Source organism: Homo sapiens, chromosome 5 (genome assembly GCF_000001405.40).
Source record: "Homo sapiens chromosome 5, GRCh38.p14 Primary Assembly".
Lineage (NCBI taxonomy): Eukaryota > Metazoa > Chordata > Mammalia > Primates > Hominidae > Homo > Homo sapiens.
Window position 1 is genome coordinate 132798454 of NC_000005.10, and position 55233 is coordinate 132853686.

The 55233-nt window shown below is 47.9% G+C and overlaps 2 protein-coding genes, 1 non-coding gene and 2 pseudogenes across 13 annotated transcripts, besides 9 other annotated features; 2 read left to right on the top strand and 3 right to left on the bottom strand.

Moving 5' to 3' along the window:
* Positions 10024-10318: a silencer, noted in NCBI's record as "tiled region #2681; K562 Repressive non-DNase unmatched - State 7:EnhWF". NCBI's record gives its function as "represses a minimal TATA promoter and a strong SV40 promoter by Sharpr-MPRA in K562 cells {active_cell/tissue: K562}" and the evidence as "EXISTENCE:reporter gene assay evidence [ECO:0000049][PMID:27701403]".
* On the top strand, positions 14849-18333 carry SOWAHA (sosondowah ankyrin repeat domain family member A). Its single transcript, NM_175873.6, has one exon. The coding sequence runs from the start codon at positions 15169-15171 to the stop codon at positions 16816-16818; it is 1650 nt and encodes a 549-aa protein (NP_787069.4). The 5' UTR covers positions 14849-15168; the 3' UTR covers positions 16819-18333.
* Positions 15884-15953: a silencer, noted in NCBI's record as "silent region_16338". NCBI's record gives its function as "represses an Ori minimal core promoter by ATAC-STARR-seq in GM12878 lymphoblastoid cells {active_cell/tissue: GM12878}" and the evidence as "EXISTENCE:reporter gene assay evidence [ECO:0000049][PMID:35858748]".
* Positions 15993-16493: an enhancer, noted in NCBI's record as "H3K4me1 hESC enhancer chr5:132150138-132150638 (GRCh37/hg19 assembly coordinates)". NCBI's record gives its function as "activates a minimal SCP1, AML or CMV promoter by ChIP-STARR-seq in primed H9 embryonic stem cells {active_cell/tissue: H9 hESC(primed)}" and the evidence as "EXISTENCE:reporter gene assay evidence [ECO:0000049][PMID:30033119]".
* Positions 16494-16994: an enhancer, noted in NCBI's record as "H3K4me1 hESC enhancer chr5:132150639-132151139 (GRCh37/hg19 assembly coordinates)". NCBI's record gives its function as "activates a minimal SCP1, AML or CMV promoter by ChIP-STARR-seq in primed H9 embryonic stem cells {active_cell/tissue: H9 hESC(primed)}" and the evidence as "EXISTENCE:reporter gene assay evidence [ECO:0000049][PMID:30033119]".
* Positions 21835-21914: a silencer, noted in NCBI's record as "silent region_16339". NCBI's record gives its function as "represses an Ori minimal core promoter by ATAC-STARR-seq in GM12878 lymphoblastoid cells {active_cell/tissue: GM12878}" and the evidence as "EXISTENCE:reporter gene assay evidence [ECO:0000049][PMID:35858748]".
* Positions 23688-32194, bottom strand: SHROOM1 (shroom family member 1). Of its 11 annotated transcripts, NM_001172700.2 has the most exons (10): positions 32141-32194; positions 29008-29154; positions 27824-28134; positions 26710-27729; positions 26565-26620; positions 26162-26368; positions 25397-25966; positions 25170-25311; positions 24797-25069; positions 23688-24675 (listed from the first exon to the last, which is right to left on the bottom strand). In NM_001172700.2, the coding sequence occupies exons 4-10, from the start codon at positions 27685-27687 to the stop codon at positions 24343-24345; spliced, it is 2559 nt and encodes an 852-aa protein (NP_001166171.1). In that variant the 5' UTR covers positions 27688-27729; positions 27824-28134; positions 29008-29154; positions 32141-32194; the 3' UTR covers positions 23688-24342. The 11 variants fall into 11 exon arrangements, with proteins under 11 accessions (NP_001166171.1, XP_047272687.1, XP_005271942.1 ...); XM_047416731.1 differs by lacking the exon at positions 27824-28134; XM_005271885.5 differs by having other exon boundaries at positions 27824-29500.
* Positions 27068-27207: a silencer, noted in NCBI's record as "silent region_16340". NCBI's record gives its function as "represses an Ori minimal core promoter by ATAC-STARR-seq in GM12878 lymphoblastoid cells {active_cell/tissue: GM12878}" and the evidence as "EXISTENCE:reporter gene assay evidence [ECO:0000049][PMID:35858748]".
* Positions 27258-27557: a silencer, noted in NCBI's record as "silent region_16341". NCBI's record gives its function as "represses an Ori minimal core promoter by ATAC-STARR-seq in GM12878 lymphoblastoid cells {active_cell/tissue: GM12878}" and the evidence as "EXISTENCE:reporter gene assay evidence [ECO:0000049][PMID:35858748]".
* Positions 31563-31872: a silencer, noted in NCBI's record as "silent region_16342". NCBI's record gives its function as "represses an Ori minimal core promoter by ATAC-STARR-seq in GM12878 lymphoblastoid cells {active_cell/tissue: GM12878}" and the evidence as "EXISTENCE:reporter gene assay evidence [ECO:0000049][PMID:35858748]".
* Positions 32083-32502: a silencer, noted in NCBI's record as "silent region_16343". NCBI's record gives its function as "represses an Ori minimal core promoter by ATAC-STARR-seq in GM12878 lymphoblastoid cells {active_cell/tissue: GM12878}" and the evidence as "EXISTENCE:reporter gene assay evidence [ECO:0000049][PMID:35858748]".
* RNU7-15P (RNA, U7 small nuclear 15 pseudogene) lies at positions 42696-42954 on the bottom strand (annotated as a pseudogene).
* LOC124901190 (U7 small nuclear RNA) lies at positions 42795-42854 on the bottom strand. The gene has a single exon (XR_007059142.1). It is a non-coding gene; the product is annotated as a U7 small nuclear RNA (small nuclear RNA).
* On the top strand, positions 50124-50243 carry RNA5SP192 (RNA, 5S ribosomal pseudogene 192; annotated as a pseudogene).

Genomic DNA, 55233 nt, shown 5'->3' on the forward strand with positions numbered 1-55233 from the left:
AGATACCCCGTCTATCCCTTTTTTTTCTTTTCTTTTTTTTTTCTTTTTTTTTTTTTTTTTTTTGAGGCAGAGTCTTGCTCTGTCACCCAGGCTGGAGTACAGTGATGTGATCTCAGCTCACTGCAACCTCTGCCTCCCAGGTTCAAGTGATTCTACTGCCTCAGCCTCCCAAGTAGCTGGGATTACAGGTGCATACCACCACGCCCAGCTAAGTTTTATATTTTTAATAGAGACGAGGTTTCACCATGTTGGCCAGGCTGGTCTCGAACTCCTGTCCTCAAGTGATCCACCTGCCTCGGCCTCCCAAAGTGCCAGGATTACAGGAGTGAGCCACTGCACCCCCACCAACCCTACTGTCTATCCATGAGCACATCTTCCCGCAGATCTCTGTTTATATATGTATCTTCTCCATCAGGAAATGGTTTTACAGAAAACAAGAGCTGCCACCTATTATCCTTTGTATTTTTAGCTCTGAACTGGAAGTACTAAGGTGTTTCATCTTGTCAACTCTATCAGCTTGGTGATGGCTACCTGGAATGCCACATGGAAGATGATTCCAGAAAGATGCAGGCCATGCAGAGTGGTAGTGGGGTGCCAGAAAGTGCATGGGTGAAGGAGGAGGCAGGGACCAGGAGTTTTTCAAAGGAACTAACAAGAAACACCCCTCCCAAGGGCTGTAAAAAGCGACTGCTGGGCCGGGTGTGGTGGCTCACGCCTGTAATCCCAGAACTCTGGGAGGCTGAGGCAGGTGGATCACCTGAGGTCAGGAGTTCGAGACCAGTCTGACCAACATAGTGAAACCCCCATCTCTACTAAAAACACAAAAAACTAGCCGGACGTGGTGGCATGCACCTGTAGTCCCAGCTACTCAGGAGGCTGAGCCAGGAGAATCGTTTGAACCCGGGAGGCGGAGGTTGCAGTGAACTGAGATCGCACCATTGCATTCCAGCCTGGGCAACAAAAGTGAAACTCTGTCTCAGAAAAAAAAAAAAAAAAAGGTGACTACTGGCCTGTCTTATCACATCAAATACCTTGTAGAATGAGGAGCCTTCCTTGGAGTCAGAATACCTTTATGCTATAGGGAAGTTTTGCTCCTAAAATGTGATCCACACGTCAAGACTCTCCAACATGCAGCCAAAGCCATAGCTTTAGTTGAGACATGCCTGGGCCAGATCTCCTCACAGCCTCAGGTCATCTGAGTTCAAAGGCCTGAGGAATGCCACTCATATTTCAGGATAGAATCTTCCATTCCAGCAAGATTTGAGTAAACCCACCATTTCCTTCTAACCTTCGGTATTTGTTTCCTGTAGCTGCCATAACAAAATACTGCAAACTGGGTAACTTAATACAACAGAAAATTATTCTCTCACAGTTCTGGGGCCAGGAGTCCAACATCAAGGTATCAGCAGGGTCTCGGTCCCTCGGAAGGCTCTGGGGGAGAATCCCTCCTCAATACTTCCAGCTTTACGTGGCTGCAGATGTTCCTGGGCTTTCTTGGCAGCATCACTCCCATCTCTGCCTCCATCTTCATTTGGCCTTCTCCGTTTCTCCCACTGTGTCTTCTCCTCTTTTTTTTTTTTTTTTTTTCTTTTGAAACAGGGTCTCACTCTGTCGCCCAGGCTAGAGTGCAATGGTGCAGTCTCGGCTCACTGCAACCTCCACCTCCCAGGCTCAAGCGATTCTCCTGCCTCAGCCTCCTGAGTAGCTGGGATTACAGGTGTGCGCCACTACCACCCGGCTAATTTTTGTATTCTTAGTAGAGGCGGGGTTCCACCATGTGAGCCAGGCTGGTCTCGAACTCCTGGCCTCAAATAATCTGCCTGCCTCGGCCTCCCAAAGTGCTGGGATTACAGGTGTGAGCCACCGTGCCTGGCCCTCCTCTTCTGTCTCTTATAAGACACTTGTCATTGGATTTAGGGCCTGCCTGGATAATCTAGGATATTCTTATCTCAAGATCCTTAATTTAATTACATCTACAAAGATCTTTTTTCCAAATAAGGTCACATTAACAGGTTCTAAGACATAGACTTATCTTTAGGGGGCTACCATCTAACTCACTACATCTTCTGAATGGAAAATAACAAATAGTACCTAGGATGGGTTAACTTTGAGACATAAACAGTTTCTCTTAATGGAAACAAACAATGGTCTTTACAAATTTAGACTGAATAGTGAAAAACTACCATGAAAAAGCAGCAGCAAAAAAGCCCCATCCTAACGAACAACATTAATGTGATTGTTTTTGTCCTCGCTGTCACAGCCACACAGAAGGCTCTGTGCAGACTGTGGTCTTATTGTCTCTCCCCTGGAAAGTTCCTAAGCCCCAGTATGTTGAGCTTTTAGGACACTAGAACATTGTGACATTTTGCCAAAATTTTCCAGTTAAAAAATAAAGGATTATTTTGCCCAGGAAATTCTATCATCATTGCTAATGAAGACAAAGATTGGAGAAGGAAGAAGAGAGGAAGAAACACAGTGCCATGCATAAATAACCAAGCTGCAGCCTCTAGCCTCTTACCACTAATAAACAAATGCTCAAGAGCTTGTGTTTTAGAGACAGAAACTTATTCTGGGGGAAGCAGAGCCTTTCTTCCTGCTGAGTGCCCCCAGCATAATCTGTGTTTTGTTGTTGTTGCTGTTCCTTGCTCTTGCTCCAGCCATTTTTATCTGGAACTGAAGTCCTGTAGCTGCCATAATAAATTCCTGCAAACCGAGTAGCTTAAAACAACAGAAACTTACTCTGTTACAGTTGTGGAGACCAGAGGTCCCCAATTAAGGTGTCAACAGGGTCCCACTCCCTCTGAGGGCTCTAGGGGAGAAACCTTCCCTGCCTAAAGGTTAGTAGTGGAAATGTTTGTGCTGCTAACTGTGCTACGCTTACTTCCATTCATCAACATCTGGGAAGGTAACAGGTAACCAGAAGTTTACATTCTGAAAACTTCCAGAAAAACATCCCTCTCCACGGCCCCACTTCTAGCTCCTGAAATCATGAGACTCAAACCACTTCAACCTACTGTAACATATCCAAGGTGTTAATTGACTCTCACCCTAGGATGAGAGTCAGGTATGTAGACAGTAACCTCTGATCCCACTTTGAAAAGGAAAAATCCAAGTGATGAGAGTGGCGTTGGTGGTGTAATGGTTATAGTGGTTATAGTGGTGTGCCTAGCTGCCTTCTGATACAATGAGAGTCACTGCCATGTGAAGAATTGTTACTGTTTTGTCATTATCAATAGTTATTGAACATAAGGTACATAGACAGTAACCTGGGACCTCATTCTGAAAAAAAAAAAAAAAAACTCAAAGTGACCACAGTCACTACTATGTGACAAATTCTTGCCATTTAATCATTGTAAATATTTATCAAATATTTAGAGCTATACCCCAACTCATGAGGACATAGACTCTTACTCTTTGGAACTTGGGCCACCCGGGGAATAGGTAGCTGAAAGGAGACCTGCATTCATCCCTGTTTTCATTTAGCATTGCCAATATTTCACTGATGCTTAGTTAGGTAAGTAAAATCAGTACTATCAATGACTTCTTCCCCAGACCACACACCCTCAAAGGTAGAGTTCACCTTCCTGTTTCTTGCTCGTTGTTCAGTATCACAAATTATTCCTCTGAAGGCTGTAAATAAAACTCTCCAATATTTACATAGCTGATGGTCTCAAAGTGGCAAGCAAGCAGATCTTCTGAGAATCTCTAGACCATCTGGCTGCCTACCCACCCTGCCGCCCACCTCATGTCCTGCTCCCTCCACCACACAGACCTAGCTTGACTCCTCCCCGAAACACCTCCCCTCTAGAAAGGAGATTGTCAATCAACACCTGACATTCAGTCTTTTACTACTGCTTACTTCAAATTATTTTAAGCTCTCTGTGAATTAGCTCTTGGAATCATTGAATAGGAAACCCGATAAGCTGATGTTTAAGGATTTTTTCCTACCTTTAACCAAGTTGCTAAATAGAGGGCAAATTAAACATGGTATACTAAGCCTGGTGCAGTGACACATGCCTGTAGTGCCACCTAGTTGAGAGGCTGAGGCCGGAGGATCACTTGAGCCCAGGAGTTCCAAACCCAACCTGGGCAACATAGTAAGATTCCATCTCTAAAGACAAGCAAACATGGTACACTAGTACAACAAGAGTTTAGGGGATAATTGAGTTATTTCTACCTGTCATCTCTAAAGCCAGGACAAGGTTGTTTCAACAAGGAATGTTGTTGGTGGATTTCACATTTCCAGACATTTGGTGCTGTAATCTCCAAGCCCATCTGCATGGGTGATATGGTTTGGCTGTGTCCCCACCCAAATCTCATCTTAAATTGTAGCTCCCAAAATTCCCACGTGTCATGGGAGGCACCCCGTGGGAGGTAATTGAATCATGGGAGTGGGTCTTTCCTGTGCTGTTTTTGTGATTGTGAATTAGTTTCGCAAGATCTGATAGTTTTATACAGGGGTGTTTCCTTGCACAAGTTTCCTCTTGCCTGCCTCCAGGTGAGACGTGCCTTTTACCTTCCACCATGATTGTGAGGCCTCCCTAGCCACGTGGAGCTGTAAGTCCATTAAACTTCTTTTTCTTTATAAATTACCCAGTCTTGGGTATGTGTTTATCAGCAGAGTGATAACAGACTAATACAATGGGAAGCTGCATGGAATACAAGTCTGACCTCTGAGTTGCTAATTCATCCACCTTGACCAAGCAGGGACTCCATTTCATAACTAAAGAAATGGTTAAAACAGCACTTTGATTTCTGTGGGATTGGTGGTGATATCCCTTTTATCATTTTTTATTGCGTCTATTTGATTCTTCTGTCTTGTTTTCTTTATTAGTCTTGCTAGTGGTCTATCAATTTTGTTGATCTTTTCAAAAAACCAACTCCTGGATTCATTGATTTTTTGAAGGGTTTTTTGGGTCTCTATCTTCTTCAATTCTGCTCTGATCTTAGTTATTTCTGCTAGCTTTCGAATTTGTTTGCTCTTGCTTCTCTAGTTCTTCTAATTGTGATGTTAGGGTGTCGATTTTAGATCTTTCCTGCTTTCTCTTGTGGGCATTTAGTGCTATAAACCTCCCTATAAACACTGCTTTAAATGTGTCCCAGAGATTCTGGTACATTGCGTCTTTGTTCTCATTGGTTTCAAAGAATATCTTTATTTCTGCTTTCATTTCATTATTTATCCAGTAGTCATTCAGGAGCAGGTTGTCCAGTTTCCATGTAGTTGTGCGGTTTTGAGTGAATTTCTTAATCCTGAGTTCTAATTTGATTGCACTGTGGTCTGAGAGACAGTTTGTTGCGATTTCTGTTCTTTTACATTTGCTGAGGACCAGAGGTACAAAGAGGAGCTGGTACCAGTCCTTCTGAAACTATTCCAATCAATAGAAAAAGAGGGAATCCTCCCTAACTCATTTTATGAGGCTCAGCATCATCCTGATACCAAAGCCTGGCAGAGACACAACAAAAAAAGAGAATTTTAGACCAATATTCCTGATGAATATCGATGCGAAAAATCCTCAATAAAATACTGGCAAACCAAATCCAGCAGCACATCAAAAAGCTTATCCACCATGATCAAGTCGGCTTCATCCCTGGGATGCAAGGCTGGTTCAACATATGCAAATCAATAAACATAATCCATCACATAAACAGAACCAATGACAAAAACCACATGATTATCTCAACAGATGCAGAAAAGGCCTTCAACAAAATTCAACAGTGCTTCATGCTAAAAACTCTCAATAAACTAGGTATTGATGGAACGTATCTCAAAATAATAAGAGCTGTTTATGACAAACCCACAGCCAATATCATACTGAATGGGCAAAAACTGGAAGCATTCCCTTTGAAAACTGGCACAAGACAGGGATGCCCTCTCTCGCCACTCCTATTCAACATAGTGTTGGAAGTTCTGGCCAGGACCATCAGGCAAGAGAAAGAAATAAAGGCTATTCAATTAGGAAAAGAGGAAGTGAAATTGTCCCTGTTTGCAGATGACATGATTGTATATTTAGAAAACCCTATCATCTCAGCCCAAAATCTCCTTTAACTGGTAAGCAACTTCAGCAGTCTCAGGATACAAAATCAATGTGCAAAAATCACAAGCATTCCTATACACCAATAACAGACAAACAGAGAGCCAAATCATGAGTGAACTCCCATTCACAATTGCTACAAAGAGAATAAAATATCTAGGAATCCAACTTACAAGGGATGTGAAGGACCTCTTCAAGGAGAACTACAAACCACTGCTCAATGAAATAAAGGAGGACACAAAAAAATGGAAGAATATTCCATGCTCATGGATAGGAGAATCAATATTGTGAAAATGGCCATACTGCCCAAGGTAATCTATAGATTCAATGGCATCCCCATCAAGCTACCAATGACTTTCTTCACACAATTAGAAAAAAGTACTTTGAACTTCATATGGAACCAAAAAAGAGCCCACATTGCCAAGACAATCCTAAGCAAAACAAACAAAGCTGGAGGCATCACGCTACCTGACTTCAAACTATACTACAAGGCTACAGTAACCAAAACAGCATGGTACTGGTACCAAAACAGAGATATAGACCAATGGAACAGAACAGAGCCCTCAGAAATAACACCACACATCTACAGCCATCTGATTTTTGACAAACCTGACAAAAACCAGAAATGGGGAAAGGATTCCCTATTTAATAAATGGTGCTGGAAAAACTGGCTAGCCATATGTAGAAAGCTGAAACTGGATCCCTTCCTTACACCTTATACAAAAATTAATTCAAAATGGATTAAAGACTTAAATGTTAGACCTAAAACCATAAAAACCCTAGAAGAAAACCTAGGCAATACCATTCAGGACATAGGCATGGCAAGGACTTCATGACTAAAACACCAAAAGCAATGGCAACAAAAACCAAAATAGACAAATGGGATCTAATTAAACTAAAGAGCTTCTGCATGGCAAAAGAAACTACCATCAGAGTGAACAGGCAACCTACAGAATGGGGAAAATTTTTGCAATCTACCCATCTGATAAAGGGCTAATATCCAGAATCTACAAAGAATTTAATTTACAAGAAAAAAACAACCCCATCAAAAAGTGAGCAAAGGATATGAACAGACACTTCTCAAAAGAAGACATTTATGCAGCCAACAGACACATGAAAAAATGCTCATCATCGCTGGTTATCAGAGAAATGCCAATGAAAACCACAATGAGATACCATCTCACGCCAGTTAGAATGGCGATCATTAAAAAGTCAGGAAACAACAGATGCTGGAGAGTATGTGGAGAAATAGGAACACTTTTACACTGTTGGTGGGAGTGTAAACTAGTTCACCCATTGTGGAAGACAGTGTGGTGATTCCTCAAGGATCTAGAGCTAGAAATACCATTTGACCCAGCCATCCCATTACTGGGTATATACCCAAAGGATTATAAATCATGCTACTATAAAGACACATGCACATGTATGTTTATTGCGACACTATTCACAATAGCAAAGACTTGGAACCAACCCAAATGTCCAACAAGGATAGACTGGATTAAGAAAATGTGGCATATATACACCATGGAATACTATGCAGCCATAAAAAAGGATACGTTCACGTCCTTTGCAGGGACATGGATGAAGCTGGAAACCATCATTCTGAGCAAACTATCACAAGGACGGAAAACCAAATACCACATGTCCTCACTCACAGGTGGAAACTGAACAATGAGAACACTTGGACACAGGGTGGGGAACATCACATACCGGGGCCTGTCAGAGGGTGGGGGACAGGGGGAGGGATAGCATTAGGAGAAATACCTAATGTAAATGACGAGTTAATGAGTGCAGCAAACCAACATGACACATGTATACCTATGTAACAAACCTGCACGTTGTGCACATGTACCCTAGAACTTAAAGTATAAAAAATAAAAATAAAAATAAAAATAAACAGCACTTTGAGCCAGGCACATTGACAGCTGCCTGTCATCTCAGCAACTCGGAAGGCTGAGGCAGGGGATCACTTCAGCCCAGCAGTTCCAGACAAGCCCAGGCAACATAGCAAGACTCTGTCTCAAACAACAACAACAACAACAACAATAAAAGACTAGCATTTTGCAGGCCTCTCAGATTAGGCCCTTCCTAATTCAGACGGTGTCCCACATGAAAGAAAAGCTGACCCCAGGGAACACGTATTCTATTTTATGGAATGAAGTGTTGCCCATTAAAAGAAAAAAAAAAGAAAGAAAGAAAGAAAAAGAAAAACTGACCCCCCAAATGTCCCAGGGGTAGGGGAGCAGGTATACTCTTTTAAATAAAAACTCAGGCCGGGCACGGTGGCTCACGCCTATAATCCCAGCACTTTGGGAGGCCGAGGCAGGCGGATCACGAGGTCAGGAGTTCAAGACCATCCTGTCCAACATGGTGAAACCCCGTCTCTACTAAAATACAAAAAATTAGCCGGGCATGGTAGTACACGCCTGTAGTCCTAACTACTCGGAGGCTGAGGCAGGAGAATCCCTTGAACCCGGGAGGCAGAAGTTGCAGTGAGCCGAGACTGTGCCACTGCACTCCGGCCTGGCAACAGAGCGAGACTCCGTCTCAAAAAAACCACAAACAAAAAACACCTCATACCTGAGAAGGCAAGGGACTGAAAGGGATGATTAAAGATGGGTAGCAAAGGGCACCAACTGCTGGAGATTCATGAAGCCAGGACACAGCTTTCCAAGTCTCCGTGGACCAGGTCTGTGGCTCCCTACTTAGCAACCAAGCAATAGTCTGAGCAATCAGAGAAGCAGCAGCCTGAAAAATGAACTGCAGAGTCAAAAACTCAGTCTACAGCAGAAACACGTGAGCTGACACTTTCACTCAGATTTAGAAATAAAGTTCTTTTGACCTTAGAGAGAAGTGGGCTTAACAAGCTGCAGGCATGAGAGAGGTCCCCTTTGCTTCCCCTGGGCTGGAAGCAAGAACAAAGCACGATTTGTTCCGGAAGTTGACCGCAAAAGCTTGATATCTGGGCAAAGTCCCTTTACAGCCACTGCTGGGCAGCCCATCCCCCTCAAGTCCCTGGAGCTCCTGCCTCCTGGGACCGGAGGAACTCTTCTTTACAGATGAGATGTATTGGTGAGACACCAGGGGGCAGAGGTGGCAGGCTGCGTTGGATAAACGCAATGGAAGGAGCTGATTTGCACTGCCATGGTAGGGGAGAAGACATTTACAAACATTAAGCATCCGCTACAGCTCTTGGTGGGGCCTAGGCATGGGGTTCAGAGGGTAGTGTGGATTGGAATAAGGAATAGAACAGAACAGAATACAGACCAGGCGTGATGGCTCACGCCTATAATCCCAGCACTTTGGGAGGCCGAGGTGGGCAGATCACCTGAGGTCAGGAGTTTGAGACCAGCCTGAACAACATGGTGAAACCCTGTCTCTACTAAAAACACAAAAATACCATTGGCAGGCATCTGTAATCCCAGCTACTCAGGAGGCTGAAGCAGGAGAATCACTTGAACCCAGGAAGCAGAGGTTGCAGTGAGCCAAGATCGTGCCATCGCACTCCAGCCTAGGGGACAAGAGCGAGACTTTGTCTCAAAAATAATAATATAAATGTAATGTAACATAGCATAAGATTATGAAATTATTTTATTTTATATTTAAATATTGTAGCTTTAAAAATTACAGAGGGCCTCTACCCTGATCTGCTTCATATTTAAGATACTGAGATAAGAACAAATAGCCTTCCTATTTCATTCTCCATGTTCAAGACACATCATGGAATTTTATCCTTGCTATAAATATACATTTTATATTTGATTTTCCTAATGTTGCGGGCAAACTGCTGGGTCACTGGAAGAATTGATTCTCTGGCCTCACTGGCAACAGGGCATCAAAACTGAAAAGCAGCCTGGGGAACTGGATGTCATTAGCATCCTCACTGTAATGTTTGCTCAAACTATAAACTTATCACTTAAAATATTAAAGCAGAGTATGTTCAGAAGCACAAGCATAAATAAAAGTTTAAGTAAGGTATTTGTGAGGAGTTTTTCCCTACTTTATTTATTAAACATTCAGAACATCAATTTTAAATCATCAGTGACCTAACTTTGCATGGTAAATGAGCATAGGCAGGTAGCCTGGGGTTCCAGTTTGAGCTCAGCCAATTGTTAACTGTGACCTTGGCCAAGTTTCCTTATGTAGCTCAGAGCCTGAAGCCTGTTAAGCACTGTCAATAAACGGCTTGTACTAGCAATTCCTGTTCAATCAGTATTTAATCCTTGTCTACTCTTAGCGATCATGAAACCACCATTGCAAAATTATAACTGAGACAGTGAAAGAGATCTGATCTTACTAACTCCATCTTGCTTCTAACCTCCAAGTTGTCCTTGTTCATTCCTGAGCATAGGCCAAATTAACTTTGGGAGAAACTTAGTTTATAGTTTGAAACAAAGATGGTAACAGCCCTTTCCCAAAATGAACTAGACTGCCTTTGTAGAATTAACAAATTAGCCAAAAGATTAGATTATGGTTTAGAAGTCAGGCAGCTGGAGGCTGCAAGATTCTAAACCTCCCCAAATTGCCCCTGGGGATAACGTCACTATTGTGAAGCCTAAGATCAGTTCTTGAGATATTTTGCAGACCCTGTACTTGATGCATCAGCTGGCACCACCCAGGCTCGTAAACTGGCTCATCTGGTCTTGTAGCCCCCACCCAGGAGCTGACTCAATGCAAGAGGACAGCTTCAACTCCCTGTGATTTCATCTCTGACCTGACCGATCAGAACCCCCAATTCACTGGCCCCCCTACCCACCAAATTATCCTTAAAAACTCCAGTCCCTAAATTCTCAGGGAGACTGATTTGAGTAATAATAAAACTCTGGTCTTCTTGCACAGCCAGCTCTGTGTGAATTACTCTTTCTCCATTGCAATTCCCCTGTCTTGATAAATCGGCTCTGTCTAGGCAGTGGGCAAGGTAAATTAATCCATTGGGGGGTTACAATCATAGTCAAAATTAGTTCAAACCACATAAATCAATAATGATCTTTAACAGAGAGTGCTCTCCCTCATCTCTCTTCTTGGAGACAAGAGATGGTAACAAAAGTCCAAGTTGAAGCTTCACTACCTATGAGATCATGGAAATGACTTTTCAAGGAACACAACAATTGGCCCAGAAAAAGGTAGGAAAATAAAATATAAAAAGTAGCTATTGAAATGAAAATTAAAACAAAGGGAATATAACTTTAAAAGTGAAAACAAGACAATATAATGCAAGTTCTGTTTCTGAAGTATCTTTGGCACCCATCCACTGTCCGAGCTTGATAAGCCCTACCGTCTTCCACTGGACCCTGCCACTACCTCCCCAGGGTCCCCTCTTCCGCCCATTCGCCACACCAGTCTTGACTAAGGTAACATGGGTTCTTAGCAACACGCGGTCTAATCCCATGTGTACCAAATGGTGTAGATGGTTGTGTATATATCTATGGATGTACAGAGAAAAACTCCTCACAGCATAAACTAAAAAATATCAAGTGGCTCTCTAACATGTGACATATTCTTTTTATATTTTAGAAACTATTGAGAATTGGAAAAAACATTAATTCTATAATCAGAAAATAAAGCCACTTTTTAAAAAGAAGAAAGCAAGCTCTCAATGACATTCTACTGCAAACAGGGCAAAGTCCAAACTACCATTTAAGGCCCTTCACCCATCACCCCAGATGACTTTTCCAACATTATATTTTTCCATATCCCTGGCACACACCCTGAACTTCAAACACACTGGACACTCTTTACCCTGAATTCAGCCTTCATAGTCCCACTTTCTTTTTTTGTTGCCCAGGCTGGAGTGCAGTGGCACTATCTTGACTCACTGCAAGTTCTGCCTCCCGGGTTCACACCATTCTCCTGCCTCAGCCTCCCAAGTAGCTGGGGCTACAGGTGCCCGCCACCATGCCCGGCTAATTTTTTTGTATTTTTAGTAGAGACAGGGTTTCACCATGTTAGCCAGGATGGTCTCAATCTCCTGACCTCATGATCTGCCCACCTCCGCCTCCCAAAGTACTGGGATTACAGGTGTGAGCCACCACACCCGGCCCACAGTCCCACTTTCAAGCTTTCACCTATCCTGTTCTCATAGCCTGCCTCTTGGAGATGTCCCAGTCCTCCCTCTTCCCTATCCTTCCCCACCCCTTCACCCCCCATCCCCCACGTGCTCTGGTAAGTACCTGGAGCATTCATTTCATTTGGCTATGTCACATAATTAATTGTACTTAATGTTTTTCTCTTCTCCACTAAGCAGTAAGCTCTTCAAAGGCAGATTGTATCTTCTACCCAGAGTATCTGGCTTACAGCCTTGCACCCAAAGATATCCAATAGATGTTTGTTGAAATAAATTATTGAGGAATGCAGAGCACGATACACCTGAGGCAGTTTGCAGAAGGCTTTACAGGGGTGGGCCTTGAGGTGAGTCTAAAGAATGGGTAAGGTAGGGCAGGCGCAGTGGCTCACGCCTGCAATCCCAGCACTTTGGGAGGCTGAGGTGAGTGGATCACCTGAGGTCAGGAGTTCGACACCAGCCTGGCCAACATGGTGAAACTCCATCTCTACTAAAAATAAAAAATTAGCCAGGCATGGTGGCACATGCCTGTAATCCCAGCTACTTGGGAGGCTGAGGCAAGAGAATTACTTGAACCCGGGAGGCGGAGCTTGCAGTGAGCCAAGATTGCGCCATTGCACTCCAGCTTGGGCAACAAAAGCAAAACTCCATCTCAAAAGAAAAAGGGGGGGCGCTGGGGTAAGGCTAGATGCAGTGGCTCACACGTGTAATCTTTGGAGGCTGAGGTGGAAGGCTCGCTTGAGGCCAAGGGTTTGAGACAAGCTTGGGCAATATAAAAATAAAATTAGCTGGGTGTGATGCTGTTGCGTGTGATGGTGCGTGCCCTGCGAATTCTACTCCTAGGAGCCTATCCTAAGGAATTACTCAGAAAGGTGCACAAAGTCTTATATATCAACAGCATCATTTATAAGAATTAAAAACTAGAAACAATATAAACAATGAAGAACAAGAAAACAAAGTATAATACTACATTTATTTGATGCTATCATTAAAAGTTGTATGTTTTTGAAGACTAGACTAGCTATTGTCATTGGGAGGAATGCTCACAATATAAAGTGAGGGGGAAATGTTTAAATTGTTTGCATCTTGGGGACAGGGCTGAACTCAGAAATTGCCCCTGGGGATTGGATTGGGGAAAGGGGACCCTTTACATTTTAGTCTTCTGTTTTCCTTTTGAGTAATACTAATAGTAGTGACTATACTACTAATAATAATTCAAATGATTACTGTAAGCCAAGCATTATGCTAAGTCTTTTGTGTTTATTTTCTCACTTAATTCTCTCAACCATCTGAGCAGGTAAGTACTATTTTCCTCATTCCTTTACAGACAAGAAAGCTGAGGCACAGAGAAGTCAAGGCATTTGCCCAAGGTAGAGCCAGAACTCAAGTGTAGAATGTTGACTCCAGAGTCTTGTTTTCTCAGCTACTACAATATGCTGCTTCTGGTTAGATATATTTGTAGTACTGCAATTATTTATTTATTTATGAGACAGGGCTTGCTCTTGTCATCCAGGCTGGAGTGCAGTGGCGCCATCTCAGCTCACTGCAACCTCCACCTCCCGGGTTCAAGCGATTCACCTGCCTCAGCCTCCGGAGTAGCTGGGATTACAGGTGCGTGCCATCACACCCAGCTAATTTTTGTATTTTTAAGTAGAGATGGATTTCACCATGATGGCCAGGCTGGTCTCGAACTCCTGACCTCAGATCATCCGCCCAAGTCAGCCTCCCAAAGTGCTGGGATTAGAGGCGTGAGCCATCGCGCCCGGCCTGCATTTTAAATTAAGGAACTGATTCTACCTCTGCCAGGCAGTTCCCTCAACTAGAAACCTCTTCCCCGTCTACATAACTCCCTGATCTCCTTCAAGTCCTTGTTTAAATGTCACTTTCACAACGAGTACTATCCTGACTGCCCAGATCAAAATTGCAACCTGACCCTCATCCGTTATACCCCGCTGTGCTTTTTTCATAGCATGTATTTAGTATATCATATAGTTTTCGGATTCACCATATGCTTCTGTTCTCCTCCAACACATGAGCCCCACTAGGTCACGGGTTTTTAAATCTGTCTTGCTAACTGACGCATCTTAGCCAAAAAAAAAAAAAAAAAAGTCCTGGCACAAACTACGTGCTCAATACCTATCTGTGGAACAAACGAAGGTTTAAAACCATGGCATGACTCCGCATTGCTTTCTTACTTTAAAGCATAAACATACATACACACATGGGAGACAGGGAGAGGATATTTCAAAATGTTAATGGTGATTTCAAGTGATTTTTTTTCCTTCTTTATGTTTTCCTCTATGTTTTCCTGTTATGTTTATGTTTCCTGTGGTTTTATACCCCAAATTCTACGTGAAAATGTATTCTCTTACCATGAGAAAATTGCTTTTGAAAACGTCTCTCTAAACCTAGAGTAACGTGCATTGCCGCGCAGAGTGAATTGGTTTTGCTGTAAATCTCATGAAGCCGTTTTCCTGCATGAAACACAGTAAAAAAAAAAAAAAACTGGAGTGGTATTGACGACCTTTAAAAAAAAAAGATTGTTCTGAAATCATCGCTTGGTGTTTTGCAGTGGTTAAATGTTTATTAAAGGAATAAAAATCCATTCCTCCTTGGCGGACCGCGGCGTCCCTAGGGAACACACCCACCTAGCAACCGAGACCAGAGCTGGAGCGCTGCGCCTTTAATTCTGGGGCGGGCGGGGGGCGGCGGGAATTTCTGCTCCGGTTCCCTCTGCATCGCGGGGGCAGCTGTCACCTGTAAGGCGAGCGCGGCGCGGGGGATGGAAGCAGGCGCCCATTGGACAGAATACAAAGGCAGAAACCTACCCCGAAGGCCGGGGCCCGGCGGGGCGCTGGGGGTGGGCGCTCCCCGCGGCCCCCGGCGCCCTTCGCCCCGAGACGCCCCGGCCCAGCGGCACTGGCGCGACCGAGGTCCAGCTTCGGGGACACGCCCGGCTGGCCGCGGGGAAGGCACCAGGTGAGCGCGGCCGCGCCTCCCGGAACCCCGCTCCCGCGCGTCCCGCGGCGACGCGGCGCCCACCCGCCCCGGGAGCCAGGAACCCAGGGCCCCACCATGGCGCTGGCCGCCGCCGCCGCCGCTGCGGCTGCCGGGGTGAGCCAGGCGGCGGTGCTGGGCTTCCTGCAGGAGCACGGCGGGAAGGTGCGCAACTCCGAGCTGCTGAGCCGCTTCAAGCCGCTGCTCGATGCCGGCGACCCGCGGGGCCGCGCCGCCCGCAGGGACCGCTTCAAGCAGTTCGTCAACAACGTGGCGGTGGTGAAGGAGCTCGACGGCGTCAAGTTCGTGGTGCTGAGGAAGAAGCCCCGGCCCCCGGAGCCCGAGCCCGCACCCTTCGGCCCCCCGGGGGCAGCGGCCCAGCCGTCGAAACCCACTTCGACGGTCTTGCCGCGGAGCGCCTCTGCCCCGGGAGCTCCGCCCTTGGTCCGGGTGCCGCGGCCAGTGGAGCCGCCAGGGGACCTGGGTCTGCCAACAGAGCCACAGGACACCCCGGGGGGGCCGGCCTCCGAGCCCGCTCAGCCGCCCGGGGAGCGGTCCGCCGACCCACCGCTTCCAGCCCTTGAGCTAGCCCAGGCCACCGAGAGACCCTCCGCAGACGCGGCCCCACCGCCTAGGGCCCCTTCTGAGGCGGCATCGCCCTGCTCTGATCCGCCAGACGCGGAGCCCGGGCCCGGGGCAGCGAAAGGGCCGCCGCAGCAGAAGCCCTGTATGCTGCCGGTGCGCTGCGTCCCGGCCCCCGCCACGCTCCGCCTCCGGGCGGAGGAGCCCGGCCTGCGCCGGCAGCTGTCGGAGGAGCCGAGCCCGCGGAGCTCCCCTCTGCTGCTGAGGCGGCTCTCGGTGGAAGAGTCCGGTCTGGGCCTCGGCCTGGGCCCGGGCCGCTCCCCGCACCTGAGGCGCCTGTCGCGCGCCGGCCCGCGTCTGCTGAGCCCTGACGCCGAGGAGTTGCCCGCCGCGCCGCCGCCGTCCGCGGTGCCCCTGGAGCCGTCCGAGCACGAGTGGCTCGTGCGGACTGCCGGGGGCCGCTGGACCCACCAGCTGCACGGGCTGCTGCTGCGCGACCGCGGCTTGGCGGCCAAGCGCGACTTCATGTCTGGCTTCACGGCCCTGCATTGGGCCGCCAAGAGCGGCGACGGCGAGATGGCGCTGCAGCTGGTGGAGGTCGCGCGGCGCAGTGGCGCACCAGTCGACGTGAACGCACGCTCCCACGGCGGCTACACGCCGCTGCACCTGGCTGCACTGCACGGCCACGAGGACGCTGCCGTGCTGCTGGTGGTGCGTCTGGGTGCCCAGGTGCACGTGCGTGATCACAGCGGGCGTCGCGCCTACCAGTACCTGCGGCCCGGCTCCTCGTACGCGCTGCGCCGCCTTCTTGGCGATCCAGGCCTGCGAGGCACCACGGAGCCAGATGCGACCGGTGGTGGAAGTGGCAGTCTTGCTGCCAGGCGCCCCGTACAGGTGGCCGCCACCATCCTCAGTTCCACCACCAGTGCATTTCTGGGCGTCCTGGCTGACGACCTCATGCTCCAGGACCTGGCCCGAGGCTTGAAGAAGTCGAGCTCCTTCAGCAAGTTCTTGAGCGCCTCGCCCATGGCTCCACGTAAAAAGACAAAGATCCGCGGTGGTCTGCCAGCCTTCTCAGAAATCTCTCGTCGACCTACTCCGGGGCCTTTAGCTGGTCTAGTGCCCAGTTTGCCTCCAACAACCTGAAGGTCCCTGGGGCTACCACCTGGTTGATCTATCGTGGCCTGCTCGTCGCAGTCCAAACCCGCCCAAGACTGCAGCCCAATCAACGCCTGGAGCCTCATTCTGTTTCCAGCTTTGTCCAGGGCAGCCTGTTTTACCCAGATGGGCCTGCACCTCCAGCTTCTTTCTGAAGCATGACCCATCTCCAGAGATGGGATTTGAGAAATCAGTGAGAGCTTCCTATAAAGAACTCCAGGAGACAGGCCTGAACTCTAGAGGGAACTTGAAATCCAGGGTCAAAGGTTAAGGGGCAGCAGCTGGTCTGGCCCCTGAAAGCCTTCACCTGATGCCTCTGCAGCTACACAATCCCAAGACAGAGCTAGAGCAAGGGTCTCTTTAAATGTTGAAAGATGTTAGGTTGTCAGCTTTAAGATATGTGGTGGTTTTGTAATTTGATGCTTTTATTCTGTTTTTAAATTGAAATGAGGTAATGCAACTTTCGTAATAACCTTTTGGAATTATATTTTTCCACTTTTAGGCAAAGTGCTTAGACATTTTCAATTTTTTTTTTGCTAAATACTTTGGAATTCTATTTAAAAAATAGATGATCAAGATCTAAAGGAAATTAATCCCAACCAACAAACTTAAAAGTTTATCTACCTCGTTTTAGGCAATCAAGATTCTGGAGAGTCTTGAACACAGAATAACGATTGTGACCATTATGAATGTAACTAATTTCAGTTGTACTGTGAATGCTAAATATTTGCAAACAAGTACATCTTGAAAGTAAAGGTGACTTAGAGAAAAGAGACATTTTGACAGATACTTTTAATTTGTGGTTGTCTCCATCATGAAATAGAAACGTGTTTGGCACTTGTGGGTGGCTATTTTGATTTGGCATGACTACTTAATTTTTTAAAAAAATTGTGGTTTGTGAATTGCACCTTTGTGCCATGTTTCTGAATCTGGTTTTCAAATCCAGTGGAGCCTTTCAGTGAAATAGGTGACTATTAAAAAAGTAATAGTATTACAGAAAAATGAGCGATTAAATAGTAATGGATACAATTAAGGAGCAACTATTTTATATGACTGTTCTGTACAAACAAAAAGTATGTAATACCCATTTTAAAAAACCATTTGAAAGTAGACAACTTATTCCAAAATAGCAAATGCAGAATCTCTGCTCAGTGAGCTTGGATGAGTGGCTTAACTTCTCTGGGCCTTTGTTCCTATCTGTAAATGAGAAAGTTTGTAGATATTGCCAAGATTTCCCAGGCTCAATACAGTGTAATTATTTTATGTTTTAAAGATATGAAATCTGTTTACTCAACCAATTTTTTAAATGTCATATTGTGATAATGCTCTGCTTTTGCAAATTGTGTTTGCATGTCATTAGTTATATCAAATAGTTTTGTGGCATGGGGTAGTGGAGCTTCCCTCCCCACCCCCATATGTATCAGTGAAGCCTTTGAAATTACTTAAGGCAGTCTTTCATGGAATGTTTTGATTGAGCAATGAAATAAACAGTCCTCCATTTTGTTTCTGCTTGAGTGGTGATGTACTTCCCTTAAAAATTGTACAGTTTTTGCTATTGTATTTTTCTTTTCTTTTTATCTAATTTCCTTCATTCTTCTGCCTCTTTCAAGCATTCTGTTATTGAAAGAAGTTGGATTGCTCTGCAAAGTAAAGGAGTCAACCACACATGGATATCGTAATGGAGAACTGTAGATAAATGTGGGCCCTGATGTGACCTTCCCACCTTCCTTGCCTGGAACTCTGCATAAATTATTTTAAAATGCAAATTAAATCTTCTGCCTCTGCTGAAAAATTGTAGGAGACACAATTATAGCAATTGGAGTAGCTGACAGTCTAGAAAACAGAATAAAATACTAGAGATTTTCCATGGTAAAAGAGACACCTGACTCAGACAGGGCCTCAGACAAAGGTCACAGACACAGGTATGACCTGCCTTGATAAAGACAACGTTTAAACCAGCAAAGTAGTAATAACAATAACTAATGTTTATTGCACACTTAAATCAGAGGAGGGTCATTTGAACTGCCAGAAGAATCTATGTGTTTCAGAAGAGTGTGCTGCAAGCCTTCCAAGTGAAGTAAAACATTTAGCAAGAGTTTAGGATCAATATACCTAAAGCTCAGGTGTTAGAAAACACTGCTTTTCCTTGCAGGCCAAAGCTTTCTGCAACTATAAGGTAAGCCGATAAGAAATTATAGTTTCATACGCATAGGGAAAGTTTTTAAGAATCATATATCACCTAGCAGGAGGCACACCGTTAGAAGGGTATTTTCAACACTAACAGAAAATAATTGTGAAGGCAATTTAGCTGACAAGAATTGTCACAGGGACGAAATCACGCCTTTTAATGAGGGAGAATTGTTGATGTAGATGGGTATGAGTCGTATCCATAGCAAGCTTTTAAGTAAAGTTTTACATATCCTTTAATGGAGGTTGGAGGTTATTCTTAAGCATGTCTCCCTTACCTAATGGAGATCCAGGGTAATGCATATACTGTATAACCTGTGCTGATTAAGTGCCAGGCACAATTCGAAACACTTTGCAGGTATTAATCGCAAGTTTATAAGGTATGTACTATTTGTATCTTGATTTTAAAGTGAGGAAACTGAAGCCTAGAGAAGTCATAAGTTACTTGTCTAGGCCTCACAGCTAGTAAATGCAGAGCTGGAATAGTCTCCTGGTTCTCTTTTTCATGACACTGTCTGCTATCCTATTGCAGGAAGCAGGGTGGGCTCATCTCAGCCCTTTTTACTCATTTAGTGTCTTTGGGCAAGTCACCCAGCTCCCCAAACTCCATCTTCCCTGTCTACGGGACAAAAGGCTTCCTGTACCTATTTCACAGGCTGTGGGGGAAGGAAGAGCACGTAGAATGAGTGGATAGAGCTCTTTATGAACTGCAACACCAATGTGGGGTGCCGAGTTGGTTCCAGGGGGTAAATGGCTGCATCCCAAAACCAAATAGCTCTGATTTGTGGATCTGCTTTACATGATCATTCTTTCTTTTTTTTTTTTTCTTTTTTGAGATGGAGTCTCGCTCTGTCACCCAGGCTGGAGTGCAGTAGTGCAATCTCAGTTCACTGCAACCTCTGCCTCCCGGCTTCAAGCGATTCTCCTGCCTCAGCCTCCCAAGTAGCTGAGATCACGGGCACGTGCCACCATGCCTGGCTAATTTTTTGAATTTTTAGTAGAGATGGGGTTTCACCATGTTGGTCAGGCTGGTCTCAAACTCCTGATCTTAGGTGATCTGCCTGCTTTGGCCTCCCAAAGTGCTGCGATTACAGGTGTGAGCCACCGTGCCCTGCCATGATCACCATTCTTTTAACATGTTGGTGATTGTATACATAAGTAACAATCGACTCTACTAGGAAAAATGTATTCCCACAAGAGGGAAATTATCCCATATTCTGTACATGATATCACTTTAGTTAAAATAGAAATAATGTCTTTCTAAACTCACATTCCTCTAGCATTCCTACTCCTACCTTCCAGACCTAACCACTGCTATTCAGCCACCTGAGCTGGAGTGCAATGGTGGGATGTCGGCTCACTGCAACCTCCGCCTCCCTGGTTCAAGCGATTCTCGCTTGAAACGATTTCCGTGCCTCAGCTTCTCGAGCAGCTGGGATTACAGGCGTGCACCACCACGCCTGGCTAATCTTTTGTTAGAGACGGGGGTTTCACCATGTTGGCCAGGCTGGTCTCGAACTCCTGAGCTCAGAACTCCTGAGCTCAGGCAATTAGCCCGCCTCGGCCCCCCAAACTGCTGTGATTACAGGCGACAGTCAGCCTGTATTTATAGGCGCCTGGCCTATACTTAGATTCTCTTTTGCTCTCCAGATAGCCTTTTGCCTTGAACCCGCCTCACCTGTTTGGAACTGCCACACCTCCAGACTTCAACCTGGGGCCGGGGTGCCTCAGGTGTGCCTGCAGGGAAGAAAAAAGAAAGCAGAGACATCGAGATCTAGATTCTCTCCTCAAAGAAAAAAAAATCCTCCTCGTGGGAAGTGGGTGCTGATTTAAACATCAAAGACAACAGGTAAACGTCCATTGTGACCTTCCACGCTGTAGCTAGGCTGACAGCAACACTATGGGGTCCTCAGCAATTGCCGCCTCCCGCCTTCCTGCGCCCCCAAATGCCCCTTTCACCTGTTTCTCTCTGCAGCCCTCAAACACATTTGACCTAAATTTCCTGAGCTCCTGGTTTACATGTGAATGCACAGCACGGCAATTTGTTCCAATGAGGAGCCCTGAGGTTTGCGCCAGCCGCTCTCAGGGGTAAGTTTTGTGCCGAGCAGGATGTTCAAGACAGACTGCGCGCCGGTTTCGGGCACCGCCGAACATGGCTTCCCTGTTCCGTTTCTAATTTACAGCCTGAAGGTAAAAAGTACACTGATTAAATCCATGTTAGGAGGAGCAGCGGGGGCGGAATAAGCGAGCTGGGGAGGCGGCCGCGGGGCTGCCTGTTGCCCAGCAACGATGCCAGCCGCGGCCTGTGCTCCCCCAAAAGCCCGAAAGCACCGCGGCAGGCAGCCAGGAAGGAGGATGGGGCAGGGGTGCCGGCGGCTAAAGGAGATGGGGGCGCAGAAACCCCTATAGGGACCCATGCAACCCGCTTTCTCACCCTGGGAGACTACGCAAGGCTTTTTTGTTTTTTTTTTTTTGTTTTTTTGATACTTATGTTCGAAATCAAAAAGTGCACTGATCGAATCCGTATTAGGAGGATATGATTTAATCAGTGTACCGTTTAAATCCCCCCACACCCCTCCCCCCGACTGCCCTCTCTCCCACTTCTCATTGGCCAGCAACTTTCCAACAAAGGCCCAGTGGCAAAGACAGCCAGCCTTTCCCTGCCTGGCTGGTCAGTTTCTTTCTGAAAGAAGCAAAAGGCTCAGCTCCAGCTTTCGGGCCTAACTGCTCAGCAGGGCAAGTCAAAGTCCCTGTGGCTGGCCCAGAGGGCCTGGTAAGCTGGAGAAGCTGCGAATGGCGAAGCGTAGGTACCAGCTTTCACCATTAGGACAGCGCCCTCTGCTGGCAGTATCCTGAAGGGTCAGTTCACCGGGCTTCTGGTCCCCACAAAGTCTTGAAGTCTGAGGTGCTGATAACGGAACAAATGTGGTGAGCTCATTCTTGCCCTCTGGAGAAATAACGATATGGAAGGGAGAAAACTGGGGCAAGAAGACCGAGGGAAGATAGCAGGTCCATTGCAGGAGGTGTGGCCTTATTTTTGGGATTCTTCTGATCTGGCAAGGACGAGCACAAAAGCCTCATATTTATTTCCCCACGGAAAAACCCAGCGCACAACCAACGTCCAGTTTAATGGGAAGATGGAAGATGCCCCTACTCCTACCCCTGTGCTCCCCACGCCCAGCCGGACTGGGGAAGCTTTATTTGAAATACACAATTCCCATTGGCTGAATGGACATGTTAGCTGTGTTTCTTTTTTTCTTTTTTCTCTTTTTTTTTTTTTTTTTTTTTTGTTTTTGAGACAGGGGTCTCACTCTGTCACCCAGGCTGAAGTGGTGGAGTGTATTGGCGCGGTCTCGGCTGACTGCAACCTTCACCTCCCAGACTCAAGTGATCCTCCCACCTCAGCCTCCCAAGTAGCTGTGTTTCTAAGAATACCGCAACGGAATAATGCAGTAGGGTGCATACAGGGCAAAACGCAGAAATTAGTAGCTTCCATCCAGAACATGTCTCTGGGTGTGTTTACTAGGCTAAAGACCTTGGAGCAGAGGCCCTGCCCACTGTGTTCAAAGGGGCAAAGCAAAGCATAATGTTAGAACCCGCAAAGGCCTCAGCAGGAGCCCCATATGTTTTTTATAAAAAGGCATAATGTGAGCATTGTTCTGTGCTCAATAGCACAACTGTTATAACAAACGCTTTTGGTATGAATACAACCATTTAAAATTCCCAACCAGTTGCACTTGGTGACAATACGCATCAGAAAACAAGCCCAGGAGCACAGATTTCTCACTTGGGGGTCAGTTGGCTATAAATGCACATAAACATGCCTTTTAATGTGCCCAACTTCCAAAAATACACTGAATATTTGTGGAACAATGTTGTTGGCCCCAGCATTTGCAGCTACAAAGGCTGAAGCAGATTTCAACATGTATATCTGAGAACCTAACTTTGATTCTATATACATGGGGTGGATACACAAGTTGAGGAGTCCTATGTGTCATACCACTCCAGCCCCCAACTGCCCACGCCCAACCATGGCCCACCCTCAGATTACAACCACTGCTATGTCTCCAGGTCCTTAGTCCCAGCATGGAGGGTCTTGAGGTCTCCCACCCCTCACCTTCAGCTCCCACCCTCGACTGCCCGCCTCAGGCCTGGCTGACCCAGTGGTATCTCTGAAGGAGAGGAGGATAAACAGTGTTGATAACATAACTGGAAGAAGAAAGTGCTTTCTGGGTCTTGGAATGAATGTCCCCAGATGTCCAAGTATTCTGAATATTTGTCAGGGCATTTAGGCAGCACAGCATCTGAGCCCATTTCAGTAGCTTGAGTCTTGAAAGGAGACAGGACTCCTACTTCTCTACTGAAGCTGGGATGTTGGCTAGAAACCAGCTACAGAATCTGGACTCAGCCAATCAGACCTAGGCCTTTGTGGCTGTGACACAGTCACTGGAACAGTTAGGAAATACTGGTGACAGTGGAGTTGAAAGCGCAGTATTCCCCTGGTCCCTCCTGTTTTCAAGCCAGGTTCTCCAGACTAACTAGACATTGGCAGGGTTGACTGATATTCTGCCAGCAAATCCCTCTTCTGCTCTAGTCAGCCAGGGCTGGTGACTGTGTAAACAAGACCCCTCTCACTCCTCCCACAGCTGTGCTGCAGATGACACACACACTTCTCTTAACAATTTTTATTGAAGAAAAAATAGGCTGCTTTGCACCTTAAGTGCTCCTCTGTCTTCTCTCCTCCCTCCAACCAACCCCTGCCAGCCCCACACTCTCATCACAAAATGGGGGAATACTGCAGTTTTTAAGATCCATAAATTAATTACCAAATAATACACAAGACCTGGGTGAGGCCACATGAGAACACTTTGGAGAAGTATCTTTTTTTTTTTTTTTTTTTTTTTTTTTTTTGAGACGGAGTCTTGCTCTGTCGCCCAGGCTGGAGTGCAGTGGCGCGATGTCCGCTCACTGCAAGCTCCACCTCCCAGGTTCACGCCATTCTCCTGCCTCAGCCTTCCGAGTAGCTGGCAATACAGGCACCCGCCACCACGCCCGGCTAATTTTTTATATTTTTAGTAGAGACGGGGTTTCACCGTGTTAGCCAGGATGGTCTCGATCTCCTGACCTTGTGATCCGCCCGCCTCGGCCTCCCAAAGTGCTGGGATTACAGGCGTGAGCCACCGCGCCCGGCTGGAGGAGTATCTTAGAAAGGCCTGGACTGGGTCCTCCCCAATCCCTCAAGGGAAAAGCAGAGACTAAATCAGCATCACCCCACTTACGTGGGTGAGAGATAGGGGCGGTGCACCCCACCCTCTCCACCTATAACTATGTAAGGAGAAGAGGGAAGGGCGGCTGAACTGGAGGACAGGTCCCTGGGGGCCGCGCCGGGCTGGGAGACGGGGCATGATGGCCAAGGTCGTCCCTGATGGCGTCCAGTTGGTCCTGAAGGAGGCGGATGCGCTCGTCCAGGTTGCGCTGCTGGGCCAGGACGGCGGCCTTGCCCGCCAGCAGGGCGCAATAGACGCGCAGCTCCTCCACCGGTAGTGCTCGCACCAGCACCTCCCGCACGGCCCGCTCGCGCCGCGCTACGTGCTCCTTCAGCTCCTTGGCGTCCTCCTCCTGCCGCTGCAGGAGCCGGAGTCGCTGCAGCAGGGAGGCCTTGAGCCGCAGGAAGAGGCGCCGTGAGCCGGGTGAGGGCGCCGCCGCTCCCGGAATGGTTCCAGCCGGAGACAGCAGGCCCCTCACCGCCCTACTCGCTTGCAACCTGAACCCCTTTTACCTGCTCATCAGGGTCGCTGTCTGAGGCCGCCCGGGCCAGGGCGCGGCGCACGCGCGCCAGGCGACTGCCCAGCAGCAGCAGAAGGCCAAGCACGCGCTCTAGGTCGGCCATGAACCGGCTGAACCGCTCCAGCTCCTGAGGGGCACAGGCCTGGCGCACTGCAGCCTCCAGAGCCGCTTGGCGCCTGGCCCACGCTTGTGCCTCCCCCTGCAGCCGCTCCTGCTCCGTGTGAAGGTCCTGAAGCATCTTTTGGAGGCGGGCGGCCAGCTCCACCTACAGGGAAGGCTCAAGGCTGGGGCCAGGCTCATGACTTCCCTGCCCAGGCTCTGGGCTCCTACCCACCCCCAGCCTCCACCAGCCCTTCTCCACTCACTTTCTTGCCCTGGATGCTGTTGTTTGGTGCAGGGAGCCCCTGCCCACATGGCTGGTCAAGCACAGGGTGGGTGGCAGGGTTTTCAAGCCTTGTCTCCTCCCGAGGAGCCGGCAGGAGCTGGGTGAAGCTGAACTGATAGGACCTGGGAACAAAACCAGAGCTCCCTGGGTTTCCTGTCCCCAACTTCAGGGGCTCAGTGTCCAGATTCCCTAGTACACCTCACTCACCCTGGCTCAAAAGTACTGGCAGCCTCCTCTCCAGCCTCCCCACAGGCAGGCCGCATTGCAGCCCGGACCTCTGCTAAAGGAATCAGTCCATCCAGCAGGCCCAGGGGTGGCTCTGGGCTGGGCTGGGAAGCAAGAGGGTCACATAGAGAGGGATCTAATCTGGCCAGCTCCTGAACCAGCTCCTCGAGGCACTGACTAGGCCATGTGGGCCTGGAACCAGGCTGGCCAGTGCCCCTGGCTAGGGCAGTATTGTGAGAGGGACCTGGAGTATCATTGCCTGAAAGTCCCAAGGCATCAGCTGGGACAGGTTTGAGGAGGTCACTCTCTGCAGCTGTGGGGGGATTGGTGGTCAGTCCAGTGGGGTCAATAGTTGGGATGTTATCATTTGCAGTCCCAGTGGGGGTGTGGCTTGTGGGCCTGGAAATACCTACAGAACCATTCACCCCCTGCCAGCAGTCATCTGCCCCTGCAGTTCCTGGACACTCATGGAGCGGGTACTCTGTGGGGACTGTAACCTGGCCAGTTCTTTGGCCTAAGCCAGTTCCATACGGCTGGTCAGAGGCATGGACACTGGAAGCAGAAAAGACACTGAATCAGAAAAAGCTCCAGCCACAAACAAATGGTGGCCTCCAAGGGCCATCTGTCCCTACCCCCATCACCTGGAATCCCAGGCTCCAGCTAGGAGAGCATTCCCACCCCTCTAGCGTTTTGTAGATGTGTGTGTCAGGGGGTGCCTCACGATGCTTGGAAGCAAGAGGGAATTACCTGGCTGGGGGCCCCTGGGAGGCATGGGGGTCTGGTGGTGATCTCATTCTGACCAGTGGGGCCTCTTCTAGGAACACTTCATCAGGAAGGGAGGGGAGCCAGGCAGGCACAATGCAGGTCTCTGAGACCCTCTGTTCACTGTCAGCAGGGCTGCTCTGGGGTAACTCTGCAGGATACATCACCGCAGCCTCTTTCTGAGGCAAGAACCTGGAGGCAGGGACCCCATAGTGACCACAGTGAAAGGAAGGAAGCTCTTGGTGTTGCACCAGGGAGACAGTAGGGTATTTTCAAAATAACCAGAAGGCTCAGACTGAGGGTAGGTAGGAAGCCCTTTCATTTTTTGGGCAAAAGCTATGCAAGCTGCTTCCCCCCAACTTGGTCCAGAGTGGTCCGTGTCTCTCACCTGGAAAGTTTGGTCTGAAACAATGGTCTGGGGGTTTCTGCTCCTTGGGGAACAGCCTGGAAGGGTGAACAGTCGACTGAAATGTGGCTCAAGTTTTGTTTCCCAGATGCTCCCCTCACCAGCCTGCATCTCCTGACTTCCATACCTGGACAATGGGTATGGTCCCTCCTGATCCTCCCCAGGAACCCAAGACTTCGCCTGAAGCGCTCCGACTCCGACTGGCGGGCCTGAAGGCATCACCGAGCTTCAAGGACCCGGAGTCCAGGTTCATGGAGCCTTGGGGTTGCGTCTCGGGCAGCCATCCGACCTCGTGATCTTCAAACTTAGCCAGCGCCGGATGCTGGAACTCCAAGGGCTCGGGCCCAGGGAGGCCAGAGCTGGAGCAGGCCTCACCCAGGCATTCCCGCGCCGGCCCACCGCCCCGACCCACACGATCCAGCTTTCCTGGCTCTGAGAAGCACCACTTCCGCTGCTGGTTGGCGAGGGGACCCCGGCCGGCAGTTCCTGGCGCGGGAGCCCGGGAGCGCGCCGGCTCCCCCTCCCCGCCCGGGTGGCTGAGCGAGGCGGAGCGCGGGTGAGTCGCCGGGGGCCGCGCTGGGACAGTGGGCCGCAGACGGGCGGGCAGGCTCATGCGGAGCTCCTTGCGCTGGAACGACGTCTCCCGGAGCACTCGCCGCTGCGCGCCCTGAAGCCGCTGGCGGTAGGCGGCCCTCGAGGCCGGCGGGCTGGGCGGCTCGGCAGCCTGCGCCGCGGCCTCCGCCTCGGCCGCCAGCGCGTACAGCAGCGGGGTGGCCTGCCTGTTCAGTGGTCCCGGGGTCCCCGGGACCTCTGTTGGCTGCGGCCCACTGCGGGCTGCAACCGCGGGCCGGGGCCGCGGGGATGTGCAAAGGGCAGCGTCGGGCGGGGCGGGGCCCGGGCCGCCCCAAACCACACGCACGTAGTCCCAGTCTAGGTAAGGAAGGAGGTCTGTCCCCGGCGACTGCGTGCGCGGCTCGGGGCCGCCGGAGGCTGCGGAGAAAGAGCTGTAGGCCGAGTCCGCGCGCATGGACAGATGCCACAGGTCCAGGCTGCTAGTGGACGAGGCCGGGGAGGCGCGGTCGCCCCCAGGTCCCAGGGCCTCCATGGCTGCGCAGATGAGTGCTGAGGCTGGGTGGCTGCGTGGGTCCTGGGAAAACACAGATGTGGTGCCGGGTGAGGAGCTCCGGGTGAGGGCTGGGACAGCCTGCTGGCCCCGCCACCACGGACGGCCAGACACTTACACTTCCCCTCCCTGGTCACACCGTCACAAGCGCTGGCATCCCCCAGATTTTGGCAGAGTCACCTTGGGATCAGAGGTGGCAGAGGAAGTAGGACCAGTCCCAGGGAGCACCTCTGAAGGTTGAGGGCCCAGCTCAGGGGAAGGAATTGGGACCAGCTCATTCCCTGCCAGGCTCCCCTTGCCCACACAAGCAGCCTTTACCCTGAGACCTCCTGGAACGCTGAGAATGTACCCATGTTCCTTTCCTCCCCAACCCTGTTCCACCCAGGCTGCTTCCTGGCCGTTCTGTTGGCTTCTCCATGTGATCTTTCCCTGATAAACAATGGTCAAGAACACTCTTGTGACCTCAGGGGAGCTAAGAAAGGAGGGGTGGGGGAAGACCCAGGGCAAGGGGCAGAGGCAGCTTCACAGCCTTCCTCCCTCCCTCTGTGCCTGTTATGTTCCAGGTGCTTTATATAAATATTTATTTTGATCGTTGCAACTGCTGTCTGCATTTTACAGACAAGGACAATGAGGTTCTGAGAGGGAAATGATTTGTCCAGGGCCACACAGCTGGGACGTGGCAGAAGCCTGCCTGGAATCCAGGCCTGCCTCCACGCTCACTGCAGCCAGAATCAATTTCCTAGAAGCAAGCCCTGCTGAAAGGCAGTTTACCATCCCTCCTGTTCCCCAACAGCCTGAATCCTCCAAGGAAGCCCACACTCCACTATGGGAAAGTCACCCCTACCTCCCCATACACTATTGGCAGATTCCAAAATAATCTGGCCCCCACTTCTCAAACTCTGCCTTTCGTCTAGGAATGATGGGCCGACCCCCATCTTTGCCCTGCTTCTATTCTTGCTTCTCCTGTAGGACTCAGCTTAGAGGTCTCCTCACTTTTTGGGACTCCTACAGTGTGCTGAGCTGACCCCCACCCCACACTGTCCCTGTTGGCTTGCTTCTGATTCCCTCCTCCCATTCCCACCCCTGAGCTTCCTGAGAATGGGCCCTGCTCTTCCTCATTGCTGCACTCTCAGTGCCCAGCAGAGTCCCTGGCATACAGTCAATGTTAAATATTTGGGCCGGGTGCAGTGGCTCACGCCTGTAATCCCAGCACTTTGGGAGGCCGAGGTGGGCGGATCACTAGGTAAAGAGATCAAGAGCATCCTGGCCAACATCGTGAAACCCCATCTCTACTAAAAATACCAAAAATTAGCTGGGCGTGGTGGCACACGCCTGTAGTCCCAGCTACTCGGGAGGCTGAGGCAGAAGAATCGCTTGAACCCGGGAGGCGGAAGTTGTAGTGAGCCGAGATCGCGCCACTGCACTCCAGCCTGGCGACAAAGTGAGGCTCTGTCTCAAAACAAAACAAAACAAAACAAAACAAAACAAAACCCCAAATATTTGCTGAATGTCAAGGGAAATAACAGATTTGCAGGGAGTAGATGTAGGGGTGGCCTTGGTAGAGAAGGAAGAGAGTTCCTTAGCTTCTGCGCACGCTTCTTCCCTCCCTATTAGTCTTTTCTGGGGAAGAGGACAGAATGGGTGAAGCACTTGCCACCATAGACACTGGCCAGGTTCCTCATGCAATATTAGGTACGAACAGAGCAGGCAAGCACAGCTTGGGGCAGGACTCACCAGAAATCAATCCCTTCTGGTCCTGGGAGGGGGATCAAGGGTAAGAGTTGAGTGGGTGTGCCTGGGTCAGGGTAAGAGAAATTTTGAGGCTTGGGAAAGGGCAGTGTTGAGGTTTGGGGCTCCCTATGAACTATGGAGACTTTTGGGCGCTGGCCTCCATTCTCTGAGCTGCTTGGTAGGGAGTGCAGAGTAGGGTGGCCCACGGCTAGGGTGAGGACCAAAAAGCAGGCTTATTTGAGCCTCCTAGACACTATCTGGAGCTCAGAGTCACCCTCCACCCACGTCCCTGAGGCCCAGGATGTTACAGATTGCTGGTTAGGGCAAGGATGGGGGTTAGTGGTAGGAGGATATGGTGTTTCCTAAAAGGGAAAGGCAGTACCTACAACATTCCCAGGAGAGGCTCTCAGCAGACCTAGGACCAGAACATCTTGATGTCACCCACCTGGGGGCATTTGTATATGCCTACTAAGCCCAGGAGCTTAGCCCTCACACTTAGGGTTGGGGACCTCTTTTGCAAAGTATTTCCACTCTAAACTTTAGGAGGACAAGAAACTACTCTGAGTAGCAGCTCCTGGGAGGACAGTCCCCTCATCTAGGAAGCCCACCCGACTGCTCAGACATTAGCCCTTTCTCTTCCTACTCTTTCTGAGTCCAGCTTGGGAGCACTAGCTCATGTCACCCATCCTGCCCATTTTGGCTTGCTGCAGCTACAGATGGGGATCACCAAACACAAGATGTTTCCTCAAAAGAGGTCTTGAAAATCTATGAAAATCTATCTTATTTGTGAGTTACTATGTTAAAGGATTCTGAATTCAGCAAATAAAAACAGCTTGAATGGGCAATAAAAATGTGTCTACACATGTGTTTCCTTATTGACTGTAACTTGTTGAAGATGCTTTTGCACTGGTGGCCCTATCAGGTTGATGTTCACGCAGGCTCCTCACAGTGGGTGCTTTGCAGAACCTACCATGCCAAGAGGGCCCAGCTGCTTTGGTGTGTTTTGGGGGGCCTCAGCACAAAACAACAAGGCATTTTCATACTTGTCTGGCTGCAGGGAGCCTCTTGCAGTCCAGCCAGCCCCTGTGGCTGGGGGTAGCCCTACCTTAGGGGTCCCTGCCTCAGTGGCAGTGGTACCTGTGGGCTGGGCTGTTATGCCTGTGCCGGCTGCTGAAAGGGAGTTCAGAGGTGGAGCTCAAGGAGCTCTGCAGGCATTTTGCCAAGCCTCTCCAGAGCAGAGGGAGCAACCTAGACTCCCCGCTAGAAAGACACCAGATTGGAGTCCTGGGAGGGGGAGTTGGGGTGGGCATTTGATGTATACTTGTCACCTGAATGAAGGAGCCAGAGAGGAAGGAGACGAAGATGAGATTGGCCTTCAAAGCTAGGGGTCTGGCAGGTGGAGGCACCAGTCTGAAAGGAGGAGCTGGGGCTGAGGAATTGTCAAGGGGGCCAGTGCTCCTTCAGTCTGGGCTTCATGGTGTCTGTGACAAGTCAGGCAGCAGTTGGGATGTGGCTCTGGAGTTCAGCAGGGGAGGGTAGACCAGGCAAGACCCAGGTTTTTAGTTAGAGGTTACTGGGGAAATAGCTGAAGACAGTTTCCGGTGGATAAAATCACACCAAGGCAATGGGAACAGATCCAAGTAAGGCGACCGAGGAGGCACAGGAGAACGGACAGCCTCAAATACAACGAATGATCAGGATTTACATCATACCTCCCTCAAGGCCACCTCACATCTGACCTCTCTGTGGAGGGGCTATCCAGGCCGCCCCTCCCAGCGGGTCTTCCCTCAGTACTGGGCTCACTGTGTAGGCGCTGTCTCCCTGTCAGACTGAGTTCCTGGGTACTGGACCACGTCTCAAAACCCAGTACCCGCAGCTGGGTCTGGCTAGGCGGACGTTCTGGGAAGTTCACCGGCTCTCCCTGTCCCCAGCGTCCCCCGTTCTCCCAGCCTGTCCGCGCTGACAGCGCACCCCACGCAGCATCCACGCTCCGAGTGTGCGACTGGTTTACGGGCTCATCGGTCGCTGCACCCCAGATGCAGAGTCTCTGGAGACCCGAGCTCCGTGCCATGCACAGGAAATGCAGGAAGCTGGCGACACCCGGGGAGAGGCGGCCGCGGGCGTGGACAGACCCGGTTACCTGGGGTTCAATCTCTGGGAGCCGAGGCACGGGAGGGAGAGAGGCGCAGGCCCCGGCGGCCGCAGGGGGCGGCAGAGACACGCGGAGCGGCTCGACAGCAGATGGCCGCAGCCCCGCGCAGTTCTGGGCCTTTCCCGTTGGGTTCACCGTCGGGGAAGGATCGCGCGCAGGGGACAGCGCGAGCCCGGGAGGGAAGGACCCGGCTTCTCCAGATGCTTGGCGACAAAGGGCAGGAGCGGAGGGTGGCGGAGTGAGACCGCGCTGCCCGCCGGCGCCACACGCGGCGCGCCCAGCCGCGCCCCTGAGCCGCGCCGCCAGCTTAGAGTGGGCCGCCTCTCCGCCCTGCAGCTCTGCAGCTGGGAGAGGCGCGCTGGGGTCCGACTCCACTGGCGCAACCTGACGCGGCGCCGAGCCAGACACGTCCCGGCCGAACGATGCCCGGGCTGCCCCGCGACCACCGCCTCGCCGCCCGCTCTTCACCCCCGTCCGCCCGCAGCCCCGCCGGCCTCCCGGGGGAAGCGGACCCAGCCGCCCGCTTCCCGCTCCCCCGCCCCCGCCGCGTACCTGAGGCTCCCGCCGAGACGCGCTCCTGGGCCGTCGCAGCCGCGCGGTGACATCAGAGCCCCGGGCTCTGACTCCGACCCCACCTCCAGGCTCCGGCCGCGGCCTCAGGGGAGGCGCCACGTCCGGCCGCGGGGGCGGGAGCCGCAGCCTCTTGGTAGCGTCCGCGCGCCGGCCCAGTCCCAGGTCTGAGGGTGGACAGTGCGTTCCCGCGCGGGCCACAGGCCTCTTGCCCCAGGCCGGAGAAACCTGAGCGAGGTGGTGGGAGGGCGACTACGGCGACCGCCCACCGGCCTCCAGCGCGTCCGTGATGCTCGGGGGCCGGGTCCCTCGGGGCCTGACACCTCCCTCGGTGGGGAGGTCCAGGGCGGGCCCTTAGGCGCCTGACGGCTACCCGCTTTCCCCCCCAAGCCCGGCCAAGAAAACAGAGCTGCCAGGGCCTCGTGCCTCCCACCTGTCCCGCTGAGTAACTCGGCCCTTGATCAACTCTACCCCCAGACCCCCATTTCCAAAACTCTTCCAGCTCTTTGACTCCCACCATGGGCTCTTGTCTCCTGTTCCCTGTCCCATTTCTTTCCATTTCTCCCACTACCCAGCATGGTCTGGGCCCTCCAGCCTGCTACCGGGGTGGGGGAGAGGGGGGCGGAGCACGGGGAAGCCCCTGGACTTGTGTGCACCTTAGCTGTCCTGAGTGTGTCCTTAGGGAGCTGGACATATGCATACCCACTAAGGCTGGACACTGGCGCTCGAGGCCCTCACCTTCCAGGATCTCCATTTTCCAAAGAACGCTCTGCCTGCACCTGCCACTGAGCTCTCCTTGCTGTGTCCTCAGGCTCCCCTGCCCCGACTTCCCAAACTCTGTCCTATGAATACCACTCTGCCAAGAAATGCTCCGTTCCTGAGAGGGGCTGGGGACCCTTTGATGAGCCTCTCCGGCTCTCAGGTCTCTGCCTTTGTCCTCCGCTGCCCTCCCGCTCCCACAGGATCAACAGGGCTGGGCTCAGGGGCTGTGTCCTCCCATGGTAGTATCCCTGGCAAATAAAGGTTTATTGGTGTTAATAACCAGGACTCTGAACTCTGGCCAAGAGTCAAGGTTGCCACTTCCTAGGGACACTGGGAGCCTGAGGAACTCTGTCTTCTTGGGTCTTCTTGGGTTCGGAGGCAGGAGACACCTGAGCCCGACTTCTGAGAGTGGTGCCCGCTGGGCCCTGCTCCTTCTTCAACACCATCTGGACTCAGGCACCAGCTTCAGCTGGAGCGCTAGGCTTTAAGACAGTGCCTAAGAACCTTTCGGCTTTGAAAGACTTTTGTTGTTTGTTTTGCTTTTTTGAGACAGAGTCTCCCTCTGTCGCCCAGGCTGGAGTGCAGTGGCCGGATCTCTGCTCACTGAAACCTGCGCCTCCCAGGTTCAAGCAATTTTCCCTGCCTCAGCCTCCCAAGTAGCTGGGATTACAGGCACCGGGCACCACGCCCAGCTAATTTTTGTATTTTTAGTAAAGACGGGGTTCGCCATGTTGGCCAGGCTGGTCTCAAACTCGTGACCTCAGGTGATCCACCCACCTTGGCCTCCCAAAGTGCTGGATTACAGGCATGAGCTACCGCACCCGGCCTGAAAGACTTTTAATATTTTTAAGACCCTGATCCACAGAGTCTCACAGCAGCATCAAAATAGAAGAAAGACAGCCCAGCAAACAACAACAAAAAATTTTTAATTGCTCATGTTGGCTGGGGCGGTGGCTCATGCCTGTAATCCCAGCACTTTGGGAGGCCAAGGTGGGCAGATTGCTTGAGCTCAGGAGTTCGAGACCAGCCTCGGCAACATGGCGAAGCCCTGTCTCTACAAAAATACAAAAAAAAATAGCTGGACGTGGTGGCACGCACCTGTAGTCCCAGCTACTTGGAAGGCCTAGGCACAAGAATCGCTTGAACCGAGGAGGCATAGGCTGCAGTCTGCCGAGATCACGCTACTTCATTCCAGCCTGGGCAACAGAGTGAGATTCTGTCTCAAAAAAAAAAAAAATGGTTATGTTTTTTACTTATATTTCTTGAAAACTATGGGGACACAGTGTCCAGAACAATTCTATTAACCCACTCCACCCACCTACCACTCACCTCTTGCACACACTACAGCACCTCTCTGCTAGGGACCATGAGGACGCAGTCCAGAGCGATTCTTATTAACCCACTCCACCCACCTACCACTCACCTCTTGCACACACTAAGCAACTCTCTGCTAGGGACCATGAGGATGCAGTCCAGAGCGATTCTTATTAACCCACTCCACCCACCTACCGCTCACCTCTTGCACACACTAAGCAACTCTCTGCCTAAGTCCCCAGAAAACTGAAATCCCACCTACCCACGTCTCTCTTAACCTCTTCTGTTCTGAGAAAGAGAAAAGTAACCCCTAACATCTGAAAGGCCCAGCTGGACCTTGGTGTTGCCAGAATTTGACCTGACATTCACAGCAAGGCCTTACTGTTGTCCCATTGGACATAAGCCATTTCACAGGGCATCAATGTGAGACAGGGCCGTTCTTTAACAATGATGGATCAAGACAAAAACAACAGCACTCTAATCATGTCTAACACATACAAAAGCATGAACATTGTCCAAGTCACAAAAATGACCTAGCTAATGAGTGCCTGCTGTCCTAGCTAATGTGAGTACCTGCTGCTTCTTTACCAATTGCAGCTTTAGCCTCACTCTAATCATTCCTCTTTCTAGATAAGATTTATTAATATACCCAATCATAGAATTACTCTTGCTTCTTGACAGCATCCAGCACAAAGGAAAGTTCTGCTTCTTTAACCCTCTTGAAAAGCACTAACCCAAACCCAGATCCTCTAAGTCCTTTCCAATGCTCTCTTCCTGAGATGCCACGTGGTTTCCCATGCTACGTGTCCTCTCTCACTTCAACAAGCAATGAACCCAACTTGTTCAACTACAGGTGTGCTCGTGGTGGTCTTTGGCTAGGGGGCACTGATACTTCCTATCTCATTATTACAAAAGCACAGAGAATCTTGGAGAAGAGAAGGGGGAAGAAACTGCCACAAAGCTGGAGTCTCCCTTAGTGATGGTGGTTGGGGGGTGAGTGTGCATGGAGAGGGTGGAAACATGCACATATGCTTCCAATACATAAAGAGAGGTGTCTGCACCCTTCAGTATCTCAATACTTTCTCAGGCCTGGGGGAGTTCTTTTGAAGAGACCCTTAGATGGCTGTGTTTAGCTGGGATTAGAGCCACAGACCTTGCTGTTCCTGGCCAGGCCCTATATCAAGGAGCTGATAGGTGGGGAGGTGGTGGGCCTCCACTCCACATAGTTTGGCACTTGTAATCTGAACTGATGACACCAAAGCAAAGCAACTGCCCACCTCACAAGTCCCTGTGGTTTCTTGCTTTGATGCCCACTCTCTTTGTTGGATATGGTTAATGTGATGTGACTATGAGTGGAATACTAAAGACCACTTCTTTAGTGCCAAGCACTGTGCTAAGTGCTCTATGTATCTTTTTAGCCCTCTTACTCCTCAGAAGTAGGTATCAGTATAACCCCATTTTACAAGTGAGAAAGCTGGGACTTAGAGACATTATTTTGTCAAGGTCAGGTAGCTAATAAGCAGTAGAGGCAATACTTAACCCCCTAATGTCTGGTTCCAAAGGCCATGCTGTCATGTAAACATGAGCAGTGTAAAGAACTGTATGTTGTGGATATCAATGCAGCCTTCCTAGGAGAGCAGGATTTGGACTTCAGATTGAGCAGAACTCGCAAGCGAGCGGGAAAGATGAGACAGTAGCAGCAGTGAGACTCCAAACAGGACTTCCCCATCTCTGTGTGTCCCCAACAGTCCAACACATATGAGGGCTTAGTTTCATATATGATTTCCAGGGGTTTATTGTAAAGGACTTATAAAAACATTTCTTTCTGTAAGTACTTTTTTTTTTTTCAATAGAGATGGAGCTAGGTGTAGTGGCTCACACCTGTAATCCAAGCACTTTGGGAAGCTGAGGTGGGAAGATCACTTGAGGCCAGGAATTCGAGACCAGACTGAGCAATGCAGTGAGACCCAGTCTCTACCAAAACAAAATTTTTTTTTTTTTTGAGTAAGAGTCTCACTCTGTCACCCAGGCTGGAGTGCAGTGGGGTGATCTCAGCTCACTGCAACTTCCGCCTCCTGGGATCAAGTGAGTCTCACGTCTCAGCCTTCCAAGTAGCTGGAATTACAGGGGTGTGCCACCACATCTGGCTAATTTTTGTATTTTTAGTAGAGATGGGGTTTCACCGTGTTGCCCAGGCTGGTCTGAACCCCCGACCTCAGGTGATCCACCTACCTCGGCCTCCCAAAGTGCTGGGATTACAGGCATGAGCCGCCGTGCCCAGCCTTCACCTTTATTTTTTTCATTTGAAAGTATATCTTAGAGTTTATTCAAAGTAAGTACATAGGTTTTCTTGTTTGTTTGTTTGTTTTTTAAGACAGGCACATAGCTATGCATTGCATGGGCACAAATAAATTGGGTTAAATAACCCTATTATTGGACATTTAGATTAATCCAGTCTTTTGCTATTACTATTTTAGTAACAAATACCCTTGTTCATTTATTTTTGTTCACATTTGTAAGTCCACTTACAGGATAAATTTCTAAAAGATGAATTGGTGGGTTAAAGTGTAGGTAGTAGATTGTACTTTACAAAGACAATCATGAAAAAATTTTCCACCTCCCAAGCTTTTCTACAATGTGACTTTGCCACTACTCTACCCAGAAGAGGTGAGGTCTATTTCTCCATCCCCTTGGATAATGAGCTTAGGGGTGACAGTAACTGTTTTGACCAACAGAATGTAGCAGAAGGTATGTTGGGCTAGTTCTGGACATAGCCTTTAACTGGCCTGGTAGCTTCCACTTCTTGCCTCTTGGTAGTGCTACTACTCTGAGACCACTAAGCTATGAGAAATACAAGCTATATGGAGAAGCCCAGGAGTATGAGATAGCATGTGGAGAGGGAAAAGAGAGGCCAAGGAGCACTTAGGCATTGCACAGGCAAGTAACCAGGCCATCTTGGAAGCGAATCCTGCAGTGTCAGCCACCCCCGCTGACACCATACTGATCAGAGAAGAATTCCGCAGCCTAGCTCTTCCTGAATTTCTGACCCTCAAAAACATGAGCACAATAATTATAAAAGTGCAAACTACTAAGTTTGGGGGTAGTTTGTTACATGGTAATAGACAACTGTAACAGGGTACATGAATTTTCTATTTTGATTGATATTGTCAAATCACACTTACAAAGAGGCTATACCAATTTACAGTCCCATAAAAAATGTATACAAGCACACTGAGATGGTTTAGATCTGTGTCCCCACCCAAATCTCATGTTCAGTTGTAATCCTCAATATTGGAGGTGGGTCCTAGTGGGAGGCAATTGGATCATGGGGGCAGTTTCATCATGAATGGTTTAGCACTATCCCTGTTGGTCATGATAGTGAGTGAGTTCTCATGAGATCTGGTCATTTAAAAGTATGTGGCACCCACCCCTCCCCCTCTCTTGCTTCTGCTCTGGCCATGTAAAGGGTACCTGCTTCCCCTTTGCCTTCCACCATGATTGTAAGTTTCCTGAGGCCTCCTCAGAAGTGAGAATCTGCATTTCCTGTACAGCCTGCAGAACCGTGAGCCAATTAAACCTCTTTTCTTTGTTAATTACCTAGTCTCAGGTATTTATTTACAGCAGTGTGGGATTGCATTAATACACTCACTAACACAGTGCATTATCAACCTTTTTTTAGACGGGGTCTTGCTGTGTTGCCCAGGCTGGATTTGAACTCCCAGGCTCAAGTAATCCTCCTGCCTCCGCCTCCCCAGTAGCTGGGACTACAGGTGCACACCACTGTGCTTGGCCTTTTTAGCTTTTAAAGTGCCATGGACCATCCTGGCAGCCTTAGTCCAGGTCAGAGTGTGTAAGTGTTCCCAGTGCCATTGAGACTTGGGGTGATCCCCTTTGCCCACCAGTCTCTGTGGGACCAACCCCTGCCCTCTGGGGCCTCAAGTTTCCCTTCTGCAGAATGAGTGCTGTGGCCAACAGCTCCTGGGCCTGTCCCCTGCAAGCAGCCTGCCCCTGCAGGCACATGCCACCATGCCTAGTGCATTATCAAACTTTTGGATCTCTGAAATCTGAAAGGTAAAAATAATATCTGTCTTAATTTATATTGCATATATTATAAATTAGACTACACACCATTTTGTGTATTTTAAAGCCATTTGTATGTGATCTGGGATCTGTCAATTTTCTTTGCTCATTTTTCTATTAGATTATTGGTCTCATTGATTTGTAAGACCTCTTTAGGGCTGGGCACAGTGGCTCATGCCTATAATCCTAGTAGCATTTTGGGAGGCTGAGGTGGGCAGATTGCTTGAGCCCAGGAGTTGGAGACCAGCCTGTCTCTACAAAAGATTCAAACATTAGTTGGCCATGGTAGCACATGCATGTAGTTCCAGCTACTCCAGGGAGCTGAGGCGGGAGGATCACCTGAGCCCAGGAGGTTGAGGCTGCAGTTAGACATGATTGTGCCACTGCATTCCATCCTGAGTGACAGAGTGAGACCCTGTCTCAAAAAAACAAAACAAAAAAAAACCTCTTTATATATTAAGGTGATTAACACTTTTTCCTATGTGTGGCAAATATTTTTCCAAGTTTGTGTCCTTTGATTTTGTGTGTGGTTTAACAGTGGATCTGTAGTTCATAGGTGAAGCAACAGATGTGGTTTTGTTTTTTTTTTTTTTGAGATGGAGTCTTGCTCTGTCGCCCAGGCTGGAGTGCAGTGGCGCAATCTTGGCTCACTGCAAGCTCCGCCTCCCGGGTCCACGCCATTCTCCTGGGACTACAGGCGCCTGCCACCACGCCCGGCTTATTTTTTGTATTTTTAGTAGAGATGGGGTTTCACCATGTTAGCCAGGACGGTCTCAAATCTCCTGACCTCGTGATCCGCCGGCCTCGGCCTCCCAAAGTGCTAGGATTACAGGTGTGAGCCCCCACACCCAGCCCAGATATCTTTCTTTTAGGCAGCAGCTACATAGCTGGGCTACATAGCTGTCTCAATAATTCAGAGATGGTAATGTACTGGTTAAAGTATATTAGAGGTCAGAAACCTTTCAACAAAATCATGTTGTTTATTTTTAGAAATTCAACAAAGCGTGAATTATTGCTTATACACAAATGTCTACCTAAACTGTAAATGTTCTTCTGGGGTAAGTTTGTTTGCTTTCCGATTATGCACTGAATTCACCACAGTTGTCTAAAGATAGGGCTTTATAGGAAAGTAGAAAGTGCACAAGAAGGAAGTGCAGGGAGAATGAAGATTGCCTTCGCCGGTGGGGACACCTGACAGGCAGGGCCTCTTGGTGAGGCTGGGTGAGGGCTGACTGTTCCAGAGATTGAACCAGATTCCCTTTCAGATCAGCACTTCCTGGAAAGGAGTGCTGGGCTGTCACATCCCCATTAAGTACACATATGTCACCTTTTCCCTGCAGACATTGGGTGACACCCAGCCTCTGTTTGCTTTGGTCAGAATGACTTAACTTTTCTACTCCAGCCTGGCCCCCAGCCCCAGGCCTGAAACCATTCCATCCTTGTGGTCTTCATTCAGATGTTACTCACACATCCTTGGACAAAAGAGGATTCATGAAAAAGATGGATACAGGCTTCTTCTTCTCTGCCAACTTCAGTGGGCCCCGGACAGATAGGTGTGGGCAAATAAGCTTTTCCACTTTGCTCTTCTGGTCCCCTAAGGTTCATTTTGGTTTTCAAGAAAAGAAACTATCTCAGGCTCTGAACTCGGCCCCAAAAGCATTGCTTAGAGAAGGCAACAGCCTCCTCAGGCCCAGGAATGGCCAGACTGTCTCTCTTGTGTCCAGATCATAAAATGGGATGAGATAGTCTCTAAAAAGCCCCTCTCCTAAAACTGTCATTCTGTTTGAGCTAAACCTCCCAGATTTCTGCTTGCTGAGGAGTCACCCAGAATATTCAATGGAAGAAAAATCCAATTTGTGAGCTCTGGACCCCAGGCTGCACACAGAAGCTGCGTGATGGACTTGGTACAGAATTAGGTCACAGCATGCTATGTGCATGTGGATGAATTTTGGCTGGTGGCTCAGGAGACTGAGAATGCATGCCCTAAACATTCACCTAGAAAACTTTCCTGATTTTAACTGTGGTGTATCTCGTCAGTTACTCACATAGAGGACACTTTGTTCTAAAACCCGGGGGTATGCCCAGCATTCATCACAGTCTGGGCACTGTGTTTGTGGTCACATTTACCCCTGGCAGGGTCCTTAGGTCCTAGTTAGCAGCTTTTTCTACTTCAAGGGAAGCAGCAAGAAAAGTAAAAGACAAAACAAAAAACAACATAGCAAGTTACTTTTGACTTTCCTAGCAAATCACCTAGCAAGATGAAAGGGGAATGTGTCTCTTAACTGGATGACACCAAATGAATTATGGGGCAAAGGGCAACTGACAGCAACTGCCTAGGAGTGGCAGAGACAGATTTATAGACAGGCTCATTGCCCACCCTTGATTTCTCAAAATGAAACAGGGAGAGAAAGGTGTTCTTCAATTTGGTGTATCCCAGAGATAGAAAATCAGTGAAGTAGGAAAGAGTGTGAGTTTCAAAGTATGGTGACTTCAGTTTGAATACCAGTAGCTCTATGAACCTGGAGATGTCCCCACCTTCCTGAGCCTCCATTTCCTCATGTGTAAAACAAGGATACTACATACCTGCCAGATAAAGATTAAAGGAGATTTGATCACATAGAGTAGTGCCAGGCTCACAGTGGGCCACCAATAAGTGATGTTAGTTATCATTATTCCTCACTTGAGTTTCTCCTGAGAAATACAATCTCAACTAAACCCCAGTCCCAATTTTCTCTCTAAGGACTGGTTTATCCACCTGGGGTCTCCCATAGGTGTTGCTCATGCTGCTGGTAGTTTCTCTCCTAAGCTTCACTCACCATTCCGGCAAACAGGGCTGTAAACACTTTGTTCATATTGTGTAAGTCTTGGGGAGACAGAACTCCCCCTCCTGCTTTGAAAGCCAGCCCAGTCACTGTACAGGCCTGAGACCTGGACTTAATCAATTTGATGCTTCTTCCAGAAGCTGGGACTCTTACGTGAGTAAAAGAGAGACACTGGGACAGGTGAGAAATGATCACGAGTCAGGAGGCGCAAGGACAGTAGCAATCCCGGCCTGTCCCCTGCTCTTGCTGCGCAGCCTCCTTTGTTCTTGTTTATTTTCACAGCCTGGTTCTCCAGCCTTCTAGTCAATTCTGTGAACCACTAGGTCTCCTCCCAATACATTCCTTTTTTGAATGAGTCAGGCAGAGCTGCTTGCTATTGTTTGAAACGAAGAAGTTTCTAATGTGGAGCCAAGACACCTTTTTCATACTGCCAGGCAAGAGGAAAATCCAGCCTGTTGAGATTTGGGTGTTGAGAGCTGCCCTTTCCCTGGGAAAAGCAACTACTAGCAAAGAGGGCAAGAGAGATTTCCATAGCTGCCCCAGGGTTCAGGGGAGGCAGTGTCTCTGCCCTTTGATGTTGCTGGAAATCCTCTAACAACGCTTACACAATCTCAAAACTAGCAACTCAGGAAACAGGATAAAGCAGTGCAAGAGAAATACAAGGCAGGCAAGTTCCTGGTTCAAAGTCATAAACATTTGCCATAAAAATGAGAACAAGATTTCCCTTGATAAACAAAACAAAGGCAAGAAAATGTGGAGATTGGTTGCTTTTTCCTCTTGCTGTACTAAGGAGGGTTGACCTTGATTCTACCTTTTCTTTGCTCGACAGCATAGGCAAAAAGACTAAGCTGAAGTCAGGCCAGGGAGGAGACATAGGCGTCCATCCCATAGTTACCCCAACAGGGGACTGGGTGTGTCCTGAAGTTTCCTTTTTTCTTCCTTTCCCCACTAGCAAATGTCCCTGATAAGAACCCATCATGATGCTGAGTTACATGACCCCTGAGCCAAGTATCACCTCATCAGTGAAGCCTTCTTTGATATCCCCAGGTAGAGTTCGTTGTTCCCAGCCCTACATAATACTGCATTGGAGAGTATGTGGTCATTTAGTTGTCTGTCTGCCTCACTAGACCTATAGTGAGTGCTTTGATGGAAAGGACTATGCCTGGCAGTACCAGGCTCAGAAGTAATCTCAGAGTTTGTTGAATAAAATGAATGTGGGAGACCTGACTTCATGTGAACAGCTGTGTCATTCCTCTATTCTGTGAGTTCACAGTTGATAGCAACATGCCAAGAATGGCCTTGGCCTCCAGGCCCCGTATGTGTGTTGGTGGGGGGTATGGGAGTGGGAGAGTCCATGCAAACAGCATTTAAGGCACCAAATGGCCCTCCTAGGGAAGTGATTAAATTGAATAAAAGGACTTATTTAACTAGCAAGCAATTATTGAGTGTTCATGTACCAGTTGGCCCATACTTAAGGTAAGAGGCAGTGAACACATGTCCTAGGAGCCAGAAAGGAAATCAGCAGTACTCCTTCCACCAAGAGCCATTGCTGACAGCCCCTCTCTGCCCTGGCATCAGCCAGGGCCTGATGGCTCTGTCCATGAGCAGACTCATTGTCAGCCCTCACTTGGGGAACTGACTTTTTTGTTTAACTTTTTTGGGGCTTTCTGGCAAAAACCAGAAAGCCTGCTAGACAAATTCTAAGAGCTGTAACACTGGGAACCAACTTTTTTTTTTTTTTTTGAGACAGAGTCTTGCCCCGTTGCCCAGCCTGGAGTGCAGTGGCGAAATCTCAGCTCACTGCAACCTCCGCTTACTGGATTCAAGTGATTCTCCTGCCTCAGGCTTCCAAGTGGCTGGGATTACAGGCATGAGTCACCATGCCCGGCTAATTTTTTGTACTTTTGGTAGAGACAAGGTTTCACCATGTTGGTCCCAAACTCCTGACCTCAAGTGATCCACCCTCCTTGAACCAACTTCTAAAAAAACATTAGACCCTGGGGCCAGTCATTTCCTTCAAGTCACCACACTTCCTATATCACTCTCTCCTCTTGGTGGTTTTGACAAAAAGATGTGACTTGCCATACCCTAAGAAGCTGCTTTCTTTTCAGAGCAGATTGCTTTGGTCACTCACTTGGGCACAGCAATGAGAGGTCTAGGGAGGTGCTGCCATGAATGGAAGCAAGGACTTTCAAGAGAGTTCATTTGGACCCCATTCTTTTCTTTTTTTTTTTTTTTGGCAGAGTTTCACTCTTGTCGCCCAGGTTGGAGTACAGTGGCGCAATCTCAGCTCACTGCAACATTTGCCTCCCGGGTTCAAGTGATTCTTCCGCCTCAGCTTCCGGAGTAGCTGAGATTACAGGCATGCACCACCACGCCACGCTGATTTTAGTATTTTTAGTGGAGACGGGTTTTCACCATGTTGGCCAGGTTGGTCTCGAACTCCTGACCTCAGGTGATCCACCCACCTCAGCCTCTCAAAGTGCTGGGATTACAGGCATGACCCACCGTGCCCGGCCTAGATCCTCTTTCTTGGTTCTTGGGATTGGATTAATAACCTTTATTAGTGATGGTGGTAGGTCCTTGTTTATAATTATTCTGTGAACAAGCGTTCTTTTCGAAAACTTTATAAGTGCCTGAAAAGGATTAAAAATAGACTGGGCACAGTGGCTCACGCCTATAATCGCAGCACTTTGGGAGGCCGAGGTGGGCGGATCACCTGAGGTCAGGAGTTTGAGACCAGCCTGACCAACATGGAGAAACCCCGTCTCTACTAAAAATACAAAATTAGCTGGGCATGGTGGTGCATGCCTATAATCCCAGCTACTCGGGAGGCTGAGGCAGAAGAATCGCTTGAAACCAGGAGGCGGAGGTTGCAGTGAGCCAAGATCTCACCATTGCACTCCAGCCTGGGCAACAAGAGTGAAACTCCGTCTCAATAATAATAATAATAATAATAATAATAATAATAATAATAAAGCCAAACTGCAACTCTCTGGTCTTCCTGAAATAGTGAATGCTTTCCCTAAATTAGATTTACCTTAGTATGCTTAATAGCTTACAATGCACCAAATAAAAAGACAAACAATTCAATTTTTAAAAATAGACTAAGGATTTGAACAGGAAGAATTTGAATTTCTCGCAAGATCTACAAATAGCCAATAAGCACTAAAAAAGGTGCTCAACCTCAAATTCAACTCAAAAGCACAATTAGGTACCACTTCATACCCACTAGAATGGCTATAAGACAAAAAGTCAGATAGTAAGTATTGAGGAGGATATAAAGGAAACCTCACGCACTGCTGCTGGGAGTGTAAAATGATACAACTGACTTGGAAAACTGTTTCTTAGTTCACCAAATGATTAAACAGAAAGTTACCATATGACCCAGCAATTCCACTCTTTGGTCTATCCCCAAGAGAACTGAAAACATATGTTCATGTCAAAACCTGTACGTATGTTTATATCAGCATGATTCATAATAGACAAAAAGTGGAAACGACCTAAATGGCCACCAACAGATTAATGAATAAATAAAATCTGGTATATCTATACAATGGAATATTATTCAGCCATAAAAAGAAATGAAGTGCTGACATGTACTACAACGTGTGGACCTCGAGAACATTATGCTAAGTGAAAGAAAACGGACAAAACCCCACGTATTATTCCATGTATATGAAATGTCCAGAATGGGCAAATCCACAGAGAAAGAAGGGATGAGAAGTGACTATTAAATGGTACGAGGCCTCTTTGGGTGATGACAGAAATGTTCATCTCTAGGCCCCATCTCTAGATAGTGGGATAATTATAAAATCTTGTGACTAGGCTGGGTGTGGTGGCTTAAGCCTGAAATCCCAGCACTTTGGGAGGCTGAGGCATGAAGACTGCTTGAGCACAGGAGTTTGAGACCAGCCTGGGCAACATAATGAGATGCTGTCCCTATTAAAAAAAATTTTTTTTAATCTTGTGACTATACTAAAGATAACTGAATTTACATTTTTTTTTGAGAGAGAGTTTCACCCTGTTGCCCAGGCTGGAGTGCAGTGGCACGGTCTCGGCTCACTGCAGCCTCTCCCTCCCAGGTTCAAGCGATTCTCCTCCCTCAGCCTCTGGAGTAGCTGGGATGACAGGTGCCTGCCACCATGCCCAGTTAATTTTTTCGTATTTTTAGTAGAGACTGGGTTTCACCATGCTGGCCAGGCTGGTCTTGAACTCCTGGCTTCAAGTGATGCGCCAGCCTCAGCCTCCCAAAGCGCCGGGATTACAGGTATGAGCCACCGTGCAGGGCCTACACTTTTTGTTTTTAGTTGGAGTTTTGCTCTTGTTGCCCAGGCTGGAGTGCAGTGGCGCGATCTCAGCTCACTGAAACCGCCTCTCGGGTTCAAGCAATTCAATTCAAGCAATACATATACACACACACACACACACAAATATATGTATGTATACACGCATACATACACACACACACACACACTTAAGAGTTGTCATTGACATTGGCCTATTCTTTATTTTCTTGGAGACAGAGTCTCACTCTGTCGCACAGGCTGGTGCAGTGGTGCGATCTCAGCTCACTACAACCTCCGCCTCCTGGGTTCAAGTAATTCTCGTGCCTCAGCCTCCCAAGAAGCCAGGATTACAGGCACATGCCACCACACCTGGCTAATTTTTGTATTTTTAGCAGAGATGGGATTCTGCCATGTTAACCAGGCTAGTCTCGAACTCCTGGCCTCAAGCAATCCACCCAACTCAGAGTGGTGGAATTACAGGCGTGAGCCACCACACCCGGCCTGACATTGGCCCATTCATGCTCAAGGTCTTCACATACAAAGCAAGAGATGGCTTCTAAGGGTTCTAACCACTCTGATGTTTTAAGCATGTGTCTACAAATGCAGAAAGCAAGCTCAAGTACTCTTGCACTAAATTACTAATTCAGAGCACCTTCTGCCCATAGACCTAAAGGTATCTTGCAAGCCAGGTGATCTCAGGTTTATTTGTGGGCCACAGGCTCAGATGTTAATGTGCCTGCAGATCACATGACTTTTTAAAAATTACCATTGTGTGTAAATTAGTCTACTAATCATTAAAATTAAGAATCTTGGCCGGGCGCTGTGGCTCACACCTGTAATCCCAGCACTTTGGGAGGCCAAGGCGGGAGGATCACCTGAGGTCAGGAGTCCAAGACCAGCCTGGCCAACATGATGAAACCCCGTCTCTACTAAAAATTCAAAAATTAGCCGGGCGTCGGGGTGGGCTCCTGTAATCCCAGCTACTCAGGAGGCTGAGGCAGGAGAATCGCTTGAAACCAGGAGGTGGAGGCTGCAGTAAGCCAAGACTGTACCATTGCACTCCAGCCTGGACACCCAAGAGCGAAACTCCGTCTCAAAAAAGAAAAAAAAAAAGAATCTTTAGCAGTAATACAAAAGGAGTCTGTTCAAAAGTATATAGCCTAGTGCTACCTGTTAACCAACTCTAATCTGATTTGATCATATCATAATGAAAATATTTACATTATCCTCAAAACCTATCAGGTCAAGGCATGTCCCAATCCTGACACCCTGTTTGTATTTACATGGTAGTTCTCAGCTTCATGTTAGCAGTTTCATGAAACAATAAGAACTTTGGCAGAATTAGGTCGAGGTCCTCTTGGTGGGCAGAGTAACATCTCCCTGTATTCTATCAGTTCCTTTGACTTGGATAGGACAGATATTAGACAGCTCTTGAGGACTGCATTCCAAAGGTAGCTGCAGAAAATCAACACATTTCACAGGTGTCTCAGACTGTGCCTCTCTCCCAAATTGTGCCCATTTTCACCAGGGAGAGCTGCAGTTTATCTTATACCATTCATGATTCCACCATGCTTAGGCAGTTCAGTAATGGGAAAGAAGTATATTTGGGTTCGAGACCAGAAAGCTATTTGGGCATGGTGGCATGTGCCTGTTAGGCCCAGCTACTAAGGAGCCCAAGGCAGAAGGATCACTTGAGCCCAGGACTTTAAGACCAGGCTGGACAACACAAGAAGATTCTCTTTCTCTTTAAAAAGAGAGACAGACAGACAGACAGACAGACAGACAGAGAGAGAGACAGAGAAAGCCACTGCATAGGAGGAGGAAATATATTAAATAATAGGCTGGGCACAGTGGCTCATGCCTATAATCGCAGCATTTTGGGAGGCCAAGGTGGGTGGATTACTTGAGCTCAGGGGTTTGAGACCAGCCTGGGCAACATAGCAAGACCTCGCCTCAACTTTAAAAAAAACAAAAAAAATCAGCTGGGCATGGTGGTGCATGCCTATAGTCCCAGCTACTTGGGAAGCTGAAGCGGGAGGATTGCTTGAGCTCAAGAGATCAAGGCTGCAGTGAGCTGTGATCATGCCACTTCGCTCCAGCTTGGGAGACAGAATGAGACTCTGTCTCAAAAAAAAAAAAAGGATAATAAATATATAATGTGTATACATTAGAAGTATCATGAGCCCTACCTTGCAGCAGTATCAGGCAGAGTTTACAATAAAATCGTATGAGGAAGGGACTGTTGCACTGTTCAATAGAAATATGAGCCATATATGTAGTTTAAAGTCAGTTAATAGACATATTTAAAAAGTAGGCCGGGTACAGTGGCTCACGCCTGTAATCCCAGCACTTTGAGAGGCCGAGGCAGGTGGGACACCTGAGGTCAGGAGTTTGAGACCAACCTGGCCGACATGGTGAAACCCCATCTCTACTAAGAATACAAAAAAAATTAGCTGGGCATGATGGCAGATGCCTGTAACCCCAGCTACTCGGGGGGCTGAGGCAGGAGAATTGCTTGAACCCAGAAGGCAGAGGTTGCAGTGAGATCACGCCACTGCACTCCAGCCTGGGCAACAGAGCTAGACCCCATCTTTAAAAAAATAGTAAAAAGGGCTGGGCACGGTGGCTCATGCCTGTAACCCCAGCACTTTGGGAGGCTGAGGCTGGCGCATCACTTGAAGCCAGGAGTTCAAGACCAGCCTGGCCAGCATGGTGAAACCCAGTCTCTACTAAAAATACAAAAAAATTAGCAGGGCGTGGTGGCTCATGCCTACAATACCAACTACTTGGGAGGCTGAGATGGGAGAATCACTTGAACTCAGAAGGCAAAAGTTGCAGTGAGCCAAGATTGTGCCACTGCACTCCAGCCTGAGCAACAGAGAGACACCCTGTCTCCAAATAAATACATACATAAACGAATAAGTAAATAAAGTAGGCCAGGAATGGTGGCTCACATCTATAATCCTAGCACTTTGGGAGGCCAAGGTAGGCGGATCACCTGAGGTCAGCAGTTCAAGACCAGCCTGGCCAACATGGTGAAACCCCATCTCTACTAAAAATAGAAAAAATTAGTCAGACGTGGTGGTGGATGTTTGTGACCCCAGCTACTCAGGAGGCTGAGGCAAGAGAATTGCTTCAACCCGCGAGGTGGAGGTTGCAGTGAGCCAAGATTGTGCCACTGCACTCCAGCCTGGACAACAGAGTAAGATGCTGTCTCAAAACTAAATAGTAAAAAGAAACAGGGGAAACTAATTTATATATTAAATATATGTAACTATTTAATATATCCAAATAGACCCAATATATCAAAATATTATTTCACCATGTAATTGATAGAGATATTTTAATTTTTTGAGATAGAGTCTCGCTATGTCACCTAGAGTTCAGTGGTGAAAACACAGCTCACTACAGGCTCATGCCACCACACCTGGTTAATTTTTATTTTTATTTTTTTAGAGACAGGGTCTCACTATATTGCCCAGGGTGGTCTTGAACTCTTGGGCTCCAGCCATCCTCCTGCCTCAGCTTCCCAAAGTGCTGGGATTACAGGCGTAAGCCACCACGCCCAGCCTACATTATTTTCTTCATATTTCATCAGTCTTTTGCCACAAAGTAATTTTTATTATGCCACTGTGCAGGTAAGGAAACTAAGACTTAGAGAGGTCAAGTTCAGCATCTCAGAACTAATACGTGGTAGAGCCTGGACTCAGATCCAGATATCTCTGACTCCAAAATCCTTGCTTGCTCATAAACTCCCATTATACTTTTTTTTTTTGAGAGAGGGTCTTGCTTTGTCACCCAGCTTGGAGTACAGTGGGGCAATGATGGCTCATTGCAGTCCCAACCTTCTGGGCTCAAGCAATCCTCCCATCTCAGCCACCCAAGTAGCTGGGACTACAGGCACACTCCACCATGCCCAGCTAATTTTTGTATTTTTTGTAGAGACATGGTTTCACCATATTGCCCAGGCTGGTCTCCAACTCCTGGGCTCAAGCAATGCATCCGTCTTGGTGTCCCAAAATGTATCAACAAGACAAAAACCCATATGAATCTCTTGTCAAGCATTTAAAACACTCTTCCTTGGCAGGGAACAGTGGCTCATGCCTGTAATCCCAACACTTTGGGAGGCCGAAGTGGGCAGATCACAAGGTCAGGTGTTTGAGACCAGCCTGATCAACATGGTGAAACCCTGTCTCTACTTAAAAAAAAAAAAAAAAAAAAATTAGCCGGGTGTGGTGGCACATGCCTGTAGTCCCAGCTACTCAGGAGGCTGAGGCAGGAGAATCGCTTGAACCTAGGAGACGGAGGTTGCAGTGAGCCAAGATCATGCCACTGCACTCCAGTCTGGGCGACAGAGACTCCGTCTCAAAAAATAAATAAATAAATAAATAAATAAACATTAAAAATTAAAAAAACACGGTTCCTCATGACGAAACCAGTAGCTTGTTGTGGGCTTACTTTGGTACGGGATTTCTCAAAACAGTTGGACACACTACCAAGGCTGATGTCTCTGTTGTGACAATTTCACTCCGGCACAGCATTTGTGGGGCATTCTTTGGAAAGAGATGGGACTGCCAAGGCTTTTACGAAAAAACCCTGTCTTCCATGAAAATTCTCATATGTGGCAGTGAGCAGATATGTTCACAGAGCATCTGAATTCATGCACAGACAGATGCTCTGCATAGAAATTGTGACAAAGTCTACAGCCATACTACCCTGAACACGCCCGATCTCATCTGATCTCAGAAACTAAGCAGAGTCGGGCCTGGTTAGTACTTGGATGGGAGAAATTATGAATAAACTTCACAATTGCAGAACATAAAGATCTTTTATTTGCAGGGGTCGGAGATTAAAATTTGAATGTGTGAAACTGCCAATAGTTTGGTAAATACATCAGCCCACCAGCAGCCTTCAAAGGGAATTGAAACCATTTGTAAAAATCAGTGAGGTGGGCAATGTGTGGGCATGTGGGTTTTCCATGGAGGGAATAGATTTATGCTATATGCATAAATCTTTGATAAAAGACTTTAACATCTTTGAAAACTGGTAATATTTTATAGTTACAGCTCATCTCAATTTTGACTACCCACATTTTAAATGCTCAGTAGCTACACGTGACTAGTGACAACTGTATTAGACAGCACAGCTTCAGAGCATCTTAGCTGTGGGAATAATAAAAGCAGCGCTTAGTGAGAATTGACTTTGGTAGGCATTGTTCTGAGCTCTTTACAGGTATTAACTTATTAATCCTCACAACTCTATGAAGTAGGTATTATCATCCTGTTTTACAGAGAAGGAAACTGAGTTTCAGAGAGGTGAGCTTATTTGCCCAAAGTCATAGCCAAGGTAGTTTCAGAGCTTGTGCTTTTAACTATTCTTCTAAACTGCCTGGGGCCTGCCTACTATTTCTTTCTCTAGTGTGGTCTTAATAAGTGGTAATAAACCAAGTGCTACTCTGTTGGGAATACTTTTTATTTTGTTGGAGAAGGATCTGATAAGGTGGAGTCATGAACTCTTCAGGTCCAGGAAGTACTAAATGTGGGGCATCAACTCAGTAAATCTCCAAGATTCCTTAATCTCTACAATCCTGTTTCAGCCCTTTACAAATATTTCACAAACTGGCAATGGTCAAGGGCACGAACACAATGAAAACTTGTGATGCTAATCACTTTCTTCTCTAATCAGGCAATGATTTGCAAAGTTCACAGCACAATTTTCCTGGAGAATGATGCAATAGAAGCTGAGCATACTAGCCTTTTGACTTCAATAAACTGTGAAAACTGTTTGTCCATTTTCTAAAGGTAAAATTGAAACCCATTTTCCTACACTTAGACAAAACTTCAGATTAATTATTCCAAGTAATTTAGCCCTGCTAGTTAATATTATCTAATGAGGTAGTTTTTAATGTCAAATATGATATACAGTCGAAATGTTGGATGTTCTCCTGCCTTAGGAATACTCCTACTTTCCTTACCCAAAACTGATAGAAGGATGAGATGGAGAAATTTAAGGATGCTATCAAAGAACATGCAGCAAATTATTTGTAGGTCACAAAGGGATTGCAAATTGGTATAGACTTTTCTTACTCATTTTCTCCAAGCAGAGGTTTGGACAAGGACTTTACATGGTACTTTAACGAGCACCTCTTTTTGACTTGGAGAACTGAGCACATGCATTTATCTCTACTTCTTCACACTAACGTTAGAGCAAGTGAACATCAAATATACCCATGAGGACAAAGAATAAGGGAGGAGAGAACAGCAGATGAGTGTGAACAGAGTTTCAGAAGTTAGAAACTGGCTAGAAGAGTGAGCAGTTAGGAAAAAGTGAAACCTAAACCTGCTGGGGATGGGAATGTCAATGAGAAGCAAATGAGTCAGGCCTCAGATGCTGGGGAAGCTCAGGATTCATGTACCATGTATCACGCCATGTATCATGGAAAGCAGGGGGCCAGCTGTGACTGTCAGCTGAATCTTTACATGGAACAATTGGGCCCCTATGTACACTCTCATCCCAAGCAGCTAGATGACCACCCCTCTCCCAACTACAAGAGACTGGGAGTTGATTCTGTGGGAGAGTTTTAATCAAAGAGGTTCCAGGCAAATAAACTCCAGGCATGGTGGATGTTGGGGGAAGCGATACAGTATTGGGGAAAAAAGGTGAACTGTTCACTGTGAATGATGAGATCTTAGCTTGCATTGCTGGGCTCTAAAGCCCCAGTAGCTAAGTGTGTATCTTTGCCCCATCTTTTTCCCACCAGAAGATTGGATAATTCTTCTGTGGAGAAACCTGTAGAAATTGATAGGAGCTTCAAACCACAGTGCACTAACACATCTCATCTTCTGACACAGAGCTTCCAATGGCTTTTCTAGGGCCTTATAAGTAGACAACAAAAGACTTTTGAAAAAAGCTTCTACCATGAAAGGTAAAGGCCAAAATAAATAAAAATTCAAATGAATAAATGCAAGAAGAAAATTTCAAAAAAGTTGTAATTAAGAAACACTTCATTTGGATGGAACTATAAAGCCAAAGAATGGGATAAGTTGTATCCTTTCATTTCACTCAATAAACTTATGTTTCTTCTCTTATTAGAACATTGCCACCCTTTCACTTCAGAGATAAGCCAAATAAGAAAAAGCCATGAAAATAAATTCCAAGTTTTTTTCACTTCTCTGCACCCCCATCTCCACTGCCATAGTCCAAAGCAGCAGCATCTTTCACCTGAACCATAACAACAGCCCCTTCAATAGGTCTCCCTGCTTCAGACTAGTCCCTGCCAAACAATACTACATAGAACATTTAGAATGATTTTTTTTTTTTGAGACTCTGTTGCCCAGACTGGAGTGCAGTGATGTGATCACAACTTACCGCAGCCTTGACTGCCTGGGCTCAAGCAATTCCCCTACCTCAGCCTCCCAAGTTGTTGGGACCACAGATGTGTACCACCCACCTGGGAATTTTTTTTTTTTTTTGTACTGATGAGGTCTCCCTGTGTTGCCCAAGCTGGTGTTGAACTCCTGGGCTCAAGCAATCCACCCACTTCAGCCTCCCAAAGTGTTGGGATGACAGGCATGAGCCACCGCACCAGGCCAGAATGATCTATTTAAAAAAAAAAAAAAAAGAGGCCAGGCACGGTGGCTCACGCCTGTCAACCCAGCACTTTGGGAGGCTGAGGCAGGCCTTGACCTGGGAAGTCAAGGGTGCAGTGAGTCAAAATCATGCCACTGCCCTGTACTGGTCAGTTCAAAACCAGCCTGGTCAACATGGTGAAACCCCATCTCTACTAAACATACAAAAAAATTAGCTGGGCATGGTGGCACATGCCTGTAGTCCCAGCTGCTCGGGAGGCTGAGGTAGGAGAATTGCTTGAACCCGGGAGGTGGAGGTTGCAGTGAGCCCTTATTGCGCCACTGCACTCCAGCCTGGGTGACAGAATAAGACTCTGTCTCAAAAAAAAAAAAAAAAGAAAAGAAAAGAAAAGAAGAGAATCCAACCATTTCAGGCCCTTGATTAAACATTCTCAATGGCTTTCTTTAGAACTTGGAATACAAATCTAATGCCTGGCCAGGCGTGGTGGCTCATGCCTATAATCTTAGCACTTTGGGAAGCTGAGGCAGGTGGGTCACTTGAGCTCAGGAGTTCGAGGCCAACTTGGCCAACATGGCAAAACTCATCTCTGCTAAAAATACAAAAATTAGCTGGGCATGGTGGCATGTGCCTGTAGTCTCAGCTACTCAGGAGGCTGAGGCAGGAGAATCACTTGAACTCGGTAGGCAGAGGTTGCAATGAGCCGAGATTGCGCCACTGCACTCCAGCCTGGGTGACAGAGTGAGACTCCATATTAAAAAACAGAAACAAAACAAACAGAAAACAACTAATGCCTGGCCAGGCGCAGTGGCTCACACCTGTAATCCCAGTACTTTGGGAGGCCGAGGCGGGTGGATCACTTGAGGCCAGAAGTTTGAGACCAGCCTGGTCAACATGTTGAAACCCGCTTTCTACTAAAAATACAAAAATTAGCCGGGCATGGTGGTTCACGCCTGTAATCCCAGCTATTTTGGGGGCCGAGGTGGGAGGATCGCTTGAACCTGGGAGGTCATGTCTGCAGTGAGTCAAAATCATGCCACTGCACTCCAGCCTGGGTGACAAAGTGAGACCCTGCCTCAATAAATACATAAATAAATCTAATGCCCTTGTGCTGGCCAACAAGGTCTGGTATCATCAGGTCTGTGTGCTCCTTCAACCTCTCCCACTCCACTTGCCATTCCACCCATTCCTTCTCCCCCCTGACATGCCAGCCACATCCAGCTCTTTCTGTTCCTAGAACACAAGGTTGTTCTCCTCTCAGGCCTTAGCCTAGAGGTTCCTGAATATGACTGCTTTTTTTTTAATTGTCTGTGTCCCCACACTGTAACAAAAGCTCCATGTGAGCAAGTATCATGTCTATCTTATTTTCCATCAGACCATCTACAAGGGTACCTGACATGTAGTGTGTGCCCAATAAATATTGAATAAATTAAATCATAGTACAGAAGCCTCAGAGTTTCAAGGGAGAGGTGAAACAATGTAAAATGAAAAAAATATTGAACCATTAAGCAAATTCCATCAGGGAATATAAAAACTCTATTGATGTTAGAATCAATATTTCCCTTGGACCAAGTAGGTTTCAATGTCAAAAATTCTATTTTATCAATGTCAATATCCTGGTTGTGATATTATGCTATAGTTTTGCAAGACTGAAGGAACTGGATAAGAGATACACAGGATCTCTCTATTATTTCTTATTTCATGTAAATTTATAGTTATCTGTTTTAGCATATTATTTGGTATCTAAATTTACTAAATTATTTATATTACTTAGTATGTTATTTTAATATCTCTGCTAAAATAAAAAGTTTAAACAATTCTAATCAAAGGTAAGATCATTTAGTATTCACCCAGCCTGCTTTTGCAGTGCCACCCCAAAATGTACTCCTCTATAGAATGTTCCGCAGAAACGAATGCTCACTGATGGAACTTAGGGTCATAGAGGAAGCCTCCATAGCTGGTAGCTGATATCCTTCTCTGGGAGCTAAAAACATCAGACTGTTCTTAACCACACACAGCGCCTGGCCCATAGTCAGTGTTCAATAAATATTTATTCAATGAGCTAATTATTTGAGAAAGCCAAAATGACATCCAGGCACAGGTTGTGAACTCTTATAACACTGACTGTTATTCCAGCATGGGAAGATACCAGCATCAAAGACAGGTCTATAAATGACTGTGTACTGTTCACAAAGCCCCTATTACTCTTAAAGGAGTAAGA

What these genes read in the sequence shown, in the direction of transcription:
- SHROOM1 (XM_047416730.1), bottom strand. Translation starts at nt 27,687, where the DNA reads ATGGAGGCCCTGGGACCTGGGGGCGACCGCGCCTCCCCGGCCTCGTCC. An exon ending in GCCAGTACTTTTGAGCCAGG is followed by an intron (nt 25,312 to 25,396) that starts GTGAGTGAGGTG and finishes TTTTGTTCCCAG; the next exon opens with GTCCTATCAGTTCAGCTTCA. An exon ending in ACAGCATCCAGGGCAAGAAA is followed by an intron (nt 25,070 to 25,169) that starts GTGAGTGGAGAA and finishes CCTTCCCTGTAG; the next exon opens with GTGGAGCTGGCCGCCCGCCT.
- SOWAHA (NM_175873.6), top strand. Translation starts at nt 15,169, where the DNA reads ATGGCGCTGGCCGCCGCCGCCGCCGCTGCGGCTGCCGGGGTGAGCCAG.